The sequence below is a fragment of the Cibotium barometz genome, chromosome 64 (assembly GCF_041138505.1).
Source record: "Cibotium barometz isolate CiBa-2024 chromosome 64, ASM4113850v1, whole genome shotgun sequence".
Taxonomy (NCBI): Eukaryota; Viridiplantae; Streptophyta; class Polypodiopsida; order Cyatheales; family Cibotiaceae; genus Cibotium; species Cibotium barometz.
The window spans coordinates 5330857-5402945 of NC_141109.1; the positions used below are offsets into that span (position 1 = coordinate 5330857).

Here is a 72089-nt window from a genome sequence, read left to right on the forward strand (position 1 = left end):
TGAACAGATTGTTGCTGTTTGACCTTTGACCCAGTGGATCTAATTAAGGGATGACGAATTGAGAACTTGCATAATTGAAATTCCCATGGAGGAATGTTCAGATGGAATTTTCGGTATGATGGACCATTATTGTGTTAAGGATATGAATGATATGTTTTGAATAAATTGTTATGATAATGAGTTCTATATGTTCTTCTTGTAGAAGGGATCTTTATCCCAGGATTCTGTTTAGGTTGACCATACTATAAGGAACCCCATAATCAGTTGGATCTTAAGGGAAAGAGTTTGTCCCCTCCAGCTGCAAGATGAGGACATCTCGTGTTTTTTAAGTGGGGTAGGATGTAAGATTTCTCCCTCCAGCTTTTGAGGTGAAAAGGTGTAAGAACCTCCCCTTCTGTTCTTGAAATTATTCCCCTCTCTGAAACAGAAGAAAGATCTTGTTTTACCTTGTTTTGGCCTAGAGAGAGAAAACATCTAGAGAGAGATAGTCCTAAATTAAGATATCTTTGGATATAAAAATCCTCCTAGTGTCTAAAATGGATTCCCTTAAAAAAAAAATCAAAAAGAACTTTCCAATATGCATTTGGAGTTAATTGAAAATGTGTATAAAGAACCTTAGCCTAAGGGTCTACATTTTCAAAAAAATTTAGATTATGGTTCATTCAAGCTTCCAATGGGCCGATTGGATTAATCCAAGTGTTGGGATGAGATAAATCCAAAGAATAAAAGAAAATACCCAAAAATGAGTAAATGCTCACATAAGATGAAGAGTTGATTAAGTACAAGGTTTATTAAATAAAAACTATGAGATATTACTAAAAAATTGAGATATTTTAGAATAATGATGCATTTTTGACACCTTGGTAAAAGGAGAGGGGGACTCTTGAGGTAGGCACCTAATTCAAACATGTGGATGAGTTTTTAATTCAAAAAAATTATGATATTTTTATCTCTCCTCTCTCTTGGATCAAACCAAATAAAAAAGAGAGCCAAACTGATCCAAATCTTGTCCAAATTGAGCCAAACTGAACCTGGGAAATTCTAGAACATAGTTGGACTTGGTTAGTGGCCTCCATCACCTATAAATAGATCCTTAGTCTTTTGTAAAAAAATCTGTGAACTATACCATGTTAGTATTACATTAAAATAATGATATTTTCTATTATCCCTTAAAAATCCTCTACTTTTGGAGAGCTTGGAGCTTCTCTCTCTCTTCAACAATCCTTGGAGCTTTCTTCTCAACATACTAAACTAATTGATTGGTTGGGGGCTTCCTTCTAAGATAAAGAAGCAAGCCAAATCTAGAGGTAAGAAGTAATTTCATGGTTTTCATTAATATTCTCAATGATTTCACTTCTCAACCCCTCTCAAACTTGAGAAGTTTCTATTTAGTTGTTTTTAATGCAAATCAAGCTTTCTCTAAGAGTTTCAATGATTAATCACAAAAAAATTAATCTTTATGCTTAATTAGAATGCTTTTTATTTATATCTCTCTCTCCCAAAAGAATAGCAATTCCTATGACTAATTCTTAAGTAAATGAATACTTCTCATTGATAAATTCTTAATTCAAAATCAATCTCTAAGCTTGTTAAGCTAGAGGTTAACAAAATAGCTTTTTATGCTTTTATAATGATAAAATTATGGTAAATTTATGATTTAATTCCATAAATTGGATTTAAGATTAAGGATAGTTCTTCTATCCTAATTGTATTACAAAGTCTTATTATTTTTAGAAAAAAAATAAAAATTATCAGTAATAGCAGCGAAGCTATGGTAAAATTTTTAGAAAATAATACATATCTTATTTTTGTGCATAATGCTAAAAGAGGACTTCCTACCATATTCTAGGATTGAATATCCTATGTTAAAAGAATGATTTTCATCATATTCATGGGAAACTAATTTTTTGTGTTTATGCATAAATAAGTAATTAAGAAAAGAGAAAATTTTGGTAATTTTATTTTTATGCAAAAAGAGAAATTCCCATGATAATGGAGATCCATTAATTAAATGAAAAAAGAGAAATTTTTGGTATACTTAAATAATGGATATTTTTATTTAATTTAAAGAGGAAATTTAGACAAATTTATTTTATGCATGAGAAATTTTTAAATGATAAAAGAGGAATTCCCATGACATTTTGAATTCAATCATTTAAATGGTAAAAGTGGAATTCTTGGCACAATTAAAATAATGGATATTTTTATTAAATAAAAGAGAAATTTTAGATAAATTTATTTTATGATAAAAGAGGAATTTTCATGACATTTGAAATTCAATCATTTAAATGCAAAAAGAGGAATTTCCATGATATTTAAGATCCAAGAAATTAAAATGATAAAAGAGAATTTTTTACCATAATTCAAATTATGAGTATTTATCAAAAGTGAAATTTTGAGCATTATTGGAAAATATGGATAGAATTGATTTTTGTAAATCCCATGAATCTTTTACTTAAAAGAAGAATATTGAATATATTTCACTTGAGAAATTTGAGAATAAATATGAAAATATCCGTCGAGAAAAAGTACCTCAAGATGTCCAGTTTCTTCCCCTGTAATTAATCCCCCTTTTCAGAATAATAAAAGATATTGTTTCTACTTGTTTTGGCCTGGAGAGAGAAAATTTTCTAGAGAAAGATAATTCAGTTTTTAGATATCTTTGGATGGAAAAATATCCCTTCTTATTAAAATAAATTCCCTCAAAACAGAAGTTTAATAAGAAATTCCTAAGGTGCATTAGAAATAAATTATAATGTGCACAAAAGACCTCGGCCTAAGTGCCCCTGTTTTTAGAAAATTTTGGATTAAGGTCCAAACAAAGGTTTGACAAGACAATGAGATTAATCCAAATGTAGGGAGGAGATAAATTGAAGAATAAAAGAAAAACCTCCCAAAAATGAGTAAATGCTCACATAAGATGAAGAGTGAACTAAGGACCAAAGAAAAGAATTAAAAAACTGAATTTTGACACCTTAGTGTGGGGATCTCCCCTCATGAAGTAGGCGCCTTTTTCTCATAATTACCCCCAATTTTTAATCAATAAAATTAGATATTTTCATCTCTCCTCTCTCCTGTTTCAAATCTAGAACCAAAAAGTAAACTAACCCAAAAATGGTCAAAAATTGACCAAACAGATTTGGAAAATTCTAGAATTAGTTTGCTTGGTTAGAGGCTTACTTTTTCCTATAAATAGAAGCCTCCCCCTTTTGTAAAAGGTTAATGGTGTTCATGCACTGTTACTCTACTCCTGATCTGAGCCATCTACATTGAATTTTTTAATAATTCAATTATTTTTGGCCTAATTCTCTGCAAAGTGAATTGGTGGCCACTATTGCTTCAAACAAGAGTAGAGCCCTCAATCGCTCAAGCCAAAGGAGAGCCTACAAGCTCCATGTAAGCTAATTTTCTTACTTTGTTTATGAATTTTAATGAAAAATCTATGGTTTTCTTGATTTTTATGTTTTGCAAATGATTGAATTAAATTCAAATGCTATGCCTTTGATGAAAAGGCCACCCCCTTCTCTTCTTTACATTCCAACCTTTCTTAATCTTAGAAAGATTAACTAAGTGATTAATTAAACTCTTCTTATTGTTTACTCTCTTGAATTTAGAAAATTATGTAGATTAGAGTTCTATAATTCTAAATTGGGTTAATTAAGTTAAGTGAAGAAAGATAAAAATGAGAAATGGTTAGCCATACAAAGGAGGTTATGGTAAAATTTCCCAGAATTTTGTGAAAAAGAAAGTTTATTTTTATGTTATTCCAAAAGAGTAATTCCCACCATTTTTTGCATCTAAAAGAAATATTCTAATTACTCCATGCACATATTCACCTATGAATATGCATGGATATCATTGATATTAATTATTAAATTTGATTTCTATGCATAAAAAGATACATAAAGAAAATTTTTTTATTACAAAAGTGTTATTCTTATTAAATTTGATTTCTATACATAAAAAGATGCATAAAGGAATATTTTTAATTATAAAAGTGTTATTCTTATTAAATTTGATTTTTATGCATAGAAAGATGCATAAAGGAATTTTTTAATTATAAAAGTGTTATTCTTATTAAATTTGATTTCTATGCATAGAAAGATGCATAAATAAAATTTTTTATTATAAAACTGTTATTCTTATTAAATTTGATTTCTATGCATAGAAAGATGCATAAAGGAAATTTTTTATTATAAAAGTGTTATTCTTATTAAATTTGATTTCTATGCATGGAAAGATGCATAATGGAATTTTTTATTATTATAAAAGTGTTATTCTTAAATTTGATTTCTATGCATAGAAAGATGCATAATAGAATTTTAATTATTATAAAAGTGTTATTCTTATTAAATTTGATTTCTATGCATAAAAAGATGCATAAAGAATTTTTTTTAAATTTTAAAAGTGTTATTCCTATTAAATTTGATTTATGCATAAATAGATGCATAAAAGGATTTTTTAAATAAAAGTGTTATTCCCATTGAAGTTGATTTTTTACACAAATAGATGCATAAAGAATTTTTATATCAAAATTAGAATTCTCTTAAATTCTATGAGTATTTGATAAATGAATAATTAAATACTCTAAGAGAGAAATTTCTATCGTTTTATATTCACACGGATTGTAAAAAGAAAATTCAAGAAATCTATCGAGATCGAAATATTCAGATAAATGATTAATTTATTCCTCATTGAAATTTGTAACTAATTTAGAAATCAGTTAAGTGAATATTCAAAGAAAGAAATTCAGTAAAATAGTAACTGAATTATCAAACTTTTCGAGAAAGATAGTTGAGGAAAAATCTTATCCGACTCGAACCTTAAATCAGACTATGACCAAGACCAAACTCTTTCGTTAGTTTCGAGGAAAGAAGGTGTGACCAGTTTAGAAAAATACACTCAAAACTCCCGCCAAATCTGGAACTAAGTTTGAGACCCTTCGAATTAATCTATGGATTAAGGTTATAGAATTCGAGGAATTCTGGTATGAAATTCAGAATTCGGATCAAGAAGTTTTGGGGATACTGATATGGTTAGGTGGTGACTAGAGCTCCTTGCCCTCTTATGCTCTGGTGGCGATTACTATGATGTAACACGCATAATATTGGGAGGAGCGGAGAAGAGGGTGGCAATGCACGCACACAGCCTGTGTGGTGAGCAAGTGGGCGGGCGTAGCTCCGATGAGGGACGCATCCACAGATGTTTCTCTCAAGGGGCCATTGAAGAGGGACATGGTCACCCCCCCGGATGACTCCCATCGCCAGCTCCAAAACCTCATGCTCCATCACCCTCCTGCTCAAGAGCAACTCTCCCGTTCACAACATGCCCGCTCGAAAATCTGCCTCCTCTAATTGCAATCAAAATGATGCTAATAATGCCTCTAATCTCTCCTCGAAACTCGAGCATAGAGACCTTGATCACTCGACCTGCATCCAGCCTTGCTATATGATTCTAGCACTAGTTGTTCCACTACTAGTGTCTAGCATGAGCAACTTGAAGAGGCTACAAAAGGTGCTGCATCAGATCACAAACCCTCACCGAGCTTGGAGAACATTGTTAATGTGGAAATGATGATGGGAGCCTTCAGCAATGTCTGCATCTTTGTCCGCTTAATTACTCCACTACTTTTCTTCTTCTACTGCATCATTCCTCGCACGAGCTTTCCATGAACCTTCCAACTCAATTTTAATTTTCTATCGGTCCGCTTTCCACCATTTTGGTCAAAGGGTCAAGCTTCCATTTTGGTCAAAGGGTCAAGCTTCTCTACTTTCCTTCCTACGTCAGTCCTCCCTCAAAGTTCACCACTCCTTCTAACTCGTGAATTTCATATCTCCCCATTTTTTATTTTTCTTTTTGTATTTTTATTTTTCCACCATTTTCATCAAAAACTTTGGCTATTGGAACTTGGTGCCATATCAATTTTAATCACTTTTTCATTTTATTTTCCACTTTTATACATTTTGATTTTGAGCTTTCCAATATGCATGAGTAGAAGTTCAATGCTACAACATGTCTTTTACTATATTTCCAATATGCATGGGCAGAAATTTAGTGTAAGAACAAAGTGTACTATACTATATTTTTCATGATTGAGATTGAAAAAAAATGGTGAAATTAATGAACGACATTGTAGCTATGTTAGATATCCTAGCTACAAAGTCTACATAAAAAGTTTATTTTATTAAAATTTTAGTTTTTTAAAGTTCAATCTTATCACAATTTCTATCCACTCTTTTTAAGTGCATATTATGAAAATTTATGAATAACATCACAATCCTAAATTATTTATTAATACATGTCATATATATAAGATTTATTCCTTGAAAAAACTTTAAGTATCCATTCATGAACAAAAGAAATCTTGTTTAGATATACAATAAGCTTTTGTAGCTAACCACTACAAGAAAAGGGGGTCTCCAAACATCTCTCGTAAGCATAAAATTGGAAGTTACAGGTGACGCTAGAAGTAACGCATTAGGCACATCATAAATGTCGTTCAAAACATCACTTTTTTAACATTAAATGGCACATTTTTCTAGCTAAACCCAATGTCGAGTGACATTTAGTGTCACAAAAGTGACACTTGGAGTTACACTAAATATCACTTTTGTGATACTATGAAAGCCTCTCTTGGCTCCTCTCCGAACAATATCAGGTCGTCTATCTTGGCTTCTATGTTGAACGTTTAACTTCAACCAACGTCTTTGTTTTAAGAGGGAAATGTAGTTGTTGAACTATATTCAAGAGCATGATATTTTGCTCTAGTGGGTCGTTGAGGGCAGACGTGTTGAATGTGTGGAGCTTGATGAGGCTATTATAAATGTCGTTCTATATATATTAGCTTCTTAAATATCACAACAAATTAATTTATATATCTTATGTTCCTTTTAATCTCATGTATTTAAAAAATATAAGGTGGATAACATGTTCCATAGCATTGAGACATGTTTATTGCTATTTGAAGAGAGAGAGAGAGAGAGAGAGAGAGAGAGAGAGAGAGAGAGAGAGAGAGAGAGAGAGAGAGAGAGAGAGAGAGAGAGAGAGAGAGAGAGATTGCAAGGGAGAATGATAAGGGGAGAATAGAGTTGAAGGGACAGAGGGAGGGAGGGCATGGACATAGAGAGGGAGAGGGATAGACAATAAAGGGAGAGTGTATGGTGGCAATGAGGGAGAGAGAGGGAGAAGGATAGATATAGGTGGAGAGAGCATGCATGAGAGTGTGTAGAGGGAGAGGGAGAAGGAGAGAGAGAGTGTGTAAAGAGAGAGGGACATGGAAGATAGAGACATGAGATTAGGCAAGAGAGGTGTTGTAGAGGAGAAGAGACATGAGAGTAGGACAACAGAGAAATGAGCATAAGACAAGTGGAGAGAGGCGGAGAAAGAGAGAGGAGGATAGATAGAGGTGGAGAGAGCATGCATGAGGGTGTGGATTGAAAGAGGTAGAGACAGAGAGAGTAGAGGGAGAGTAGAGAGAGAGGGAGAGGGAATTGGTTGTAGTGGGTTGTAAATGGGGAGAAGGGGGGAGGAGGTGGTGAGAAAGTGAGAAATGAGCATAAGACAAGTGGAGAGAGGGAGAAAGAGAGAGAGGGAAAGAGGAAGGGAGGGCATGGAGCGAGCAAGAGAGAGAGATGAAGAGAGAGAGAGAGAGAGAGAGAGAGAGAGAGAGAGAGAGAGAGAGAGAGAGGGAGAGATAGACAGCAAAGGGAGAGCGTATAGTGGCAATGAGAGAGAGAGGGATAGAGAGAGAGGGGGAAAGAGAGAGAGGGAGATTGAGTTGGTTGCAGTGGGAGGAGGGGGGAGGAGGTGGGCTGGGCTGAGGTGGGAGTAGGGAGGAGGGGAGAAGAGAGAGAAGACACGGGTATAGAGAGAGATTAGTTGTGAAAAAACCCACTCTGAGGCACACTCGGAGAAACCCGCTTCATGCTCACACTCTAAGGAAACTAATCTCTTTGTGAGAGGATATCCCTTAATGTTGTCTGGCCGTAATTCAAAGGCTTAGTACCAAGTGTTCCATTAGCAAGATTGCATCAAGCCTAAATACAAGCTAAAAAGGTGTGTTGTTTTGAGAGCCACCTTGTATGACATGTGGTAGGCCCATAAAGACGAGTGTAACTTGTGCTCTCAATCACTCCTTGATGCTTCTACTTTCTTGGTAAGAATAGTGCACAAAGTCTTGTTTGTGCTTTTGGCCTAGCAGTTCACTTATAAAAGTAGTATACTAGGTGTTGACTTTCTATGCACCACAAGGAATTCCTTGAGCAAGAAATCCACACATTCATTAATAAAATGTGTACCACGATCACTCACTACTTATAGTGAGCAACCAAAACGGGTAATCACATTCTTATAGAGGAGCTTGGCACAGTAGCTCTTATGTCATATTTTTCCATTACTTTGCCCTCGGTCCATTTTGTGAAATAGTCTATGACGATAATGAAACACATGCCTGGGTTCCCTAGTGGGCGGGGCTAATGGGACCAACAAAATCTAAGCCCCATTTTTCAAAGGGTTATTCCAAAACTAATGGAGCCAAGGGCATTTTGTCATGTCCCCAATAAAGTGTCCTCTATCTATGCTAGAATGGGCTTGTCCAAGAACAACGACATTCATCCTCACAAACACATTTTCTCATGATATTTTCTTGACCCTTATTATAATCATTCTTGCTATTGATAGGGAGGAGCTTCCTAAAATAATAAGACATCCTAGCTTTATCCTTTTGATGGGGCGATTGATGGAAAATCCATTATGCAAGTGTGGGCTTTGTCTTCACTTCATTCTGGTATGTGGTCAATGTGGAATAGTGGAGCATTGGGAAGATCATTCTCCACCCCTAGAGGGGATTCTCTATTTGGAATTTTGGAATGGTAGTCAGCGTGGACATGCATAGTCCCTTTCACATCATGAAAGTGAAATCAAACTTCAAAAGAATAAGCAACCAATTGGTGATGCGTCATGTGGGGTATAAGGCTTGTTTACCAAATACAGCAATGCTTGATGGTAGACAAAGAACACAAATTTGGTAGAGCTAGTAGGTAATGCCTATAGTTCTTCATGTGATATACCATGGTTAAACCCTCTCTTTCAGTGGTGGTGTTGTGCTCATCATAGCAAAGGTCACAAAGAAATCCATGTTGTGCTTCCTCTGACTAGGCTAGCATACATCCAAAGGGTTGAAGCATATATGCACATGGAATATTAAATTCCAATTGGGGGTTTTCAAGATACGTGCACTTGCTAATGCCTTCTTCAGTTTCTTGTACACCTAGTAGAATTTGTCTATCCACACTCAAAGAAGATTAGTAGCTTATATAAAGGTCTGGTATAAATGGCATACATGAAGATAAATCTTCTATGATACCCTACATGCCCCATGAATCTTTGCACCCCTTTATAGTTGAATAGGTGGTGGCAACTCAGATCACGTGGAGCTTGTTTCATTCATGGAGATGCCATTCTTGGAGATGATGTGTCCAATAATGACACCATGTTTAGCCTAGAATTAACATTTGAGTGGGTTTAACGAGATGTGGTAGAATTTTCACCTTTCAAAGACTAGTGAAAAATGAGCAAGATACCTTCCACTTGGAGTGCATGCATAGGTCATCAATGAATATCTCCACGATCTTTCAAAGGAGATCCTTGAAGACTGTACACATCAAGCATTGGAAGGGGGTGGGGGCATTGGTTAGGCTAAATAGCATGATGTGATATGCATAGGTTTTCCATTATGAAGTAAACGGCATCTTATATTGGTCAGCTAGATCAATTGTCACTTGGTTGTAACTAGAGAATTCATCCAAGGAGCTATAAGCTTCTGCTCTCATGACTTGCATATGGTTTGTGTAGGGCAAGGGGTAGTGAACATAAATTGTGGTGGCATTAACCTTTTTTAGGGTAGTGCACACTCTAAGCTTTCCATTATTTTTGGAAATGATCACTAATGGGGTGAGACAACCACTCGGTGAGCTCAATCTTGTACAAAAATCTCGTGTCAATGCATAAGAGCTTACCTCGAGTGGTTGATAAGAGTTGGGCTCCAAAAAGGTGAGATTTATAATACAAAACAAGAAAACGTCACCGATCACCTCAAAAAAGATGTTGCATTGGCTATGGTGATCTTTGGAAAGGCCCACTTTTACCTCCCACTGATTGCAACTAGCAATGTGGGGCTTAGTTGGATTGGTTCCAAAGGCAGAGGTTCCGAATTAGTTTAGTTTGTGGTCCCTTAAGAATAAATATGAGTCTATCAAAGGCCTTGGAAAAAGCATGAGGATCCCTCACTGGTTCTATAATTGGCTCTAGGATAGTGTCTAGGATATGCTTAGGCGACAACTTACTCTAACACTGGCTCTAGTTCCAGCTTGTACCTTCCTCAAAAGCTCTTGGGCTTGTTTCATTATCTCTTTCTCCTACTCCTTGAGTTTCTTCGGAAGGTTTTCATAGTCTATGGGTTTCTTTTCTTTGGGCAGAGCATGTTTGAGAAGGAGATCGATGATTATCGCCTCCTGCAACAAGGGAGGCAGGCCATGATGTCATTGCCCTTGACAATTGATTGTGGCATTGATTTTATAGGCACTCTTCGATGTCTTCTTCTTCTATACCTTTGGTTCTACTAAATTGGCCTTTTTAGGGGTTACTACAACTTTTGGGGCTTGCACCTCTAGCTCTTTAGCTGCCTACTTCAAAGTTGAAGCCTAGGCTTTCTGCTTATTGGCAGCCTTGGATGTTCCTTTAATTATTACCCTCGTCTTTGCTTGGAGACTTGTGAGTGATTGCATTAAGGGGGAGCGTGTGAATGAGTCCTCCTTGTATGCTTAATAGGTTAGGCTCAATGAAGTGGAGGTAGATGCTTTTGCCCTTGGGGGGGGGGAGGGGGGCTCACTCATAAATATGTAAGCGTATCACGTGGGTTCAATAGAAGGGATTTTTAAAATCCCTTTTTTACACACAGAAGGGTAGCATTTAAGAGGATATTCACGAATTGAATAGAAAAAGGGTGTATTTTATTCATGAAAAATTCATAGATGAGGGGTTTTTAAAGTAGGCCTTAAACGCATGTGATACAGAGGGTTTACATATAGTGAACCCCCGAGCTTTTTGCATGGGGGGATTGTCACTCTATTGGGACAATCCTTACAACAACCATGATTGAATCCACATTAATAGCCCTTGGGGTTGGCCATGTCCACTGCTTACCTAAATTATTGAGTAATTTCTCTATTATGTCATCCATGCTCATGTCCTTGATTAGGACTCTAGCTGGTGCTGGTTGGGCACTCTTGGTGGCTGACAATGAGGCTTTGGATGATTTGTCCCCTATTTCTTGGTTCAGGTAGATGACTGTAAGATTCCTCCCTCCGGCTTTTGAGGTGTGCAGGTGTAAGAACCTGCCCTTCTGATCTTATAATTATTCCCCTCTCTAAAATAAAAAAAGATCCTGTTTTATCCTGTTTTGGCCTAGAGAGAGAAAATGTCTAGAGGGAGGTAATTCAAAATTGAGATATTTTTGGATATAAAAATCCTCCTAGTGTCTAAAATGGTTTTCCTTGAAATAGATATTCAAAAAGAAATTTTCAATGTGCAATTGGAATAAGTTGAAATCAGGTAAAAATGACCTTAGCTTAAGGGTCTAGATTTTCTAAAATTTTTGAATTAAGGTTCCTAAGGACCAATTAGATTAATCCAAATGTAGGGAGGAGACAAATGGAAGAATAAAAGAAAATCTCCCAAAAATGAGTAAATGCTCACATAAGATGAAGAGTTGACTAAGGACAAGGTTATTATTTAAAAAAGAAGAGATATTTAGAAGAAATGATGCATTTTTGACACCTCAGTGTGGGAAATTATCCTCATGAAGGAGGCGCCTATTTCACATGTGTGGTTGAGTTTTAAACTCACAAATAATGAGATATTTTCATTCTCCTCTCTCCTACTTCAACTAGATCCAAAAAGTAAGCTAAACTGACCTAAAAATGGTCAAAAATTGACCAAACTGATCTGGAAAATTCTAGAATCAGTTTGCTTGGTTAGAGGCTCACTTTTTCCTATAAATGAAGCCTCCCTCTTTGTAAATGGTTAATAGTATTTTATGCACTCTTACTCTACTCCTCCCTAGAGCCAAAAACAGTGAATTCATTGATAATTCATTTGTTTTTGACCATTTCCTCTTCAAAAGAATTGGTGGCCACTCTTGTTGCAAACAAGAGTAGATCCCTCAAACCATCAAGCCAAAGGAAAGCTCACAAAACTCCTAGTAAGTTAGAAATTCTACTTTTTCTTATTCTATTTTATGGTTTTTTGATTTTTGCTTTCTTTAAAATGAAAATGGATGTTATGCCTTGCTGGAAAGGCTTTTCCCCTTCTCTCATTATTGAATTCAGCCTTTCTTTATCCTAGATGTGTAATCAAATTGATGGAATTAAACTTTTCATATCGTTTACTCTTAATAAAGTAGAAATTGATTAGATTAGAATGATTTAAATCATCTTGGATAATGTCTAGTAAATTTTAGAGTGAAAAAATTTAAAAATGGTCAGCCATACAAAGGAGGTTATGGCAAAATTTTCTTAAATTTGGTAAAGTAAGTTTTACCTTTTTATTATTCAAAAAGAGTAATCCCCACTGCTTGTGTATTCTAAAAGTGTTATTTTTATTCTATGCATAGAAAAATGTATATTAGAAATATTTTTATTATAAAAGTGTTATTTTCATTAGAATTAATTTCTATGCATAGAAAGATGCATATTGGGAATATTTTGATTATAAAAGTGTCACTTTCATCAAAATTTATTTTTATGTATAAATAGATGCATAAAAGATTTTTTTTAATTATAAAAGTGTCACTTTCATTAAAATTGAATTTATGCATAAAAGAATTTTTTTATTATAAAAGCGTTACTTTCATCAAATTTTGATTTTATGCATAGAAAGATGCATAAAGAAATTTATTTTTATTTCAAAAGAGTTACTCTCATCAATTTTGATTTTATGCTTAGAAAGATGCATAAAGAAATTTATTTTTATTTCAAAAGAGTTACTCTCATCAATTTTGATTTTATGCATAGAAAGATGCATAAAGAAATTTATTTTTATTTCAAAAGAGTTACTCTCATCAATTTTGATTTTATGCATAGAAAGATGCATAAAAGATTTATTTTTATTCCTATGGACCAATTAGATTAATCCAAATGTAGGGAGGAGATAAATGGAAGAATAAAAGAAAATCCCCCAAAAATGAGTAAATGCTCACATAAGATGAACAGTTGACTAAGAACAAGGTTATTAGTTAAAAAAAGAAGAGATATTTAGAAGAAATGATGCATTTTTGACACCTCAGTGTAGGGAATTTCCCTCATGAAGGAGGCGCCTGTTTCACATGTGTGGTTGAGTTTTAAACTCACAAATAATGAGATATTTTCATCTCTCCTCTCTCCTACTTCAACTAGATCCAAAAAGTAAGCTAAACTGACCTAAAAATGGTCAAAAATTGACCAAACTGATCTGAAAAATTCTAGAATCAGTTTGCTTGGTTAGAGGCTCACTTTTTCCTATAAATGAAGCCTCCCCCTTTGTAAATGGTTAATAGTGTTTTATGCACTCTTACTCTACTCCTCCCTAGAGCCAAAAACCGTGAATTCATTAATAATTTATTTGTTTTTGACCATTTTCTCTTCAAAAGAATTGGTGGCCACTCTTGTTGCAAACAAGAGTAGATCCCTCAAACCATCAAGCCAAAGGAAAGCTCACAAAACTTCTAGTAAGTTAGAAATTCTACTTTTTCTTATTCTATTTTATGGTTTTCTGATTTTTGTTTTCTTTAAAATAAAAATGGATGTTATGCCTTGCTGGAAAGGCTTTTCCCCTTCTCTCATTATTGAATTCGGCCTTTCTTTATCCTAGATGTGTAATCAAATTGATGGAATTAAACTTCTCATATTATTTACTCTTAATAAAGTGAAAATTGATTAGATTAGAATGATTTAAATCATCTTGGATAATGTCTAGTAAATTTTAGAGTGAAAAAATTAAAAAATGGTCAGCCATACAAAGGAGGTTATGGCAAAATTTTCTTAAATTTGGTGAAGTAAGTTTTATCTTTTTATTATTAAAAAAGAGTAATACCGCCGCTTGTGTATTCTAAAAGTGTTATTTTTATTCTATGCATAGAAAAATGTATATGAGAAATATTTTTATTGTAAAAGTGTTATTTTCATTAGAATTAATTTCATGCATAGAAAGATGCATATTGGGAATATTTTGATTATAAAAGTGTCACTTTTATCAAAATTCATTTTTATGCATAAAAGATTTTTTTTAATTATAAAAGTGTCACTTTCATTAAAATTGAATTTATGCATAAAAGAATTTTTTTATTATAAAAGCGTTACTTTCATCAAATTTTGATTTTATGCATAGAAAGATGCATAAAGAAATTTATTTTTATTTCAAAAGAGTTACTCTCATCAATTTTGATTTTATGCATAGAAAGATACATAAAGAAATTTATTTTTATTTAAAAAGAGTTACTCTCATCAATTTTGATTTTATGCATAGAAAGATGCATAAAAGATTGATTAGATTAGAATGATTTAAATCATCTTGGATAATGTCTAGTAAATTTTAGAGTGAAAAAATTAAAAAATGGTCAGCCATACAAAGGAGGTTATGGCAAAATTTTCTTGAATTTGGTGAAGTAAGTTTTATCTTTTTATTATTCAAAAAGAGTAATCCCCACCGCTGGTGTATTCTAAAAGTGTTAATTTTTATTCTATGCATAGAAAAATGCATATTAGAAATATTTTTATTATAAAAGTGTTGTTTTTATTAGAATTAATTTCTATGCATAGAAAGATGCATATTGGGAATATTTTGATTATAAAAGTGTTACTTTCATCGAAATTGATTTTTATGCATAAATAGATGCATAAAAGAATTTTTTATTATAAAAGTGTTACTTTCATTAAAATTGAATTTATGCATAAAAGAATTTTTTTATTATAAGAGCGTTACTTTCATCAAATTTTGATTTTTTGCATAGAAAGATGCATAAAGAAATTTATTTTTATTTCAAAAGAGTTACTCTCATCAATTTTGAATTTATGCATAGAAAGATGCATAAAGAAATTTATTTTTATTTCAAAAGAGTTACTCTCATCAATTTCGAATTTATGCATAGAAAGATGCATAAAGAAATTTAGTTTTATTTCAAAAGAGTTATTCTCATCAATTTTGATTTTATACATAGAAAGATACATGATGCATAAAGAAATTTATTTTTGTTTCAAAAGAGTTACTCTCATTAATTTTGATTTTATGCATAGAAAGATGCATAAAGAAATTTATTTTTATTTCAAAAGAGTTATTCTCATCAATTTTGATTTTATGCATAGAAAGATGAATAAAAGATTTATTTTTATTTCGAAAGTGTTATTCTCCTTAAAATTGAATTTATGCATAAATAGATGCATAAATGGATTTTTATAAAAGTGTTATTTCCCACTGAAGTTATTCTTATGTATAAATAGATGCGTAAAGAATCTTTATATCAAAAATAAGAATTCTTTTACATTCTATAAATAGATGTGATATGAATTAGATAGATGAGAATGAATAGAGAATGGATGTGATGAGAATAGAAGTGATGAGAATGAGAGGTAAATAGATATGATGAGATGTGATGTGAATCAGATAAATGTGAATGAATAGATGAGATGTGATGTCATGTGAATCAGGATGTGAATGAATGATATAGGAGATAGGTGATGAGACAGAAAAAGATATGATTAGATGAGAATGGGAATACTTATGAAATGAATGTGGATTGATGTGGATTGATGTGTGGATAATGTGGATTGATGTGGATGGATGCATGGATGATGTGGATTGATGTGTGGGTAATGTGGATTGACGTGAATGGATGTATGGATGACATGGGTTGATGTGTGGATAATGTGGATTGATGTGAATGGATGTATGGATGATGTGGATTGATGTGTGGATAATGTGGATTGATGTGGATGGATGTATGGATGATGTGGATTGACATGTGGATTGACGTGGATGGATGTATGGAAGATATGGATGGATGTGTGGATACTATGGATTGATGTGGATGGATAAATAGATGATGTGGATTGATGTGGATGATGTGGATGGATGTATGGATGATGTGGGTTGATGCGTGGATAATATAGATTGACGTGAATGGATGTATGGATGATGTGGATTGATGTGTGGATGATGTGGATTGATGTGAATGGATGTATGGATGTGTGGATAATGTGGATTGATGTGGATGGATGTATGGATGTGTGGATTGATGTGGATGGATGTATGGATGATGTGGATTGATGTGTGGATTGATGTATTGAAGATGTGGATGGATGTGTGGATAATGTGGATTGATGTGGATGGATGTATGGATGATGTGGATTGATGTGGATGATGTGGATGGATGTATGGATGATGTGGGTTGATGTGTGGATAATGTGGATTGACGTGAATGGATGTATGGATGATGTGGATAATGTGGATTGATGTGGATAGATGTATAGATGATGTGGATGGATGTATGGAAGATGTGGATGGATGTGTGGATAATGTGGATTGATGTGGATGGATGTATGGATGATGTGGATTGATGTGGATGATGTGGATGGATGTATGGATGATGTGTGGATGATGCAATTGGATGTGATTTGATGTGGGAATGATGTGATGTGATAGGGATCGATGAAGAAAAAAATTATGGGAAGATGAGAAAAAATGGGGACTAATGTGAAAGGATGTGGAGTGATGAGAAAAGATGGGGACTAATGTGAAGGATGTGGAGTGATGAGAAAAGATGGGAATATTGTTGGAACTGTATTTGTATGTGAAATCTGTTTTTAAATTACTGTTTTATGTCAAGAATGCTGGGGAAGCATTTTGAGCGTCTTGTGAATGAGGTCGTAGAGACCTATCTATTAAAGTTGCAACTGCTGTTTGACGAAGAGTCAACGAAGGACGTCTCGCGTAACAAGGTCGGCCGAGGTCTTGACCAACCTCTCGGTTTGATTTATATGGTGAGCTTCTGGTACACTGGGACCAAGGAAGCGGCCAATGAGTGAAGCGCTAGGTGACATGCGAAGGATCCTAGAGGGTGCTGACCATACGGTGCTCGGGCTCTGGGTCACCGAAGATACCCATGTACGTCGGGGAAGATATTGGAAAACGAGGAGTAAGAGTTGTTTTCTGAATTCGGGCATGGGTCTGGTTGATTAACCTTGCTGGTCCTCAACGGATGAGTCCATGGCTCTTTTATATGGATTTGTTGGTTGATCTTGCTGATCTTCAACGGAGACTCCATTTTTGTTAAAGTGAATACTTGTCGGTTACTATGAGCTAGGAACTATCGAAAAGGCCCCTGAGTGGACAGGGGGTGAGCATTCTGGTTGCCAATGATGCCATAGGTACAGTGATGAAGGAATGTTTGGAAATAAGGATTCAACTGGATAATTAGAGGATTATGATCAGTGACACTATGGTTTCATTAAATGATTATTTTAAAGACTGTTGAATCTATGAAAAAGGCAATTTCATATTGGGTGTGTAAGTGGTGTGACTAGTTTTAAGTTTGCATGAATATCCGGCTAGGGGGCCTGGGAACTCTTTTCCTTGGTACTGGGGACAATCTAACCAAATTCTTAATTGGATCCCATCACTACAGTGGTTGGGCGGTTGGCTAACCCATGGTACTGGATGGGGTTAGGCTGGACTGATGGAACCCTAAATTGAAACTCAATTCTGTTCTGGTTCGATAGATGAAGTAAATCTCGGACAAAAATTGTTCTATGGAAAAGAATCAATAGCTGTGCCTCTCAACAATGAGGAAAAAAGCATTGGTCTCTATGATCCAAGTACAATCTTTTCCCTCATATGACTATGGGACTTACGAGTTCAGTCAGATCAATTCAGTTAGTTAAGGCTTTTGACTACATTAGAGAAAAGTTATCCTGGAGAAATCGCCCGTGCTTTCCGAGCGCAAGGGAAGTTTTTTCGGGTTCGGTTTTGGAAGAACCGATGTATTAGTCTCTTGTCCGGATATCCGTGGGCGAGGCCCCGAGTGTGGGACCCTGCCCCGCGCAAGAAGTGCTACTTTTGCTACTAGCACCCCTGAATTCGTTGTGCAGTGGGGATAGGGACCTCACAATGACTTCTACATCCTTGTCTTGCAAGTTTTGTAATAGGTCTATTCCCTGAATGTAGCAACAATAAATATAGTGCCTAGACCTATAAAGATGGTCATAAAGGCTAAGTAAAGACTCTTGTTCTTAAGACCAATCATAAATCGATCAATGAGTGACAAGTAAAACAATCTTTTGTAGGGGATGCAATCCTGCATTATTACTCCCTCCTCCTGCTTGAGGTTATAGATCTATACGATTATTGGCCTCCATATGACTCCACTGGGCAAGAGTCCTTGTTGTTAATCCGATTTTGGATTAACAAGTATGCTCCTCCAATTGAGGACATTAATAAGTGTCATGAAAAGGCACTATAAAAGTTGTACATTATGAGATATTGGCCACCCAAGGCCTTAGTTAAGTAAGTTTTGGGTGCCCAAGTGTGAATAAGGGCCAAAGGTATATAAGGCATTTTCTCATAATGAAAAGACACAATCCCCCTTTGTGCTATTGAGAGCTCTTCTGTGTGTCTTGAGAGAGATTGAGAGAGAGAGCATTCTAGCATATTTGTGCCTCTTCTATGCTTGTATGTTTCATGCTTGTGTGAAAGAGTGAGAGAGAGTGATTGCCTTATGCGACGGTGCGAGCGACTCTACGGTGAGACAGCATGGAGGTGGAGCTTGGAGGTTTGGAGCTTAACTAGTGAGCTTGGAGGCCTGAAGGGACTCAAGTTCGAAGCATCGGTAAGTGCCCTACGACAATTGTGTTCTGTTGCTCTTCCTTTAGGTGAATGCATTGAGTTCCCTCTTAGAGGTGTGGTATCCCATAATATTTTTGGCGCCGCTGCCGAGAAAACACCTTTGTTTCTTCCTTCCTCTTGGAGTTTCAGCTCCCATTGCATTGTGTAGGAAATGAATGGATAAGATTTGTGTGAAAGTAAAAAAATGTGAGAAATTGGTTATGATTGTTGTGTATGTATGTGGTGGAGTAGTGGTCTTGGAAGAGAGCTTCATTGTTTTTTCTAGTTAATTTCAATATTTGCATCATTGGAATCATCAACGTGAATGAGCAGGTTGGTGTTCTATTTTTTCTTCTTTTAAAAAATTCACAAAAATTGATAAAATAAGGAGCCATTGACTGTGCCTTGAACTTGTATTACACTCCTTAGGCGTGGCGTGCAATCATTTTGGAAACAATTGGATAAGTATTTTGCACCCGAGAATCACATTAGTCGAGCGAGAAGTTCCCACATAAAACTGTAGGAAAATTGTTCATGACGTGAACCGTTTTCTACAACTTCACGCCGTGAACCACTCCTGGCATCAACGCCTGGATTAACACTGCAATTCACGAGATTACCTTGCCAAAAATAGGTAGCCTTATCCTGACACCTCTAACACCACAAGGTCTGACAAAATTAAGAATCGTGAATGGCAAAAAATCGTTCATGACGTGAACTATTTAAGAACACTTCACAGCGTGAACCATTTTTAGTTCACGATGTGAACCATTTTAGAACCCTTCACCAGCGTGAACTATTTTTTAGTTCATGATATGAATCAATTACTATTCACGACTTGAAACCTTATCTCTTCACAGCGTGGACTTTTTCTATAATTTCACGCCTTAATCAAATCAAACTCATGAACTTGGTATAGTTGGATTAAGGCTAAGGAAGTCTTGAAAAATTTGAAACCCATAACACAAGGTAACGTGGAATTCTGATTCCAAAAGTAAAAATTTTAAACACGTGAAAGTGCAAAAAAATCGTTCATGACGTGAATTGTTTTCTAACACTTCACGCCGTGAACTGTTCTCTACAATCTCATTGCCTCAGAAACAAGTTGACAGAATCTGATCAAAATTTAATTAGGACAGCAAAATAGCTTATCAAATCATACATACATGCACTTAAGGTCTAGAAAGCTCATCAGAGAGACAACCTTACACCTGACGATAGTGTATCAAATCACCCATGATCTTCCTATCAAAAAAGTGTGGGTTCAGGCCACTCAGTAAGCACTCAATTGAGTGTCTTAAGGAATCTGAGCACCATTGAAACTAGTAGTGAAGAATCCATGGAAGAAGGGATGCGTTACTCTGGGTTTGGGGAAGAGGAGAAACCACCCACCCCTATCAGATTCAATGGTATCATTGATATCACCCAAGGATTCTTTGGTCTCCAAACCAGCCATGACGAAGAAGCGCAATCTGCGGGCATGCGTTAGACTTGGTCCAAGGCAAGAAGTGCCTATCCAACCGTCAAATTTGAGGCTGTCAAATTTGACGCTGTCAAATTTGAGGCTGTCAAACACTAGCACCCCCACGAATGAGAAGCTCCTAGACATGGAAAGTTTGGCTAGGATGGATCGTATTCTTTCCAACCTCAGAGGAAGTAGAGTTAGATCTAAAAAGGATCGAGGTGGAACAACAACTATGAGAGTTGAGCTTAAGGAAACAAGATCTCGATACTCAAAGGGCGAGAGCCAAACAAAAGGAGATGGGAAGTGTAAACTTACTCCAATCATGGGGTAAAGAGTTGAAAATAGTCATGGGAAGAAGTGAGGGAGAAATTCCAAACTTAGAACCCATAAATGAAGAGCCCAGAGCAGATGAAGGGTTTGTAACCCTAGAAGAGGAGGATGACCTAGCAAGAGCGGCGGGCGAAGTGGAGGACCGTCTGTACACAAAAAAGGACATCGAGCAAATGATCAATCATCCTATGTTCCTACAGGACATAGAACTCTTAATTCTGCAAAGGCATACAGAGGCAACTAATGATGAGCCATTTCAAAGTGCAGTGGTAGGACCATCCCATAGATCGGAGATGCCTAGAAGAGCCAACACAGGAAGAGAACGAGGTTTAGGTAGGGGGGAGCAATTCCTCAAATACCAAGGGTGGATCCAACCCTCGATTTTAATGTAGCCACAAGGACGGATCTGTTGAATATGACCGTAGAAATGGGCTGAGGAAAGGTCAAGGAACTAGGCACTGCTCTAGAATCCCGACCCTCCCAGATGAAGCCACACATTATTTCCAAGCTCGTCCAAAAATTCTCTAGGAATGGGGATCCTATTCAACATGTAGAGATTTTTGAATCCACATCCGAAACCTACGGACCAGTCAGTGATGTGACAATGATTCATGCTTTCTCACTGACCCTAGAAGGGAAAGCGCATTAGTGGTTCCGAACCCTCAAACCCGAGGATAAGGTTAACTTCACATGACTCAAGAATGTGTTTGTGCCCAACTTTTCCAAAAGTAGCGACAGATGGAGTCCTATGGCACAGCTGCATAATATCAAACAAAAGGAAATGGAGTTGATGAGAGACTATGTGTCTCGACTAAAGTACTTAAATTCAAGGTGCAACTACGAGAAAGGCTAACTGATGATCAGTTATTGCCCTGCTTTCGGAGAGGAGTTAGAAACCACAAGATGCATGATTATCTGGTACTAGCCCGACCAACCACTCTAGATGCATGTTGCAAAATGGCAATTGAATATGAAGATAATATGCTGAAATTGCCACAACCAGAAGTTGTTAGAATATCTTTGGCAACAACAACCTCGCATGCTTCGAGTCACTAAGAAATTGGAACTCGGAGGAAGCAAGCTGGAAACAAAATTGTGGACGAGCTTAGTAATGCCATACTGGAGAAACTAAAGGTAAAGGAGGGAAGAGAAACATCTGGGCATGGGCATACCCATCTTTACCCTCGTAGGGAATTGGTGTGGTGCTCTATGTGCAAATTGAATCACACTACCACTGAATCTCCATAGTTAAGAGCAAGGCCACTACTCTATTGTGCACACTGTGTCAAACTAGGGAATCATGACACTTCCATGTGTAGATATCCAAGGTTCTAAATAGTTGCACAGCTGCCAGCACCAAGGGCTCCATTGGCCTTAGTAGCACCACCTGTGTAAATCACTACAGCTGTGTAGGACAACCCAACTCTTCCTATTTACCTAGGGGGATGTTTTGGGTACATGACACTTCACCTCTACCACCACCTGTTTAACCACCATAGGCTAAAATCAACCAAGTATTGATTGAAGAGCCATCAAAAGATATTGATATGGTACGTGAAGTAGAACTTAATGGAGAGAACTATGAGGAAGCTGTAGAGATCCAACCTGAATTCTATGTCCTACATAATAACAAGCCAGTACCTTTGTTTCAAACCACAATACACTTGAAGGGTAAGGACATGAACTCAAACATGAGAGGATCGCTACAATGTTTTGGCTATGGTGGGCTGCATCAAATCGCTGAGTGTCCAAATAAGAATGTGGTTCATATGCACCAACCCCAATAATTGACTGCTCCACCCACCAGTACTTACTTGTACTAAATGTGGCATTGATCATTTGATCAAGGATTGTCCATACCGAGCAAGTGGTTCTAATTCCACTTCTAATCAGGCCACCATCTGGACCATTAGTGTGCAGCCCTGAAATATCACACCACTCAATGTCCTGACACAAACCCAGGCCCAATTGGGGGACAAGGGGAAGAACAAAGAAAATGCGACCATTTCTAGAACTGGACGGAGAAGAAGAGTGAAAAAAGTGGGTAAGAGTGACACCAGGGTCGCAATCAACCCAAGATGGATTCGAAGAAGATATAATTGACACCAGATCCACCCAATCGAGAGAAGAAGGGAATCAAGCCATTAACCAAAAAGAGCCTAACCTAGAGGAACAAAGGGAAAGACCATCAACCCCTAAAGATGTTGGTGAGTACCCAAATGCCGAAGAGGAGATAAGGAAGCTCAAAGATGCCAGGGCCTTAGTAGAAGAATGTCAGTGGCTTCATGAAGCCAAAGCTAAGGGCTAATCGTGTCAGGGATACAATGTATCCAAGAAACGAGCCAACAAGGGAAAGAGAATTGGACGTACCTACTCCAATTCCAAAAGAAACGGAAGAGGGATCTCAAGAAAACACAATGTCTAGGATGTTTGAGGAAAATGTGTAGGGTGAGTCCATCCATTCCTTCACTAGGGATGGATACAAGACACACACATGGAGGGAACCCTCAATTTCTAGAGAATCCAGATACATAGGAAGCCTCGTGCCTGTATTGTCCACATCTGTGCAAATGCCATTGGGGCAACTACTATGCAGTTCACCAACACTATGGACAGACATAAAGGAATGGGTAGAAGGCGGACTAAGGCCAGAAAGAACTCTAAAACACACAAGGAAAACCAAAGCCGTCAAGATACCAGTTAATCAATTAGGACGTTATTATGAAAGTGGCGACATAAATGCTACAATACCGATTCATCATAACGGGTACTAGAGGCACTGGCTATCCTGGATGGTGGGACAGGGGTTAGCATCATCACAAAATGTTGTTGGAAAAACTGGGGAAAAGCCGATCTAAAAAGAGCAGATCTAATCGTTAAAATGGCAGACGGAACATCTTCAAGACCCATTGGACTTTTGGAGAATGTGAAACTCAAACTCTTTACATTTCACTACCATCATACATTTGTGGGGTAATGGACTTCCTGCATCAACCAAAATCATATGACATAATATTGGGGAGACCCTTCATGAGGGAATCCAAATTGGTGCATGATTGCGCATTAGATCATATGTATGTGCATAGGGATTTATAAATTTTAAAGATAAATCTGAGAACGTGGAGAGCACACCCCATGGAAGGGCAACTGTTCAAGTAATGAATCGGTCACAACTGAGCGGACCACATCCATACAAATATGCCAACCCATGGTGGAAAATTCCAAAGAGGAAAAGGAAACAAAAATGTATGCATCACTTCCTCATCCGAATTTCAGTGAAAACTAGATGCATGTGCTAGCTACCATAAATGTGATGCAACCCAAAGGGACCCAATATGTGGAATCTAGAACTGTTTCCACTACCTCTGTATGTATGGTCAATTGGCAACCCATTGATGAAGAATCAGAAGAGGAAGCCTCTAGCATAGAAGGAACTAGATCACAATGCCGTACTAGCGCTCAATGCCTTAGAAGATGGCAAAAACAGAAATGATATATTGCTCGACGAAATGATATATTGCTCGACGAAATGCCCTATTATGAAGAAAACCCACGGATGCCCAATGGCTGAGATACCTCCAAGCCACTAAGGTACGTGATGAGTTTTCTAAGGATTGGGGTGAGGAATTGAGTAAGATATCACTGGAGGGGAAACGTAAGGAGAAAGTCATCCTTCAAGAGCCAGAAACACCTAAGATTATGAAAGCTGGGCATCAAAAACAAAACAAAGCTCTGGTAAAAGCAGCGAGAGGCCAAAAAAGTCATGGTGGCTCTAAAACAAAAAGTGAGAATGAGGATAAACCAGACTTGCTTTCAGTACCAGATCACTTCAAAACCTACATTGTTGATGAACGAAAAGTGGTCTGACTGACGGAAAAAAGGATTAAGGAGGAAGATGGGTCCACATCATATGATGGCCCGGCTAAAGTCAAGGAAGTTGATATTGCGAGACCAAGGGAGGAAGCCAAACCTTTATATATTGCTAATAAGGACTGGACTTTGGCTGAAGAAAATGAGCTCGTTACTCTCCTTAAGGAATTTAAGGATTGTTTTACCTGGAACTACAAGGAGATGAAGGGTGTACCACCTAAGGTGGTGTAGCATACAATCCCAATCATGGAAGGATCAAGTACACCAACCAGGTAAAAACCATACCAGATGAATCCTAAGTATGCGATAATTGTAAAGGAGGAAACAGATAAACTCATTGCTGTGGATTCATCTATGAGATAGAACATACGGATTGGTTTTCACCAATCATAATAGTGCTAAAAAAGAATGGGAAACTTAGAGTGTGTGTTGATCTTAAAAAGGTCAAACGCAGCTACTAAGAAAGACCATTATCCATTGCCCTATATAGAACATGTTTTGGAGAGAGTGCCTGGTGAAGCTTACAGCTTCTTGGACAGATTTTCAGGCTACAATCAGGTGTCTATAGCACCAGAGGACCAGCATAAGACAGCTTTCAATATAATGTGGGGGATGTTTGCATACAAAGTGATGCCTTTCGGTCTCACCAATGCCCCAACAACATTCCAACGATTGATGTGCCTAGCCTTTAAAGACTACTTGCAGAAGTGGTTGGAGGTATTCATTGATGATCTGTGTACACACTCTCGATAGGCAGATCATCTGGCTTACTTTTGTGCGATGTTGATTATATCGTAGATCCCTAAACCCTTTAAAGTGCCAATTTTAAGTCAAACATGGTGTGATATTGGAACACATTGTCTCAAAGAATGGTATATCCACGGATGACAGCAAGGTCAAGTTGATCTCGGAGCTACCACCACCCACTAATTACAAAGGTGTGCAAAGATTTATGGGCCACATTGGGTATTACTGCCGCTTCATAATCTTCTATGTTGAAATTGCCAGGCCATTGTACAAGCTACTCATTGTCTTTGAATGGACTGAGAAATGCCAAGAAGCATATAATCGATTGAAACAAGCATTGGCTAGCGTGCCAATTCTAAGACCCCCCAATTGGGACCTCATATTTCATGTGCATATCGATGCATCAAACTTTGCTATTGGATGCGTACTAGTATAGCCTGGCGAGTTCAAATCAGACTATCCAGTCTGCTTCGCTAGTCGTTAATTGAATGATGCACATGTGAATTACACCACCACAGAACAAGAAGGGTTGGCCATGGTTTATGCAGTCAAGAAGTATCGACATTACCTATTGGCCAACAAATTCGTATTCTTCGTGGATAATCAGGCCTTACTATACTTGGTGAACAAGCCTTGCACCACGAGAAGAGTCATATATTGGTTGCTATTTCTATTGGAATTTGACTTTACAGTTACGGTAAGGAAAGGGACACAACATGTGTTAGCCAATCATATGTCAAGAATTGCAAATGGGAAACCATTGGTGTTGATGATGATGACCTCCCTAATGCTTGTTTGTTCAAACTGGACATGGTGCCCGAATGAAGCGAGGAGATACCAAATTATCTAGCTTATGGTTTTCCAGGAAATACTCTTAAACAAAGATAAAATGCGGCGGCTTATCAAGCTTGCTGCACCTTATCAATTAATTACGGGAGAACTATATAAGCTAGGTAAGGACAATGTCCTAAGAAGATGTGTAAGAGAAGATGAGTTCATCACGATATTGGATGAAGCTCATTCAGGGATAGCCGGAGGGCATTTTGCTGGAGAGATTACAACTCGCAAGATACTTCAAGTAGGATTATGGTGGCCTACGTTGTTTGGGGATACCATAGAGTTTGTCAAGAGGTGTGAAGAATGTCAGCGATTTGCTATCCCACAACAAAGGGACAGGATGCCAGTCACCCTTGTTATTGTAAGATAAACTTTCTAGAAATGGGAAATTTATTTTATTAGACCCATTAGTCCAATGGCACATCCATCACAAGCCTGATATGTAATCATGACCACGAACTATTCCACCAGATGGGTAGAAGCCAGAAACTCAAAGCAAGCTGATGCACGAACAACAACAAAATTCTTATATGAGAAAATTATCTCGAGATTCGGCTGCTCATTAGAATTAGTTAGTGATCGCAGTTCACATTTCATTAATGAGGTGATTAATCATTTACTTACTAGATTCTTAGTAGTCCATCAAAAATCATTAGCTTATTATCCACAGGCTAATGATCAAGCAAAGAGTATAAACAAAAGTGTGTGTACTATCTTGACGAAAACTTTGGAAGCAAGTCGAACGGATTGGGATCATAAGCTAACAACAACCTTATGGGCATACCGAACATCATATAAGGTAGTGACGGGATACACTCCCTTCCGTCTAGCTTATGGTGTTGATGCAATAATGCCTATGGAATACCTAGTTCCGAGCTTAAGGATTGCAGTGCAAGAACATCTGACAGAGAATGCATTAGCTGAAAGGCTAATCGATTTAGAGAAGTTTGATGAGACCAGACTAATTGCATCGCATGGACTCATGGTCGAGAAACTACGCAGAAAGCATTAGTTTGACAAAAACTTGAAACAAAAAGAACTGGAAATGGGGGACCTTGTCCTCATGTATGGTATAGGAAGCACCAGGAAAAAGAAACTCAAGTACAAAGGCCTACGGCTCTTTCGAGTGTCTGAGACCACACCTCAAGGGTCAGCTAGAATTGAGACAATTGACGGCATACAGATGGAGGGTTACGTCAATGGGAGCAAACTCAAAAAATATTTTGGGCCACTGACCCAAGAGATGCTCTTGCAAGAACATCTCTTAAAACAACAAAAGCAGCTCACAAAGGAAAAAATCCAGCAAGCTCAAGAAGAGGCTAAGGCAAGGGAGTCCAAAGCCAAACAATTACTCTAGAAGAGAATGTTCATGTAAACATGGCTTCCTTAACTCTCTTGGACGAAGAGGAATTGAACATTGAGCTAGCACGACTTAGGGTGAAACTCTCCTACAATTAAATGCCATGCAACGAGCATTGCATTGATAGATACGGGATCAAGTCATAACCTGATCTCATATGAGACATGGGTAGCCTTAGATAAACTGCACCTTAAACCCACCACTGCACAAGTACGCAGTGTGCACTTGACAACTACGAAAGCTGAGGGATTTTAAGTGTTAACATCAGAAATAATTCCTTGGTTGGGAAGGTGTTTGTAATGCCTGCAGGTTCCATGGACGAGGAAATGATCCTAGGATGATCTTGGATTTGTGCCAGCAAATGTAATATCCAATGGGAGAAGAGGACATCACTACTGAATGAGGGCGACAATGTCATGTCCATATCCTTATGGATCCTGACAAACACAGGGAAGCAGTCCATGATTGAGGAGATAGCAACACCAAGCGCGGCGACGTCAACTCATGAAGCAAAAAAGGCAGCAATTCCGCAAACCCTATGTAAGAAACATCCTAAGTCACAGGGTACACAACAATGGGTGCCCAAGGTTCAACTTAGAAACTAGCCCCACAAGGAGGAGAAGGAGGTTAATAAGGAAACAATAAGAAGGGTTCAAAAGGAAGTCAAAGATCAAAAATGGCCTTCACAATCAGATTGGAGGTACTCCAGACAAATCAACACTCCACAAGGCATTTGTAAGCAATGGGTATCTTGCTGAACAGAATCGTGAAAGTCCATGAAAAGGAGGAGGAGGATTGGGCATACTACATACACCGGGAAATGGAGAACTACCTCAAAGCCCATCAATCTAAGATATGCAACCTATACCTCATGACACAAGTCCTAAACCATGTGGCTCAGAGGACCCTTCTAGAACCCAAACCAGGAGAGCAGATGCGATTGGCACTCCTTCTAGAGCAACCAATGCCGACTGCTACAGAGATGCAAGAAGGGCAAGCTGTCCTTATGGAAACAAAAGCCATAATGAAGGAGATTAAGAAAGGAAGAAAAAAGAAGACAAAAAGAAAGATGAGGGGCATCATTCCAGACGTGACTGAGGAAACACAACGGATTGAGGCTGAGCTCGCACAAGAAATCAAATCATACCAGGAAGTACTAGAACTGCAAGAAGCCATTGTCAGTGAGGCCACACAAGAACAAACACAGCAGATGACTCCTCCTGAAAGCCCAGCTCAGCTAATATTCAAAAACCTATCTCCGCTCAAGGATTCTACTATGACAGACACACCTGTGGGAATGGAACCAGAGAGCAGCAAAAGCAGTGCCGGTTGAAGAATCCTGAGAGCTTGAAATAGCAACATCAATCCCAGTGCAAGATCCAACAATGCCACTGGATACAAGTAAAAGACCAAGAGATGAAGATATACCCTGTCTAAGCAAAAGAAGGCGTCTGGAGGACAAAGAAAGAATACCACAGCTGTCATTCCTACAAAATATAGACTATGAACAGTTCTTACAGGAAACTATGGAAGGCTTGGATGGGCTACTGATGCATGCTGGACTGGAAGGGGCAGCGGGCCACAAGTATAACACTTTGGGAGCAGGAGCAACAAGTATGGCGCCGCCATCTCCTCACTACACATATGCTTCATGATCATAATGCTGCACTCTAGAAGGAAGTTCAAGAGTCCAACACACAAGTACAAACCTTAAAAGAACACTTGACAGCAACTAAGGCCACAGATCGAGATGTGATCATGAAGAGTTTAAAGGCCATCAAGGAGCAAGAGGCCAAGTACAAAGCACTGGAAAATAATAATTTGGTTCTCAGCCAAACTATTGTCCAAAGAATTAAAGAGAATATGGACCTTAAGGCAAAGCTAGAGCAAGCTAAAGAGCAACTTCAGAAGGAAGTTACCCACAACCATGAGCTAACAGCCATTCATGCCTAGCAGGTACAAGAGCTCTAGCATACGTCCCTGGCCAAAGAAGAGGAGCTACAAAGCCAGATCTAGAAGTTATCCTTAAGTTTGAAGGAAGCAGAAAGCGGAGCTACTCACTTGACAAGAAAGAGAACAGACAAACAAGGCACATGCAGAAAAGGTGAGAGCCCTTAATGATACCATTAGTGCCAATCAAGTTGAGATGTAGAGAATGGTGATAGCACACCAAGAGGCAATGGTACAAGTCTCCCAACAGTTACAAGACAGTCAAAGAATGGCTACCGAAAGACTTCAAAAAATCACAGAAGCTCAAGAAAGAGAGGCTACTGCCAGACGTGCCCAAGAGGAAGCAAAAAGGCACTTGGAGGAGTTGGATGTTGCACGGATAGTCCGAGAAATAGCCATATCAAACCTCCTCAGCACCAATGACTCATGTCTACAAGAATTGGAATGCCAACTGGCCATGCAGGACCGCAGTCAAAGACAAGAGCCTACAAATGAAATGTGCCTACTCATTGAGTGAGCCTCAAAGATAGGTCAGTTGTGCCAATAACTCCTCGGGCCCCTCCGCAAACTCTTACTCTTTTTTTGTCTACACTAACCCTCTCATTGCTTCAATATGATATAAATCTCTTAGAAGACCTAAGCCTAGGTGAACTAACCCTCATTAAGCAAAATACTGAGCGTGATACTGATCCCACTATCATTATGAGAATTTTTTCGGGGGATGTAGTATTAACTAATCCAAATGATATTTACTTTTATCCATTGCACCCTATTGTGTTAAACCTTCGTAGTTGGTGTCATGTACTCCAAAATTCTAAAATCTTGGACAACAATGTCGAAAAATTAGACCTGTTTATTCTAGATGATATTCCCGAAACACCGGCCAACTACGAGGTGGTAGCACAAAGTTATCAATGGATTATAAGCCATGGATAGCTAGATTTCTACAATGCTCACCAAAACTTAAACTTATTTGAGTCTTCTTTATATCACTCTTTTGGTATTGTAAAACTATATCATAATATCTACAAACATTTAGAATCCATGTTAACCAGTGTCCTTTACACTTTTGATAACACCCATATTGAATATCCTAACATAAGTCTTGAGGATATCACTGAACTTCAAGATTTTATGAAATCTCACAAACCTATCCACCCACCCTCCAGCTCAGGCCATGGTTAGGAAGAGACACCAACTTCATCTACCATCTCCACTTACCCAATATATTCTAATGTCAGTAGTAATGAAGGCTTCATTCGAGCTGGCAATCCACTACTAAAGCCAAAGCTAATGTTCAAGGTGTTAATGCAAATTTACGCTGACTCGAAGGATTCTACCTGAGGCATACTCCAATGTCACGCTAATAAAATAACATAATGTACTGTACCCTCTAACGAGCACCTCGTCCAAATTTAGAAGAACTACTACCTTTGGCTGGAGAGGGTACATTATGGTCTAATGTGGCACGGTAGACCAAATTAGCCAATCCACAATTGGCTAACCTGCTGGAAATCCGAGTAGTTACATTTATGATCAGTTATTGCTTCCGTAGGTGGAGGAAAGCTCACCTAGTCCACACACGAGGGGGCTATGCAACAATCATCACATATGATGCACACCCCAAGTTAGAGGATTTTGGAATATAGCCAGATTGGAGAAAAGAATTCCTAACAATTCTAGAATACAGCCATGTCTATATGTGTGCGCCACCAACTCAACGAGTTGACCCCTTGTACATGCCATTAAAGAGAAGATGGACTCCGCTGGAGTTTCAAGAGGCCAAGCAACGTAACTTGCATGTCTGTTATAACTTCCCAATCTTCATGCCAGCAACATTTATAAACATAAGGGAGCAAAGAAAACAGATGCTAACTTGGATACAAACATGGCATCGTATCCCGGACCTAGCAATAGTGGCTAGTGTTGGATTCTTAAAATTGCTTATGGTCTTGATTGATCAACCCAAGGAACCATATGATGGATATGAAGATGAACAACTATAATTCGACATGAATCAAGGTCCATCGAATAGGGGCATGATGACATACTATCATCGCCGATATCTTCCTGCCTACATGCATGTCACATTTGAGGACATGGTGGACACAGGGTTCTGGCGATCACACTCAGCATTCAGAAGAACCCTCAAAAGGATTCAATCACGCCGAAACTTTTACTGTCATGAGTTCAGTGACCAAGTCTTTTGACCTCGGTAAACAGGTTTTGAGGACAAAACCTACATCAGGTGGGGGGGATGTTAATCCCATTTTGGATTAACAAGTATGCTCCTCCAATTGAGGACATTAATAAGTGTCATGAAAAGACACTATAAAAGTTGTACATTATGAGATATTGGCCACCCAAGGCCTTAGTTAAGTAAGTTTTGGGTGCTTAAGTGTGAATAAGGGCCAAATGTATGTAAGGCATTTTCTCATAAGACATAATCCCCCTTTGTGCTATTGAGAGCTCTTCTTTGTGTCTTGAGAGAGATTGAGAGAGAGAGCATTCTAGCATTTGTGCCTCTTCTATGCTTGTGTGGAAAAGTGAGAGAGAGTGATTACCTTAGCAACAATGTGAGCGACTCTACGGTGACAGTGTGGAGGTGGAGCTTGGAGGTTTGGAGCATAACTAGTGAGCTTGGAGGCCTAAAGGGACTCAAGTTCAAAGCATTGGTAAGTGCCCTATGACAGTTGTGTTCTATTGCTCTTCCTTTAGGTGAATGCATTGAGTTCCCTCTTGGAGGTGTGTTAGCTCATAATAGTCCCCACACAACAATGAATGTGTGTTTCAAGACCGTGTACCTGGCCTTATCAAGTGGGTTTAGTGACCTAAACCACTGGCCTTCTTTGCCTTCAAAGCAAAATCCAAATAATTAGATATTGGTGGGATGATTAATCCATTCCATGGCCTCACAAATTTGATTGAACTTCTCTAATCCAATTTCATCGAATTTGGTCATCATCCTTGAGATGTGGATCGGATTAGTTTTGCCCAACTATGAATCTCTAGGTGTTAGGTTAGTTGTAACCATCTTCCCCATTTAGAATGGCATCCTAGCATGTCTTCTACATATTCACGTGGCCATGGAATGTAAGGGGGCGGTTGCCCGAGAACCTCTTTTCACTATCCTATAGGATTGGGCTACACGATTTGGCACTTATGGGCCAAATTGACAACTTTGCTATTTGTAAATAATTCTCAAAATTAAAAGATAGTCAAGAATTATATGTATATTTTAACATATCAAGAAAAAAAGGATAGAAGCCACAACATTGGGCATTTGGCACTTAATGGTGTACTCTCTTTTACAAAAAAGCCTTAGGTAATAAATCTCATAATTATCTAAAGTCTTGCTTAGTTTGTAAATTTTTCATTTTTATTTTGAGACTCATTCTCATCAAAACAACACTTTTAAAATACATATTTAAAATTAGAAAAGTAGACTTATTTTTTCTCTTGGGTTTTTATATTTTAGAAGGTGTTTTCATGGATTGCAATAAGCTTACAATGTTGTTTATTTCTGTTTTTTGTGAGTATTTGTATCAGTGTTGTGTAGTGTGTATACATAGTGTCCACATATTGAGGTTTAACATTATTTTATATCAAAATTAGAAACTTCTAAATTTAAGAAGATCGTACATGTATTCATTTTGTAAAAAGTGTAAAAAACGAGATAGTTTATAAATGTAGAGATGCAATTCTTGATTTGATTCAAAAATATCATATTTTTAAGCCGTTTTTATGCTTTCAAGCATTTTCTACAGGGAATCTTTTTAGGTAATCCAAGTCAGTTACCTAAGTTGCCCACCAATAGTGTTTTTAGCACATATAAGTGGCACACATAACTACCTCCAACCAAAAAACATAAAGTAAACCATGGTCCTTAACCATGTAGCATATGCCATATCTATGGGAGATCTATTCTTTCTCTCAACCACACCATTTTGTTGAGGTGTGTAAGGCACCATGCATTGATGTTTTTTGACTCTTTCAGCCATATATATGTAAGGCACCATGCATTGATGTTTTATGACTCTTTCAGCCATATATATGCATGAAACACCTTTGACATATACTCCCTTCTAGATCTATATGAAGGGTGCTAACTTTACATGCAAACACATTTTCAGCCATAGAAACAAAGTGTTTAAAGCATGTAAAAACCTCTGACTTTACCTTTAATGGATAAACCCAGGTGTGCATGGAGTAGTCATCAATAAAAGTCCAAAGTAGATATCTCCCGATAGATAGTGTCCTCATAGTTCTAACCATATACATCACTATGTATAAGTTGTAATTTCTAGCCTTTTTATTGATCTATTCTTTGGGAATGAGGCCCATTGCATCTTGCCCAAGATGCTTCTCTCACATATAGTTTGACATTGGGCTTGAAGCTTTGGCAACTTTGACACCATCTCTTTCCTTTTAAGGCACAACAACAACAGACTGCCAAAATTCAAGAGACTAAAGCGAATGCCATAGCTCCACATCACTCATAGCACATGTGGCAGTAATTGAATAAGCATTATATTCCAATATCTTCTACGTATCCAATTGTAAAGCCTATGGCTTAGAGTAAAAATGATGTCTCTGTCACTATGGTATCTGGCTCCATCACTTTGATCCTGAACTGTATACCTATCAACAAAGCTTGCCCTAGAAATGGTAGAGGCTGATAATCTTTCTAATGCATAGCATCATCAAGACTTATGAAAGAGTGATTGTCTCACCATTTGTAGTAGTGAGCACAAACTTACTAACTCCTTTCACTAGGTATAATGAGCTATTTGCACATGTGACTGTGCCTCCTTGAGGAGTAGACTCAAAGGAGGAAAAAAAATCATGCTGAGAAGTAATGTGCTTTCTAGCACCACTATCAAAATATTAGACATGTTGACATACATACATCATGGGGACAAAAGGTTCATAACTATAGTGCATAATGAATGCCCACAAATCATCATATGCATAGTTTGTTAATTCTTTCTTTTTAGCACTTGGCACTGATATATCAGCCATAACCATGCTTGACTCTTTTATTCTTATATTTCTCTAGTCTTTCTTGCATTCAATGTTGTTATGGCCTAGCTTTTCACAATAGTTGCATTTGCCTTTCTTCTTAGGCTTTTCATGCCCCTTCTTGGCATCCATGCTTAGAAGACTGGGTAGATTCTGCCTTGGCTTGTAGCCGCCGTAAGAGAAGGCTTTGTCTTTACCTTTCTAACTTGAAAACGAATGCATGGTCTCCCACATGTACACAATAGTTCAGTTTTGCACCGTGATTGCTTTTCTTACAAGAGCACTTCAACCAACTTATCAAAGTAAGGGCATTAGGGTTACCCTTTATCGTAAGCTGGAGTGTGGATGCAAAACCCTAGTGTGGATTTGGTAAAGCTATGAGAACAATAGGCACTAATGAAGTGTTTAGATAGGCCTCATCTTAATATATGCAAGCTGCTCTCTGAGATCTTTGATCCTAAGGAAAAACTCATTCATCGAGTCTCCATCATATACTCAACCTCTAATTGCTTGCATAAGTAGGTCACATGGCATATCAAAAACATATCCTAAGACTGCTTTGGTAGTTTTACATGAGTGAATATGAGGAATAATGAATGCTCATTTTCATGAAAAGTGCCACCATGCATGCATGTACATCCTTGACATCCCACTTAGCTTGTTCTGCATGGGAGGTGTAGAGGTGGGTGGATGCCATAGTTACATTTGCACACCATCCGAAGTATTTGTACTATCCTACGTTAGCAAGACAGGGTATTCCTCAATGCCAATAACAATATTCTAAATCCCTTTAGCAACCAATACATGATGCATCATGCAAGACCACAATGAGTAGTTGGTTGCGTTTAGCATCCCAAATATATCACTACATGCCATTTTAGCCACAAATAACGAATCTTTGACATAAAATGCAAATGTCCTAATGGCTTGCAAAGTACTCTCAATGCCCATTGAATGCAAATGTCCTAACAACCTCTAAGTAATGTCAATGCCCATTGAATGTAACCAAGATGGCTGCTAGTAGATCACTGATGATGAAGAGACCTGAAGAGTGTATGAAAAATGATAGAGTGTAGAGTGTAGAAATGTTACTATAGCAAGGACATAAAAGTCGATGATAATGATGATGATGTAGACAAAGTTGTTGATGATAAACTCACAAATGCGATGGTGACGATGGAGAAGTGGGGGAAGTTCCACATGCCTACACACCAAATTCATGGATGCGGAACCTAAAATTGAGTAAAGAACTGACACTCCCTTGGGTTGTATGTGAAAACCTTACTATATGCAGAATGGGCATCAAAACACGTGTCCAAAATAGGCCAAAATTTATAAATACATCGTTAATGTAGTCAGTATTACACTATAAGGTATGCCTTGTCCACCTAAGAGGATAGCTCAATTTGAGACAATCAGAAAAGTGACTCAAGGAGGTGATAAGACAAGGGAGTAAAAGGCCAAGAGATCCTATTTTGTGGTACCAATTGTTGGAGTGGAGACAAAGGTAGCAACACACACAGAGATGCAACAAGCATGCAAATATGGAGAGAAGCACAACACTCAAAGTAGATTGATGATGAGAATGAGTGAAGTACAAGTGAAGTGACATGATAAGGTCACTTATATATGCTCGAGGGAAAAAACCTCCTAAGGAGGGAAAAAGTGCCCCGCCCCAGTACTAGCCCACACCCAACATCACTTTCAAATATATGGCTACAAGTGATTGAAAAACAACTTGCAAAATATGATCTACTCCACGTTTTATGAAGAAAGTTAATCTAACTTAACATAAGTTGTAAAATGCATTTACATTTGCAAGAGAGTTAATCATCACATCTAAACTGGTAGACTCCAAATTCAAAAAGACTCCAAAGGTAGGCATTTAAAAAGATTCCAAAGAGAGGCATTTCATAAGACTCCAAAGATATACATTAAAAAAGACTCCAAAGATTTGTTGAGTTATTTAATGAGAATTGTCACTTCTAAGTTAAAAAAGGCTCTAAAGGTAGGCATTTCTTTCACTTGAGGACTTCTACATATTTAGCTTTTCCACCCTTCCTTGAAAGCCATTAGATATGACGATATTGACTGCACAAACCATCCTACTCTTCACTCTATGTCTAGCGAAGGCAGGAACGATAAACTTGAGACGATGAAGTAATGAGGGCTTAACTTTAGTGATTAATTGTGATTAAATGGTACTTTTAGAAGATGGATGTTTTTAATTTGATAATTACAATAGTGTGGGGAAGTTAATCTAACTTAACATAAGTTGTAAAATGCATTTACATTTGCAAGAGAGTTAATCATCGCATCTAAGCTGGTAGATTCCAAATTTAAAAAGACTCCAAAGGTAGGCATTTAAAAAGATTCCAAAGAGAGGCATTTCAAAAGACTCCAAAGATATGCATTAAAAAAGGCTCCAAAGATTTGTTGAGTTATTTAATGATGAGAGTTGTCACTTCTAAGTTAAAAAAGGCTCTAAAGGTAGGCATTTCTTTCACTTGAGGGCTTTTACATATTTATCTTTTCCACCCTTCCTTGAAAATTAAAGCCATTAGATATGAAGATATTGACTGCCCAAACCATCCTACTCTTCACGATATGTTTAGCGAAGGAAGGAATGATAAACTTGAGATGATGAAGCAATGAGGGATTAACTTTAGCGATTAATTGTGATTAAATGGTACTTTTAGAAGATGTATGTTTTTAATTTGATAATTACAATAGTGTGGGGAAGTTAATCTAACTTAACAGAAGTTGTAAAATGCATTTACATTTGCAAGAGAGTTAATCATCGCATCTAAACTGGTAGACTCCAAATTTAAAAAGAATCCAAATTTAAAAAGACTCCAAAGGTAGGCATTTAAAAAGATTCCAAAGAGAGGCATTTCAAAAGACTCCAAAGATATGCATTAAAAAAGGGTCCAAAGATTTGTTGAGTTATTTAATGATGAGAGTTGTCACTTCTAAGTTAAAAAAGGCTCTAAAGGTAGGCATTTCTTTCACTTGAGGGCTTTTACATATTTATCTTTTCCACCCTTCCTTGAAAATTAAAGCCATTAGATATGAAGATATTGACTGCCCAAACCATCCTACTCTTCACTATATGTTTAGCGAAGGAAGGAATGATAAACTTGAAATGATGAAGCAATGAGGGATTAACTTTAGCGATTAATTATGATTAAATGGTACTTTTAGAAGATGTATGTTTTTAATTTGATAATTACAATAGTGTGGGGAAGTTAATCTAACTTAACATAAGTTGTAAAATGCATTTACATTTGCAAGAGAGTTAATCATCACATCTAAATTGGTAGACTCCAAATTTAAAAAGACTCTAAAGGTAGGCATTTAAAAAGATTCCAAAGAGAGACATTTCAAAAAACTCCAAAGATATGCATTAAAAAAGACTCTAAAAAAGTTGAGTTGTTTAATAAGAGTTATCACTTCTAAGTTAAAAAAGGCTCTTAAGGTAGGCATTTTTTTCACTTGAGGATTTCTACATATTTATCTTTTCCACCCTTCCTTGAAAATTAAAGCCATTAGATATGAAGATAGTGACTGCCCAAACCATCCTACTCTTCACTATATGTCTAGCAAAGACAGGAACGATAAACTTGAGACGATGAAGATAGTGACTGCCCAAACCATCCTACTCTTCACTATATGTCTAGCAAAGACAGGAACGATAAACTTGAGACGATGAAGCAATGAGGGCTTAACATTAGCGATTAATTGTGATTAAATGGTACTTTTAGAGGATGGATGTTTTTAATTTGATAATTACAATATTGTGGGGTGTATTTTACTATGTAGCTTTCAAGTTAGCATAATTCATATTAGGTCCTACAATAAAGTTAAGGGAAATTAAATATACATTTTCCAATTGAAATATGCAATTAGGTTGAAGAGTTAATGTATTTGTCATAAAATGGAAAACATTATTGATTTCTCGTATAACTTACTCAATAACATCTAACAAAAGCCATAAATATTTGACTAATAAAAGACATAAGAACTCCCAACACCGAGCCACTCTACTCATTTGTACTTTTGTAAGACCAATAATAATACATATAGCTTAACATAAAATTTTTTAGTGTCAAACAATAGCTTGTTTAGACGATGGATTTTTTTTTTGACCTTCATCCAGTATGGACAAAGAAGGAAATGCAAAAATTTCTCAACAGAGGATGAGAAAGCCCCACAAGCAATGGGCGTGAAAGAACAAGTTTGCTTGCTAGGACTTAATTTTCAAGATGGTTGCTTGCAAACCAAAATGCCAATGTGGTTAAGTGGGTGCAATAGTTATAGAAGCTGTATCCAATTGCAAACAATACAAGATGCAAGCATTTATGTGGCATACATTGTTAACATTCACAATCGAGAGAGCTGATCAAGTTGGTAAAAGGTTGACATTGATGAATGTGGAGCCATATTGTGATAGATAGATCCTTATTTGTTTTGCCCATTGATATCTATTTAGCTCTGACTCTAAATCTCTTAGTAGCCCTAAATTTTGAAGAACTTTCCTCATGATGACAAGGTAAAAGTTTAGTTGGGATTTTTGAATTTCAGCCGATGAAAGGTACACTGAAGGCGGGTATTTATCGAGCACCGGGCCCTTTGAGTGCTATAGTATAATAATTTAGTCAAAACTTTCCCCTTCAATGGAGTAGCATGAAATGGCCCTTAGTGGCAATTTCATTACCTTTGCTACCAAGGCCTTAGTGGCAATTTCATTAGCTTTGCTTTTAAAAGCTTGTTTTGAGAAGGCTTGCTTTTAAAATAACATCAAAGGATAAGGTGGCGCTTACTCAAAAATCTTTGGTGCTGCGATGGCTGCATCGTCTCTTCTCGTTTCTTACCAACCAGGTAAAGCTCTTGCCTTGAGTTTTCTGAAGAGAATTGGGCATCAAATGAGAGTCCTTCAGATGCAATGCTGTGTGTGAGGCAAAGCTTTCAATTCTCGTAAGAAACTGATTTTGGGTCTCTCTATTAGGGCTGCACAAAGAAGTGGTGCATAACCCTGTATAGAAATCAAAGTGTAGAGAATTGTAATGCCATTTCCCGGAGGCATTGGCCCCTCCACATAACAGTTCAAAGAGATGCCTATCCCTTCTACATTATGTAACATTTGTATGGACACACACAACATACTTGTTTGCAGTCATCCATACATGCATGTTGAGACAGTTTCGTGCACGTTTGGCACATCATCATGGGTCATGTGTGTGATGGCTTTGCAACGACATGACACATCTACTGGAGCTTTTTGAAGAAAACGCATGACTAGCGTGGTAAAGATTGCATCTTTTACAGGTAACCATGGCCAGGATGAGCAGATCCATAAAGGCCTGGCCTTGTTTAATAAGCATGGTGGGTAGTCAGGCTTCTATGATTTTCAGGGCATCTCTTACATGTACCATGAAAAGGTTGGTACGACCAGTGGTGCTTATCCTAAGCCATCCTCTCTATGACAGGACACATGGAGGCAATGTCCACTACTTGAGGAGGAGCTGCTCTATGTCACTTGGAGGATATCCCAGATCTGGAGCTGGTGGTAAGAGGGCGTGGATCTCGGAGGATGGGGACGTCAAGCTCTCTGAAGGGTTTGTGCCCGATCTCCTGGATAACTCCGTGTGTGAGGTAGTGACACCTCATAGCGTAGGTGTCAATCCTCCATGCATATAGCCACACATCCATGAATCTAGGACTTTGGATAAATCATAGGGGAGGTGGAGATAATCAAGGGGAGGTGGAGTAACTTGTGTCAGATACACGACTCCTCTGTGGAGCTATAAAGGTTTACATCACACTGTTTGTGAGAACTTGTGTAAGGCTCTTAGTGAGAAACTGTTTGTGAGTAATTAAGCTATGTGCTTTCCTGGAACCTCTTGTTTATTTACAAGTGTGATTAATCCTTTGATTTGTGCTCATTAATCTTGCTTAGTGCTCAATCACTTAGTGTGAGTCTTTGCCCAACCCCATCGGATGTCAATGGTGCTGAGGATCTGTCACATCACTTGATTAGGTCCAAAGAAGTCAGTTATGGATGATTGAATGGTATCCTGCTGAGCTTGTCATTTTGTCTGTAGCCTCAATAAGGCCTCTCGGTGATGACGCAGCTCTAGTAAATAAATGCCCAAGAACTTGAGGTCGCTATGGTGGAGCGCCTCTGTGAGGGGGCCAAACTTCTCCCTAAATAGACAATGAAACCTCCTCTGTATCTCATAGTACACTGGGCATCTAAGCAGTAGTACTCCTCCATCTCGACCTCTCCTGTTGTGCATAGTCTGCAAAGCCGTGCCTGTTGTGCCCGGTCTCTGTCTGAAGGCGGTGAGAAGATACCCTCCACTGACCCTATCGCAATCCTCATATGTGACTGTATAAATATCATGGTTTCTCAATGAAACCACCCTTTGTGACAGTCAAGAAGTTTCCCCTAGAGAGAGAGAGAGAAAGAAAGAAAGAAAGAAAGATTTTATTAACGTCGTCCAAAAGACCCAACTCGGCCTATGAGACAAATCGGTGTACCTGTATGGGGTATCCTCTGTCATCCCAACGAAATGAAAAAGTACTGAACTAAAAAGCTGAATCTGGGTGTGCAATAAGTACAATGAGTGGTGGGGGGGATGGAGCTCTACTACTAGGAGAATGCAAAGCTATATGCATGGAGAGAGAGAGAGAGAGAGAGAGAGAGAGAGAGAGAGAGTGAGTGAGTAATGAGCAGTCTATGTATTGTTTTTTGTAGGCTTGATGTTGGGAGATGTTAGCGATTCTAATAATACATCTACAGTTTGCCCAATTAAATCACCAATACAAGCAAGACTTACTGACAAGCTTGGATTTGTCTCATGTCAAGCCTTTGGTAATGGTACACTATCATCAGGTAAAACATTGATGCTGATTGATTTGCTATGCTCATTTTGAAGAACATAGCCTTTTGCTACCCATGTTTAGCCTTCTTGTGGTTATGAAGTAATTGAATATATAAGTGATGATATTTCATGATATTCGACATCTTGTTAATCAATTTGCAAGCTTGGTATATTGCATTCTTATAAAGTGAATATGGCTTGGCATGCCAGCTTGTATGGGAATATAAGTGATAATATCTCGTGATATTCATAATTCGACCATTGCAAGCATCTTGTTAATCAATTTACAAGCTTGAGTATATTTCATTCTTATGGAAGGAATATGGCTTAGCATGCTGCCTGGGATGGGAAAGTAAGTCATGTGGCTGTAATTTCACTTGTTTGTAGTTATCTGCATCTATCAAGAGGGGCTAAACTTTAATTGTACCATATGGTAAGGAAGTTACTCTATGTACACTTGGAGCTTATTTAGAGTCATAATCAACCACAAGTTAAGAGTTTAGAGTCTAGACACTTCGACACACTTGCATGCACCTTACTCCATAATTTTGAAGGCCTTCTAGGTAAAGGCTCAAGGGTAGCCGCCAATCTTTATTAAGTTGCGCACGGGAGGTTCTGCAAATGCATTTAAAGAAAGAAAAAAAGCTATTCGAAGAGTCTTTTGGAAAAGCACTTGTAATAGTTTTTTTTCTAGGAGAAAAGCATATCTTTTCACCCCCAATCTTGTATAAAAAGGGGGCCAAGGTTCTTGTTTCCCCGCAACACAAACTGGGTGAAAGTTGAAGGAGATCTCCTTCGCGTGAATCAAGGAGGCATCTTCTCGAGAATTGTACAAGGGCTGAGCTCTTCGCCTTATTGTTCACTAGTGCTTTTGGTACAAAAGAAAGATGGTTCTTGGCGGATGTGCATTGATGACAGGACACTGAATAAGATTACCATCAAGAAAAGATTCCCCATACCACGAATCGATGATATCTTGGATTGCTTACAGGGAGCAGCTTACTTCAAGCGCATTGATATGAAGAGTGGATATCATCAAATTTGCATTAGGCCAGAAGATGTGCACAAGACAACTTTCAGGACAACTTTTGGACTTTATGAGTTTTTGGTCATGCCTTTTGGTCTTACGAATGCTCCAACGACATTCAACAGGATGATGGATAGAATTTTCCGACCACACCGTGCTTTTGTGGGCACCTTCTTTGATGATATGATTGTGTTTTCTCATTCAGAGAAGGAGCAGCGGGAGCATTTGGCCAAAGTGTTTGAGGAACTCATAAAGCATAGATTATTTGTTCAACGGAAAGAAGAGCGAATTTTTCACGCAGGAGATTCACTTTCTTGGGCACATAGTGTCTAAAGATGGCGTCAGGATGGATCCAGCAAAAATTGAAGCGAGAAAGAATTGGCCGGATTTGCAGACTATACATGATGTGAGAAGTTTCTTAGGGCTTTGTTCATATTACAGGAGGTTTATCCGATTCTTTGCAGAAATTGCTTCACCTTTACATCACCTGACCAAAAAGGATGTAAAATTTCGATGGACAGAGAACGAAGTGGAAGCTTTCAATAAGCTTAAGTAAAAGCTAACCATTGGTCCAATTTTGGTTCTACCAGATCTACATAAACCTTTAGAGGTACATTGTGATGCATGTGGAAATAGCATTGGAGCTGTTCTTATGCAGGATGGACATGTTATTGCTTATGAGAGTAGAACTTTGTCACCAGCAGAAAGGAATCTACAAGTATATGAGAAGGAGCTTCTTGCGGTTATTCATGCTCTTTCTACTTGGAAGCATTACCTTCTTGGGGCTGATTTCATTGTTCAGAGTGATCACTAGACTCTACGATACTTCCTTACTCAAACGAAGCTCTCAGAGAAGCATATGAGATGGGTAAACTTTTTGTCCATGTTTCACTTTCAGATTGTTCATGTGGATGGAAAAAAGAATGTGGTTGCGGATGCCTTGTCTAGGAAACCACATGTGGCGGCCGTCTCTATTATCTTTCATCATGAACTTGATAATATGCGAGAACAGTATGCTCATGACACAGCTTTTGAGTGGATTTTTGATCGTTTGACGAAGGAGAGCGAGTTGATCGTTATTCTCTCAAGGAAGGATTTTTGATGATGCATGACAAATTGTGTGTCACATCTCAGTTGAGGCAGAAGGTTTTGGCAGAATGCCATGCTCCGCCTTATGCATGCTATCGTGGTATTGAGCCTACAGTGAAAGCTTTGGAGGCATTCTTTTGTTGGCCTAGTATGCGCTGGGATGCTGATGCTTTTGTTCGTGGTTGCATCATTTGTCAGAAGGTGAAGTATGACCGTCAAAAGACACCTGGGTTACTTCATTCTTTGCTTATTCGAGATAGACCGTGGGAGAGTATTGCTATGGATTTTATCTTAGATCTTCCTAGGACAAAGAGTGGGAATGATGGCATCTAGACTATCGTGGATCATTTCAGCAAGCATGCTCATTTCATTCCAGTCAGTAAGAAGATTAATGTAGAGTACGTGGTGAGGATATTTTTGACAAATATCTTTAAGTACCATGGGATGCCCACATCTATTGTTAGAGTGATCGAGATCCTCGAATGACAAGTTTATTTTGGAGAGCATTGTTCGAGAACATGAAGAGTGCGTTAAAGTTCTCATCGTCTTTTCATCCACAAACAGATGGGCAATCGAAAATTGCCAACTCAGACTTCAGTTGTATTGGATCTTCTAAAGTGTTATGTTTCAGAACATAAGGAACAATGGGAAAAGTATCTTCCTTTTGTGGAGTTTGCTTACAACAACACCATTCACACTTCGACAGGAAAGGCACCTTTGGAGATTGTGGAAGGCGGGAAGAAAGTACCTCCGATCCTACATACAAAAGGTAAGATCTTCGAAGCAGACCATTTTGTGGAGAATATGGATGAGGCTTATAAGGTCAAGTTGGCTCTTCAAAGGACTCAAGAGAAACAGAGTAAAGCAGCAAACCTTCACTGTCGATCATTGGTTTTTGATTTGGGTGATTGGGTGCTTTTGAGATTTGAGAAGGCTAGACTGAGGAAAATGAAGGGTAAACAACACTTATATCCTAAATTGAGTATGCGGTACTGTGGGCCTTTTCAAGTGATTGAGAAGATGAGTGATGTTTCTTATCGTCTTGAGTTACCGGATCATTGGAGGATTCATAATGCATTCCATGTGAGTCTTCTTAAACCTTTCAGAGGTGAGGTGCCTATAGATCAGGTTGATGAGACACAACCAGAAGTCGAAGAACTAGATGAGACTCTTCAATTGGGATAGATTTTGGCACATAAAGAAAGAAAAGTAAGAGGAAAAGTTTTCACGTTGATATCTGGTGAAGTCTGTGAACTATTCACCTATGGATTCGAAGTGGATGGAGGAGGGTGACTTGGCAGATTCACCGAGGATACTACAACTTTACCTCGAGGCTTTTGGTTTGGTGCCTACCTTAAAAAGTGCTTCAACAGGTTCAGCTGTGGATTCTGGAGTACTACCTCTTACTCAAGAGGGGGGTGACTCCGCTCCTTTGTCACAGAGTTCACTTGGATGAGATCTGGAAGTCGCTTGGTGTTCTTATCAGCACACCCAAGATACTGAACTGACATTATATCTGCCTATGGGATTTCCATGATATATGTGTACTAGTCACATGGTTTGATTCATGGATATACGGATCTTTTGAGAGAATGGGGACGCCTACTCTAGATTTTCATTTGATATGCATCGATGTTTACTCATGTTCATGATGTACTGCTGATCGTGGGTCCTGTGGGATGGCCATGAGCAAGTAAAGCATCGAGGGGGACATGACTATTTCATGAGGTGGATGCTCTTGATTTATGTATTCAGATGTTCTGCTTCAGTTGGCAGGCCATAGTTTTCTCGTTGGTCTCTTAGGTTCTGTTTAAGTTTGGCAAATCTTTTGAATGAACAATCGAGGACGATTGCTGTGTTTTAAGAGGGGGTATGCTACAGGACTGAGTATTTTACCTCTTTTCTTAAGCACTATGATTATGTTTAAGCATGTCTAACATTCACTGATCATGTTTTATTCTGCATGAGCATGTGTAAGATTGTACATGTGTGGATGCAGATATATGTTTGGTGTGTGTGTGTACATGTGTGTGCATGCTCATGTGCATGTATATGTGTTTCTCTCTCACCTTGTTGCAGGTGTAGCAGTTTCCTTCTCTCTCAAGGCTACTTGTGGGTCAGCCCTGCAAGCACAACCAGTCAGTAGCCGATAGGTGACGTGGCAGCTAACACGTGGTACGGTTGGCTGCACAGGCTGGACTGCAGGTGACATGGCGGCTGGCTGCACAGGCTGGACTGCAGCTGACATGGCACACGTGGTAGAGATGGCTGAGGCCTGGCGCTGATGTGGCTGCTGGAGCTGACATATGGCTGGCTGCAGACACAGGCGCACGCGTGGTTGGCTGCAGGTGAGTCGGTTGGTGCAGGCAAGCGCTGCCATGTAAGCTGGCAGGCGCACTCAGTGCAAGAGAAAGAGGCGACGGGCAACAGCTAAGCGCGAAGGTGACGGGCAACAACTAAGCGCGAAGGCGACGGGCAGCAAGGAAAAAGCGACGGGAAGAAGGAAACGCCAGGCAGCCCAAAACGCGCAAGAAAAAGCTGCGTGGGAATTTTCAAAAATCGCTAATCCCCATATTTAAAAAAAAAATGAAGAAAGAAACCTATTCGAAAAGTCTTTTGGAAAAGCACTTGTAATAGTTTTTTTTCTAGGGGGAAAAGCATAGCTTTTTATCCCCAATCTTGTATGAAAAGGGAGCCAAGGCTCTTGTTTCCCCACAACACAAACTGGGTGAAAGTTGAAGGAGATCTCCTCCACGTGAATCAAGGAGGCATCTTCTCGGGAATCGTACGAGGGCTATGCCGACCTCGAGTGATAAATAAATACCTGCGGGGGTGCCACGCTTTGGGGCCAATTGGTCTTTTGTGCAGGAGCACTCTAGCTCCGCTTATTCTTTTTCTTCTTCCTCCACGTTTACTATTCCATTTCGTAAAGAGTTTTTTTAAGTGTGATGAAGTGTGCTCACTGCCCGTCAAGTTACTGAAGGCCGGTTTCAAAGTATGCATGAATTTTGTGATACCAAGCATGAGGAGCGTGTTTAAGACCATATAGTGCTTTATGTAAATGGCATACTTTACTTTCTGAACCTTTTTGAACAAAGCCAGGAGACTGAGACACATAAACTTCCTCCTACAAATCGCCATTCAAAAAGGCAGTTTTGACATCCAACTGATATACATGCCATTGTTTGTGTGCAGCCAACACAATAACAGTACGTATGGTAGTCATACGTGAATTCACTCACGTATGGTAGTCATTCGTGAATTGGGAGCAAAGGTCTCTTCATAGTCAATGCCCTCGCGTAAATGGGTTGTCACCTACATACATCATTGCTTACATAAAATCCTCTTAAGAGGTTGTTCCCACACACAAAAGAGCACACACTAGCCTAGGCTTACACACACACTAGAACGGCTTTATTTCAAGCCTAGGCTTACACACACTAAAGTGCTAGTTTACACAACCACCTAGTGATTAATGTAGGAATAAACAAGTGATATTAATATTTAACAAAGTGCCTACATGGAAAGTATAGTATTTACAAACCAATCTTTGGTCCTAACGACTTGATGTGTATGTATGGGTTGGTGTTAGGAAGAGTGTGCACATCCTTTTTGACCTTGGTAGTACTCACAACTTCATTAATGCCAAATTTGCAGAAGTTGGGAGTGGAGATGCAACCAAGTGATCATGTGTATTGTGGCGGCAGGATATGGACAGATCTAGAATAGGCGTGTGTCTTAGTTATTGGTATATATCCAGAGTCCCTAGACTTCTTGATTTTGAATCTAGATAGGATGTCATACTAGGGAAAGAATGGTTTAACAGCCATGATGTCCATGTAGATTGGAAGGGTCATGTTTTGTCTTTTGTAATGAGAGATGCTCGTGTATGTCTGAAGGGTGATTTTGTGGTCCCTTCCTCTACTTTGTAAATTTAGCAAGACTTCTTAATGTAATGGAATTTTTTGTTATAAAGTGTTTTAATGTGTTCTCGATCCCCTTTCATCTGGTTAATTGTGGTTAATAATAGTTAAGTTAGACGTAGGGAGACACAAGATTAAGAAAGCATCAAGGTGGGTTTGTAGGTGTTTTCTCAGTTGGTTACCTGGTTTTCTCTGTTCATTTACTTTATGGTCTTCCAGCTTGATAGTTGGTCGATCATAGGATTGTTTTGGATCCCAGGGTCTCAGTCTGTGAGTGTTTCTTCTTATAGGATGAGCCAGCTAGGAGAGGATTGGGACAGATCGCAGGGGTATATCTCCTTGGGGAGCTCCTGTAGGATGAGAGTTATTGGATGTGTGGATTGTCTGATTGTTTCTTTCTGAGGCCTATGTGTAGGCTGGACCATGACGTGAGGTGGAGGTGTAGTAGCACCAAGACTGAGTTGAGAAAAGGATTGATCACCCTGCACTAGCTTTAAATACTCAAGGAGATTTTATATGGTGTGTATCCATGGGTATGGGAAGCTAGGATTTGCAGCTTGAAGACTTTTTGGGTGTGTCTATATTTCTAACCTGGGCATGTTCTAACTTATGGGGATAGTTAACCTAGGTCAGGGGGTGGAAGAGACGGTGGGAAGAGGTTATATGCAGGATTTTGGCAAGGAAGTTGGAAGGGTAGTTTGGGTAGGGTTATAGATTCTTTGTGTACAATTGGGGAGGTGAGTCTTTCACCGAGATTAGTGCTGACTTAGATGATTCCTTGAGAGTCCTATGTCAGACTGATGGGTATCCCCATCGATATTTTCAATAGGTCCTGGCGGGAAGCTCCATTGTTTTGCCATGACTCTCAAGGGTCATCCCACGTGTTATGGTGGTTGTCACGTGCACCCTGCACTGGGGTACACAGTGACACATTGGCATGATCATCAATGCAAACATTTTTACAGAAGTAGTATCTTTTTATAGGAATATTTGTCATACCCCGTGATCCCATTGTGAGCCCTCAGTCCAGGAACAGTCAGGCACGAGCTATGTAGGTCAGTCGGTCCTCTTAACCCAGTTGGAGAATTCATCAGATCATTGCACGTAGCAGTCAGCCATAGCATGTAGTTTCATTAGCAAGTTTAAAGAGCGTTGTAGGTTTGCCTATGGGCCAGCCCATGGTGTCATCAACCTGTCCAAGGGCTGTTCACAGCCCTGGCGCAGACAGAGCTAGTCAGCAGCTTGTAGACGCTTATATAGGAAGTAGCCAGTACAAGATGCAAAGATCATATGTCGGCCAGCATATGGGACTGCCTAGGGAGGCTGACAGCAGCCTGTGGAGGGCAAACAGCAGGCTGGGCAGCATATAATTTATGTGTGGCAGTTATGTTGACATTACATGCTAGTTTGGGAATTATTTGTCCAATTTGGACCTGGCCAACAGCTTGTCTGGACCGACCAGCAGCCTAAAGGCATATATAAGTATTTGCATCAAATCATCATTCATCATTCATCATTCAGCAATCAGAAAAAGTCTTCAGCAATAAGACATCCTATCATCTCTAGGCAATCATTGAAGCTCCTCTTCAGCATTCAGCCAGCATATGTGCAGTCCTACAGCTATCTGGACTTGCATAAGTGGCCCGAAGAGTCTTCTGCAGTGCTTTTGATTGGTGGATACTCAGCTGACGTACGGTCTCCCTCGTCCTTGCATTGGGCAGTCATATTGCTTGTTCTCAAGCATTGTACAACATTCTCCAAAGAAGTAATATAAGCGAATACTCTTGCTTGCAGGGGGGCCCCTTCAGTTGCAACTTGGGACCCCATACTATGTCGTCTACTTCACTTCTATTCTCTTATCTCTCTCTACTCTATGAATTGGATGCTAAAGATCTCACCACATAAAGGTATGAAGAAGGCCCCGTTGTGCGTTACCATGATCAACCTCAGTGCATGTAACAGTGGTAGTTAGTATCATATTCAGAACGGGTTGTTTCATGATGATTAGAGTCTGTTTGCCAAATTGTGCTGTGATTCGGAGGGGAATTCCTTACAATTGTCATGGCGCTCTTGCAGCAGCAGCTCATTCGGAGGATTGAGGGACTTGTAGGTACTTCGTTCATCCACGGTCCGATGGCCAACGGAGAGGGTAAGTCATGTTTTTGACGTTATGCTTTGTGCATACGGCCTGAAGGGACTGTTTTATTGGCAGTGGTACATCTCTATGGTTGAGTTTGCCTATAATACTATTGAGCATATAGTTTTGGCAATAGCTAGATTATGTTGGTAGGAGCTGGATTAAAACCCAGGTTCCCTAAGACTTTGAGAGCTTGAAGGAGACAGTCTATGCTGCCTAATAGTTTTAGGAGTCTGGGAGGTATGATATCCCCTAGACTAGAGGTCATGATGTTCTCATGGCTTATTTGTAGTAAACCCTCTATTCTAGGATCTCCTTTTTGGGAAAAAAAGAGAGACTAGAGGTCATGATGCTCTCATTGCTTATTCGCAGTAAACCCTCTATTCCACACTACATCATTCTAGGAGAGTTTGTAGCCGGTCCACTTTACGGGGATGCCTCATTTCAATTGGTTACATGTGTACGAAAGCGATGCCTAGGGGCCACATCAGAGGACGCCATGCTTGCTTTCACTTCACATTGCATCTGGCTTCGCAAGGAGTAGATGATTGCTGGAATGCTCATGTTATGAGATGGATAACTTCACATGGGCTCTCTCTTGATGCAGTGTCCACCTCTCCTTCATACCCTACAACCTAATAAATCAATTCCTCTGAATTAAACGACTTTATTCAAATGCTGGGTTGTTTGGGAACACACGTCACATGTATTGACGATCTCCATGGAGAAGCTAAGGGTCTCATCACACATGCTTCACACATTCAGACAGTGAGGGATGTAGATGGGATGGGAAAACCATGAGCTAGGTAAATGCCTAGTATGTGATATGCATGAGATTGATACAGAGGAGCATTCAATCCCATATTTCCTTCTTATGAAAGTAGAGGGAGATTTTAGGGCTTGTTTTGAGAAGGATTTCGTCGCCTCTGCTATTGTGAGTCACTGAGTACGAGGATCAGAGATGTGTGGCCCTCTTGTTACTTGAGATACATAGAAATAGAGATAAAACTCATAAGACATATGGGGAGACAAAAACAGCATCGTTTTTCTAAAGAGGTCAATGCAGACAGAGACAAGCATTGAAGATGAAGGATTCCAGGCATTTCACAAAAATGCTTTTCATACCTCTCCTAGATGTTGCATAAATGTTTCGTACGAGAGGGGGGGGGGGTGTTACAAGGTCCAAGAAAAACAAAATACTCATTATATATTGCTGTACAGCTTCAACAAAATGTAGAGCATTCCAAAACTTCATGAAATACAGTTAAAAACTGTAACCCATGGATACTTTGTAACATATTTTTGGTCTCATAGACCCTAGTGGTCTTTTGAAGATGTTAACATAATTTTCTCTCTCTCTCTCTCTCTCTCTCTCTCTCTCTCTCATAGTGGAAGTCAAAGACCTTCACGGGGAAGTCAACACGCTCAAAGGCGTAATTTCAGCTCTTCAGAGGGAGCTTGCAGAGGCCAAGGTAAATGGTGGACTTGAAGAAGGTGAAATTCAGCCATCCATGATAGAAGAGCTCAAGGTTATCAAGGAACAAGTACGGGCAATTAAGGAAGAAGAGAAGCAACAGGAAGCAAAGACTTCCTCATGGGTGGAAGTCATCACCAAGACGCAAAAGAAGATGGATGAAGCGGAGAAGTGGATAGAGGTCGCCAAGAAGGGTAAAGGTAAGGAGATAACAACCCCTACACCTACAATCATTAATATGACTTTGGAAGAGGAACAACGAAGACGTACACGTGCTTTGCATGTGAGGATTACCGGCCTTAAAGACGGGGATAAAGTTGAAGAGGAGGTGAAAGAGCTTATGGTGTTGATGGGGATTGATAGTCCAACACACGCAAAAGCCTGGAGAGTGGGCAAAAAAAGCGGAGGCAACGGGGAAACATCAAAGGAAAGAGCTCTCATACTTCGCTTCCCTTCTATTGAGGCGAAGAAGGAGTTCTTGAAGAGACGACCCACTTTAAAGAATACAGGCATTTTTCTTGGTGATGATCTTACTCTTTCACAGCTTGCACATATGAAGGAAGTCATGCCAGAGATTAGAGCAGCAAGAGAAAAGGGTAAGATAGCATTTTATAGAGAAGGGAGGGTGGTCATCGTGGAGCGACGCTCTACATGACGGTGCGAGACCTATGGGACCAAATTAAAGCTGGCAGCCTGGAACTGCAATGGATCCCTCAGACTTGATGTAGGTGCCTTTGAGGACAGCTTTAGAGATAGAGATATAGTCTTCTACTCGGAGACTCACCAGGCCCCTGGTCAGATGATGCCACAGGTGACAGGATACAGATGGGAGACAGCTTGCAGAGTAGGGACGAGATCGGTACACAGTAGTAGAGGATCAGGAGGGGTGGCAGTTCTTTTCAGGGAGGAGCTGCAACCGCTTATACACATAGTTCGGAGAGATGATCAGGCCAGATATATGTGGGTGAGACTGAGGGCCGACACAGGCAGATTCCTGTATATTGCCATATGCTATTTTGCTCCTAGTACATCGACATATGCAGCACCTAGAGGGCAGTCTCCTTTCTCTGTGCTAGATGATGACATATGGGAGTTCTCTAGGGATGGAGACATCATCCTGTTAGGGGACTTTAATGCCCGGACGGGCAACCGCCAGACAGCCTTTTATGATACCTCGGAGGAGATGCTGAGAGAGTTGGACACTCTGGATATGGGATTAGACAGAAGCTCACAGGATGTGGAGTGCACAGAGTATGGGAGATATTTGGTAGATATGGGGACTGCGCATGGGTTGGCCATACTTAATGGCTTGCAGAGGTTTCCGTCAGCAGCTGGATTTACTTGCTTTCCACATAGACATGGTGCTAGCACAGTGGATTATGTTATGGCTATGCCCAGCTTTGTTTCATGCATTGAGGACTTCACAGTTGGATCTCGGCCCATTGGGGTAGTAGTGGATCATGCATTGTTGACATTGACTATCTCTTTTCACTTTACCACAGCTCAGAGGACACGAGGGGCAGATCACACTCGATATACTTTTACCTCAGAGACTGATGCTGTCTACACAGATGGGATTTATAGACGTCTGTACACAGAGGAGCCAGGGAGACCTTTGGAGGAGTTGACCCATATACTGACAGAGACTTTACATGATGCAGCGAGAGAGGCATATCCACATACTCAGCCTGGACAGAGACAGCATTCTAGATGTATGCCCCAGAACAGCTGGTATGATGAGGAGTGCAGAGAGACCAGAGCCCGACTGCAGCGGGAGGTTGCTTTGGGAGTCACTACTTACCGACAGTCACGTATTGCCTTCCGACGCCTTGTGCGAAGGAAGAAGCGGGCCTTCCTTGCTCAGCTAGAGCAGGAATTATACCAGCTATTCTTGAGCCAGGATTCGAGGGAGGCTTGGCGTCTGTTTCATGAGTCCTCCCCTGCTTTGGCCATCACTTCTACAGAGGTCTGGGGTAGTTATGCAGCATCTCTATATACAGTTCCTGGACAGACACCTTTTCCTGACCCGCCAGCACCATGCCCACAGACATGTACTTTCTTTACCGCAGAGATGGTAAGGAAGGCCATTGATAGGATGAAGACTGGGAGAGCATATGATCACGATGGATTGGTTGCTGAGCACTTTATTCATGCGAGAGACATGCTGGCAGAGCTTCTAGCAGTGATGTTCAATCGTGCTATGTGCGAAGGCTTACCCGAGACTTGGAGTAGGTCCACCATCATGCCTATCTTCAAGTCAGGGGACCCTATGCAGCCAGGGAATTATCGCACTATTATGATTGGTCACACACTAGCACGATTGTATGCATCCATTCTTGAGCAGCAGTTGAGTAGATGGGCAGAGAGAGTTGGCATTCGAGCAGAGGGACAGGCAGGGTTCAGGAGAGGTTTCTCTACTCTTGACCACATCTTGACTCTCCGGGCCATTATTGAGGAGGGCAGGTCGCATGGGCGACGGATTTATTGTAGCTTTGTGGACTTCCGCAAAGCATTTGATACAGTGCCCAGAGCCAGATTGATGAGGCGATTACAGGAGATGGGGGTACCCACAGAGCTCATATGGGGAATTATGGCTTTATACAGATCAGTTGCAGGACAGGTACGCACCCCAGAGGGGGTCTCTACTTTGGTTCACTCCACTATAGGAGTGAAGCAAGGTTGCCCGTTATCTCCTTCACTGTTTGGTATGTATGTGGATGAGGCTTCTGACTACATTGAGAGATTGGGGGACAGAGGAGCCCAGCTAGCAGGTACATGGATCCCACTATTGTTATATGCTGATGATATTGTGTTGATCTCTGACTCTCCTGAGGGTATGCAGCGTCATCTGGATGCTTTACATGAGTTTGCACATGATAGTGGATTGTCTGTCAACCTTGGCAAAACCAAGGTTATGGTGTTTAACACCACGCCACAGTGGGTTCGGCGATCAGCTTCCACATTTACATATGGGCAGGAGATTGTGGAGTATACAGATGCATATACATATCTTGGGGTAGTATTCAGTGGGCCAGTGTTTTCGATGAGGAGAGCAGCAGAGACTAGATTGACTAGAGCACATGCAGCCCTGGGTGGTTTGGAGAGGATGTGTTCGCAGGTTCAGTTTCAGGAACCTCGAACAAAACTCTGGCTTTTTGACACTCTAGTGACATCAGCTATGCTTTATGGAGTGCAGATATGGGGACCTTCAGTGGGCCATCACAGCGCAGGCGGGTGGAGAGGTATGGAGAGGCCTTTGGTATCTATGATTGCTAGGCTTATTAGAGCCAAGGCTGTGGTACCTCATGAGATTATTCGAGCAGAGCTGGCGGCTGCCCCTCTGGTGATTGAGGCTCTTACGAGATCAGTCTCCTACATACATGGCTTGTGGGATCTCCCCCGAGACAGATATGCACGCCTCGCCCTGGAGTCCTCCCGACAGTTAGCTTTACAGGGAGACACGGCTTGTTGGTATGGACAGATGACATCTTGGTTCCAGGCACATGGTTTTAGCATGGACAGATTGCCTCCCTTCCAGTATTCTCTGGAGGCACCCTCTCTCACTCTTACACGGACAGAGATTACCAGACTCATCCGTCAGGATTTAGTTCAGCTGGACATTAGGAGGACATGGATACAGCCGACTGAGGAGCTGGGCACGAAGATGGCTTTCTACAGAGAACATTTTCTTCAGCTCACAGCAGATGGTTTTGTGATCAGACCCAGTTACATGGATGTACACTTGTCTCATGCAGTACGATGTGCTATTGGTCAGATTCGCACATCCTCACACCAGCTTGAGATTGAGATTGGCCGATATAGAGGTATACCAGCTGAGGCCAGGATATGCCGAGTATGCCATGGGGAGCCAGAGACAGAGCTGCATTATATATGCCATTGTACTGCATACTATGAGATACGTGGTCGTTTCCACTGTTTATTCAGAGAGGGTTTTGGACCACTTTCCAGAGTCATGGGGTACCAGGACCAGAGGTGTTTGGGATTGTTCTTGCTTGAGCTGCGGAGACATAGAGATAGCCTGCTTAGGCGCACAGAGAGCCAGACTCAGAGGCACATTACAGACTTCTTTAGTCCGGCCATCACTGCGCCAGATGGACCACAGCAGCAGCAGGACATGGATACCGCCCACACCAGAGGTACACTGATTGATCGTGCGATTGAGCTTGGGTGGTCCAGACGCCCACGACCACGGAGGAGGGCATCCCAGCATAGACGGATGTTGCAGCGGCAGATTCGGATTATTCTTGCGAGGCATGCGAGACACCCAGTCAGGGTGCTGACCACACAGGATATTGAGGAGATCCGCCAGTGTCCGATGCGGCACATATTATGAGATGGAGGTACCTCCATAGTGTACCTTCCAGTTCCAGTTTCATTTTTTAGGTGCCAGTAGTATCATCTTTATTTTTTCATTTTCTGGGTTTTTTTATCCAGACATTGTATCAGATCCACCATGATGTAACTTTTGGTCTCATAGGTCATTATGGCCTTTTGAAGACGTTAATATAACATTTCATTTCATTTCATTTCTCTCTCTCTCTCCCTATAAGGGCTCTCTCTCTCTCTCTCTCTCTCTCTCTCTCTCTCTCTCTCTCTCCCCCTATAAGGGTTTTTGTTTACCTTCCAGTTCCAGTTTCTAGGTGCCAGTAGTATCATCTTTATTTTTCTTTTCCATTTTCTGTTTTTTTATCCAGACATCGTATTAGATCCACCATGATGTAACTTTTTGGTCTCATAGGTCATTATGGCCTTTTGAAGACGTTAATATAACATTTCATTTCATTTCATTTCTCTCTCTCTCTCTCTGGGAAAGGAATCACAATGTTGCTTGCGAGTGCATTTTGATTCAGTACATAGTCACAAAAAAACTTGTTTCGTCATTTTGAAACCTTCAAGATATTTCTAAAAAACCTCAAAACCTCTTGGCCAGGGAAGTTTCTATTCTTTTTTTCACATTTTTCAACTTTTTTCCCCCCCTTGAGTAGATTTGAGTGCCCATGCATGTGTGTGTGTGTGCGTGTGTGTGTGCGTGCATGTGCTGTGCGGCCATATATCCAGCTTGAATATTTGCTATGCCAGCCAACTATATACTTTCCAGTGTAGATGCTTTTAGTCTCTTGAGGTTTTGTGTATCTAGGAGCTTCTAGGATCTTGCTAGGGTGTTTCCACAGAGATCTTCTGGCTTCTATCCTCCATCATCAAAATTCTCTCAACGGAGGCAAGTTCCTGCCAAGTTGAAGAAGCCCATTAAGCCCTCTCCCTTTACCATTGTACTTGTTTTTCTAATAGTTCATCTCCAGCCAACACTACCTCATTTGAGTGCATTTTTCCTGTAGCCAGATCGGCTCATTGCAGAGGCAATGGGACAAAAGCAGCAGCTAGATTGGAGCACTAATGAACACCACCCCTAAAGCCTTGAACTAAGGTTCCTTGGGGGACTGGATTTCCTTGTTCTGCATGGACTCTTGGTGAGAGACCATGTACAGTCTATAGTGCAGCACAAAGATCTGGATGGCATGCAAAAGTATCCTCCCCCCCCCCCCCCCCCCCCCCCCCCCCCCGCCCCCCTCCCCCCCCTCTCTTTGCGTGTGCCCCAAAAAAGGTTCCCTCTGCTTGCTATGTAAGTGTGATTTGTGAGCTATATTCTGGTGAAAGCACACTGACTTATGTATGGTGTGCCTTATTTTTGCAGGCAAATTAAAGGTGTCTCACATGTCTAAGAGAAAGTTTTCTGGCCATTCATCAGCTGGTGTAGCACGATGTGAAACAACTGATGAAAACAGCAACAGCTTGGACATATGGTTAGGGCGTGCAGCCATGCTTGGGTTTGTTGGCGTTGTTTCAGTGGAAGTTGCAACTGGAAAAGGAGTCCTAGAGGTAAATGTCTTTGAATATCTTTGCTAAATGTAATAATCAGGGTCTTTTTGGCATCACTAATTTTGAGTCATGTTAATGCAGAATGTAGGTTTGGTAGCTCCTCTTCCAACACTGGCTCTGGCCCTTTTGGCAGTTGTGGGTGGGGTTACGGCGTTCGGGATTTTCCGCTCTGTTAATGACAGCTAGTCAGGGGTGGGGTCATGGCTTCCAGGATTTTCCACTCTGCTGATGACAGCTAGATTGTATACTTATGGTGGACCTCTTGCAAAACACTAGTGGCTGCATATGGTGGGAGCATGGTATCCCGATCTGTCTTTATGTATGTTAACCTTTTTGTTTGAACTCTTCAATCCCCTCTTTTATTTACTATGCTTATCAGTGTTTGGTCAGCTGTGTTGTCTTCAAGGCCTCATGGAGAACTGTGTATCTTTGTCCTTTTATATGCAACATTCTGGAGTTTGCCCTGAAGTCCTCCTGGAGTTCGTATCCATTGACTATGAAGTTCTCTCTTTTGCTGGGAAGAAACTGATGCTTGTTTGTTCCTCTGAACTTTTCCATTGCATTTAACTTTACATCTCATCTTCACATTCAATTTTGAATGGTCTGTGCAGAAGAGGGGAAAGTGCAGTCTTTCAGTTTGTTTTTATGTCCAGCCGTGCCAACTGACCACATATGATGTAGACTGTACTGAAGTGAAGGATGGCTCTGAAACAGGGATCTCTCATTTAGGAGCCCAATGCATGAAGAGAGAGAGAGAGAGAGAGAGAGAGAGAGAGAGGCCATGATGATGATGATGATTGTATTAGGGTCCAGTGGAGCCCGAAATACGATCCCATATGGGACTTGTTCATCACATCATGCATAGTGCAGTCAGCATGAGAGAGAAAGGGGGTGCTGTGGCCATGTCCCACTAGGAGCCCTAGTGCATGTAAGTTTGCTGCATCTTTACACAGCAGCTGCTCATCGTCATCCTTTTGACACAGACATGTGGGGGGGGGGATTGCTGGTTGGGGTCACTCCTCAGCTTTACGTTTTTAGTGTAATAAGAAGCCAAGAAAAATCCCCTCCCCTCTTCTGCCCTCCTTGAAAGATAATATTGAAATTAGAACACCTAGTTCATGAAAGATTTTGCAATGGCAAGTATGCATCTGAAAAGAAGGTATGGAATAAAAAGAACACTTTGCAACAATCGATCACCTAATTTTGTATAAGGTATGTATTTTCCTATGTAGTTCATCCTATTTTTGGCTTGTTCAGAGCTTTGTTCAATAGAAATTCAACACTGATTATGAAGTACATACTCATGTGGAGGTTGCATACCGAGTTTAGAGTATCTGCCAAGAAGAATGGTAAGATCAAGCATTATTTGAAGTGTATGTCATCTTGTAGACATACACAAGTAGTTTGCCATCACAAGCAAAGACTTTTGTAAGAACATGTATCTTGACAGTAGGCCTAGGGTGTAACATAGGGCATGAATGTCATGAGGCAACCTGCAAACCAAGAGTGAGTGATGCGAAGCCGAGCTAAAAGGACTTGAATTCGGATGGAGTCATGTGGCTAATTTTTTTTTCCTTGGGTGACCCTATTTGTTTTCCTTAGAAAGTCACCATATTTGAATGACAACCATAGAATTGGTCAATAGCAACGTGACAATTCAACCATGAAAGAGGGGGAAAGCATACTAGAAAGTATATCAAATGGCTATTACAGAGAGGGGTTGGTTATGGCCCCAAGAATTGGGCTCTTCACCTTAAAAGGAATAATCTTGTCCATATCCTAGGTTAGGGACAGGAGCCTGAACGGATATGGATAGGAGCCTGAAGGGATATCGACAGGAGTGTGAAGGGATTCTTTCTAATGCTCACGTTGTTTCTCTTCTCTTCTTTCTTGGTCTTGTGAGGGATATGGAGCTTCCCTTTTGGTTAAGGGAAGCAAGAGCTTTATTTCAAGCTCTATTGTGGCCGTTTCATTCGCGATTCCCGCCTGCCAGCAGGCTGCGGCCAGCTGCGCGTTAGTTCGTGAAGGATTGGAGATGATTGTGATTAACTTTGTGGCCACTTCAATACTCGGCAAATACTCATGGCATACTTTCATTTAATGCTTCAATTTCTCGAGTTTCTTTGCGTTAGGTTTTTCCATGGAAATTAGGGTTTCGCGTCACATTTTGGAAAATTTGCTTCAAGATTCATGTTCTCAATGCTTTTCTACACCCATACATGTGTACACCCATACATGTGCTTAGTTGATGCAAAAGAATGGGATTTTGCATGATTCTTGGCCTCTTCTAGCAAATTAGGTTTTCTTTGAAAATTAGGAATTTCACTCATACTTTTGAGGGCAGCAATAGATTGGTTCATATGGCTCTCCTCTACTCATCCATATCCTTATTGCACACTAATGAGAAACAAAATTAGGGTTTCTTGGCAAGAGTAGGGTTTTTGGAAAAACAATCAAGATTATGGTTTCTTTTGGGGTTTTCATTAAAGCTAATGCATATTCTTATCCCTCTTGATCTCCTTAATCTTGCCATACAATGTTTGATGTCTTGGGAATCTCATGCATGAAGCTATGATCATTGAAGCCGATTTCTATTGATTTTGGGACATCTTTGTGCATAAGTCCATGGACATCTCATCTTAAATGAGCATCAAGTGTCATCGAGGAAGCCATTGAAGAGACCAACAAAGTAATGGAGTTGGAGCCATGGAAGAAGTATGTGGAAACCTATTGAAGGTCACCAACAATATTAAATTCTTATATTCGATCTTTCAATGGGGCGTGCAATTATAAATACCGCATGTAAGTAAGCTTTACAATCTTTCAATTAAAGCTTACACATCTTACACACATTGTTCTTACACATTCATTTGTAGAATCTAGATGTGTGTGAGAGTACCCTTGGCATTGGAGGAGAGGCCACGGGAGAGTGCATCTTGAACTTTCTGTGGCGTGAGTGCCGTAGGAAAGCTGTACGGAAAGGGATCTAGGTACAAGGTGGCGAAGACATGGCCTCAATCCTTGCCTCGGATTGAAACTTGGTAAGGGGGTGAAAATTACGTGTTACATCGAATCGATCATCACCAAGTGGCAAGACTTCCATTGGCAAATGCAAATGCAAGGATTGGCAATGAATACATGCATGGTTTTGTGGTGAGAAAGTGCAAAGATTGGGCACAATTGTGACAATGATTGGATGCGTTTACTATGGGTATTGGATAGTCTATGGTGCTATCCTTTTGGCTATGTGATTTGATGCCTTGATTCATTGAGATTCGGCACCAAATACAAAGGAGGTTATACCAAAATTTTAAAAATTTTGGTAATTTTTGCATTAGCACAAAACACCAATTTAGTTCGGAACTATTGGGGATGATTGGAAGTTGTTTAATAGCTTCAAAGTGCCCCGATTTCAACATCATCGATTGGATTCCCAACCGGCAAGAGTCACCTCTAGGTCAAACTTAATCCAGTAAAAAACAGCAAGTCAATTTTGACATTTGAGCATATGGGTGGTTAGTACATGTCATAAGCTTCCCAACAAACCAAAAACCACTTGATTTGGAAGTCGTTTGCTAGGTCAACCGACATAGTTAACTTTGATCAAAAAGTCAAAACAAAGAATATCTAGCCTTTTAACTAAAGTAAAGTGGTCCAGGCAGTGGGTAGTACTAGCCAATAGCTCCCCAACAAGCCAATCTGATCAAGATTTTGACCAATATTCAAGATTCTAGGGCTAATTCTTCATTTTCAGTAGTGTGATAGAAACCCTAAAATAGAGAATATTAAGGCATCTTAGAATTCTATCGTTTTCTCATAGTTGGGTAGTACGCATCTAGGGCTATCCATAGAGCTCAAGATCTCCAATTTCTGACAAGTTTTGAGCCTCCTACACCCAATTTACCATTTTTAGCTTCTATGGCACTAAGGGGTAGACCTCGATGGGCAAAAGAGGGTCACTTGAAGAAATGAAAGAGATTGCAAATATGGGTAATGTGCATACGCATGAAAAGGGCACTGACATTGATGAGGGATTGGAGCATAACTATGATGAGCTGGTCACCCAACACTCATGTGAATCCAAGTGGGAATGCTTGCCCAAGTGTGCAAGTGACACCGGCAAGCAATGATACACAAGCAATACTTGACATGATGCGTACGATGATTCAATTAATTGACCAAAATCAAGTCATATTGGTTGATAGTATGAACAATAATCAAGCCTAACAAGCTAATGCATTTGGGAGCTTGGTTGAGAGTATAAACAAGAGCCAAGTTACGAGTCATTGCTTGAAGCCAAGGGGTATTCCATCCACAAGCAAAGAGCTCCAGTGGAAGATTTACCTACACAAGGTAATGCAAATGTGATGGATCGGGGGGAAGGCTTGAATCTTTCACATCTTGGAGACTTCTTCAATCAGCACAAGAACTTGGGTGGCAATGAGCGTGTACAATTAGGCAACAAAGAAAATTTGCCACCTGAAATCATTATCTTTTCGGAGTTTTCCTTCACACATTTCATCTACATCACGTGGTGATGCAAAAGGGAAGTGTGTAGCTTTTGATTTCACACATATGGATGAGTCTTGGGATCATGATGACCCCTCCTCCCCCCCCGCCGGTGAGGCCACACATGCGTAATGCCTGAGAGGACGATGATGAGTTTAAAGGCATCAAGGATAAGGTTGTCTTCTAAAAATTCAAAAGAAAAGGATCAAGTAATGAGGAATATGATGAATGGGTTGATAAGTTGGATATGTATTATGAGATGAACCCAAGAAGTGATCGCGCTAAGGTGTACTTTACCTTACTCCACATGGAAGGGTATGCACATACTTGGTGGCGACACTTGCATGACAATGGCTATGAGATTACCACATGGGGTTCTTTTAAGGATGCCATACAAAATGCCTTTACTTCTAAGTTGAGGAATGACAAGTTGATTTGGTGAGTGGGACGACTTGGAGCAAGGGTTTGGCAAAGTCAAGGACTACACACAAAAGTTCTTGAAGCTTCTTCATGTGGATAGATTTAGTGAGAAGTTTAAGATGCTGAAATACATCAAGGGTCTTAAACCAACCATTGGGGCAGATATAAAAACACAAAGATCTAATAATCTCCAAGAAGCTATTATGTATGCGGAGATCTATGAAGACAAATATACATTCAAAGGGCCAGCAAAAAGTGAGCTAGGGCTATTTTTAATGCTCTAACTTTTGGGAAGTTTGCAAGAGATGCTTCTTCAACTCTTACCATTCCTAGATATCCAAGCATCTATGGTGGTGGTGCTAAGCCGAATTTCAGATTTGGGTCAAAAGCTTTAAGTAGGGATGGAAAGCCACCCAATGGTGGTGTCAAAAAAAGTAAGTTTATGAAGGAGGACCGTATTAATGAGTTGAGAAATAAAGGAATTTGCTACCAAATGTGGTGTGAGAAGTGGAATAAGGAGCACTTCAAAACTTGCAAATCTAAAAATATCACCATCAACATGGTCTTAGAGCTGAGGCTATTGAAGATGATCATGGAGATGATAACGAGGCTTTTGGTGATTGCAACAATGAATGCTGATGATCATGTGCTTGAGGGGGAATTTCCTTTTGATCCCGGTGGAACTTTGCAAGAGGCTTGGTAAGAGTATGATGATGGATGCTTATGTGTATTTTTGGGGATGCAAGAGGCTTGGCAAGAGTATGATGATGGATGCTTATGTGTACTTTTGGGGATGCAAGCATGAAGCAAACTTTGTGTACCTTGTCACATGATTCTTATGCGGGATGCAAGGGTGAAAACACTGAGGTTTAAGGCCAAAGTACATGGTAGAGTAGCTCATGTTTTGGTGGATAGTGGAAGTACACATAGTTTTGTGAACAAGAAGTCATTGTGTGGCCTCAAATTACAGCCCATACCTTTGGCAACTTTTCATGAAGTTCAAATGGCAAATGGGGCTAAAATGGATTGCACAATGATGTGTCAATATGTAAGTTTGGATCTCTCAAAGGAGTATAGATGCAAAGCTGATTTTCTTGTTCTTGATATGGGGCCCATCGACATTGTTCTTGGGTGCGATTGGCTCTCAAGTCACTATGAACTTGAAGCAAGGCTTTATATAGTTTATGCATGGTGAACGGAGCATTACATTGATGGGAGTGAATTCATCAAAGCTTGCTTTGATCAATGCCACTCAACTTCAGAGAGAGCTCAAGAAAATGGGTTACATATATGTATTACAGCTTTGCAAGGATGAGAGTAATGATGTATTTGGATGAGTTGAAGGGTGTCCATTCCTTCACAAAATTGACTTGAGGTTTGGCTACCACCAAATAAGGATGAAGAGTAGTGATGAATACAAGACGACATTTAGGACCGAGAGGAGTCTCTATCATTATTTGGTTATGCAATGCACCCACCACTTTTCAAGCCTTGATGAACCAAGTTCTTCAACCCTTTCTCTACAAGTTTGTGTTGGTCTTCTGTGATGACATTTTGGTGTATAGAAAGGGTGAAGAGAGCACTTGAAACATGTGCACATGGTTTTGGATGCTTTGCGTGCCAATCAATTGTATGGCAAGGAAAGTAAGTGCACATTCATGGCTAGTGAAGTGGATTATCTTGGTCATATAGGTAGTTGGCAAAGATGGCATAAGCGTGGATCCCAAGAGGGTGAAGTGTGTGCAAAAGTGGCATATTCAAACCAATACAACACAACTCAGGGGTTTCTTATTGGGACTCTCTTCATTTTATAGGAGGTTCATTAAGAAGTATGTGCACATAGCCGCACATTGAGGGACAAGCTCAAGAAGAAAACATTCTTTTGGGATGAAATTGCAAATAAGAGTTTTGAAGAGCTCAAAAGAATGCTTACATCAGTCCCTATTTTGGTGTGTCCCGACTTTTCAAAGCCATTCACAATAAGAGTAGATATAGGTGGAAGAGGCATTGGGGCCATATTGTATCAAAATCATGGGGTAATTGCAGATGAGAGCCACAAATTGGATGAAAAGGAGATGGAGTTGCATGTCTATGATTAAGAGACGATTGCCATCTTACATGCAATCAAGAAGTGGCACCATTATCTCTATGTATGGGAGTCATTTCTATGCGAGAAGTAATCATAGGGTGCTCAATTACTTTCTGTCACAAAACTGACTCTATCTCTAAGGCAAAGAAGATGATTGGCTATTTTGCAAAACTATTTTGAGATCACTTATACAAAGGAAAAAGATAATGTAGTGGCTGATGCTCTTTCACGGATGTGACTTGTTTATTGAATGCAATCTCGAAGCTACATAAAGATTGGGTCATGGACATTCAAGAGGAAGATCTCTTGGATGAAAAAGTGTCACAAGTGGTGCAGAAATTACAACAAGGCACCCATGAATATTTTCCTTATTATGAGCTTAAGAATGGTCTCTTGTACTACAAGGACAAGATTTATTTTGTATCTAGTTCATCATACAAGAGCAAGGTCATGAAGGGAATGCATGCAACCCCTATGGTGGGTCATTTGGGTCTCTACCAAATCTTTGATAAGATAAGGAAGAGTTTCTTTTGGAAAGGGATGTGGAGAGACGTGCATGCGTATGTCACAAGGTGCTTGCCGTGTCAATTAAATAAGGATCCAACACATAATCCGAGAGATTTGCTTCAACCCTTGCCTATTCCTAAGGGAAAGTGCATGCACATATCCATGGATTTCATCATGGGACTTCCTTGTATAAGGAAGGGTTGGGACAACTTGTTTGTAGTTGTGGATCGATTGACAAAAATGGTACACTTTATTCCTACCAAGGTTACCCATTCGGCATCTATGGTTGTAAGACAATTTGTGGAGTTTGTATTCAAGTTGCATGGAATTCCTCAACAAATTGTGAGTGATAGACATGCCAAGTTCATGGGATCATTTTGGAGATGCTATTTGAGCTCATGGGTATTAAGTTGACTCCTACCACCGCCTATCACCCGAAAATGGATGGGCGAATGAAGAGAGTCAATAAGATGGTGCAGACATGTTTGAGACACTTTTTCCATGATACTTAACATGCATGGGATGAGTGGCTACCTTTGGGGCGGAATTTGCTTACAATAGCACAAATCATGTAAGCATTGGCATGTCACCTTTTGAGGCTACTTATGGATACAAAGTGAACGCACTAGTGGTGATCAACAAAGAGGAGATTGCAAATACAAATGCAAAGGATAAGGTGGAAAGAATGCAAACTCTAGTCAATGGGTGGGGGTTTCTTTATATATCCATATGAATCATATTGCTCATATGACTCATAGCTCTCCAATTCTGAACTCTTGATGACCATTGACAACGTCACCAAACAAGTACTATTATACTAGTATGGTTCCAAGAGGAATTGGTTAGGGTGGTAATATGAGAGGTGGGTATGGTAGTCTATACATACCTCTCAGTATAAGGTTCTAATAAATGGGCACTAAATCATGCATTGGTTGAGAAACATTTGGTATGGATAGTTGGGATAGTGGTTTCTTGTGGTGTCGGGTTTCCTTGATACCAACGATGGGATGTATCATGGTTCCCATATTTCTCTAGTGAGCATAATATTATTGTTATATCGAGGCCTCATCATTGCATACTCCAATCTAAAGGAGTCTAGCCTTCTTAACAAGGGGGCATTGAGTGCTATTTGGGATCAAAGGCTTGGTGGTTTTGAGGAAGTGTGGTTTCATGTGCTAAAAGTAGACCATATTGTCATTTTCAACAATTAGTCTACATATGGTTTGCATTGAGGGTCCTCCCTAGTGCTGTTGGTGTGCAGGTCTAAAAATGATTTCAAACAGTGCAGGTCTAAAAATGATTTCAAACATGTTTGTTCTGCTTAAGCTATAAAAATGATTTCAAACATGTTTGTTCTGCTTAAGCTATAAAAATATAATTTTTTTATAATTTCATTTTTCAGTTTAAATATTTTTTTAGTTTTTTTATTTTTTCCTAAGTTCACGTATGTTGGCTCCTAACATTTACAATCACCAAGAAACCAGGCTATTGGGCCTTGCCTTGGAGCCGCAAATGTAACTTTTCAATGTGGGTTTGCTAGATCATCCGTTGCATCCTCACTTTATTGCTACACCAAAATACTCCTTGGCCAAAGGGGGAAAAGAGAGCTCTCTATGCCTAGATAGGGGCAACAAGAGATGGTCCTTTGGTGATGGTTCTCTCTCACAAAAGGTGGGGGGGGGGGCTGAAGGGGAAGCTAATGTAAGAAGACAACCTATAACCAAACCTATCTAGCATGCATCCATCAAGCAAGCAAGGTTAATAGCATATAAGCAAGCAAGAAGAGGGAAGAGGAGAGCTCACAAGTAAACTATTGTGTATTATTAAAAAAAACTTATTACTAGTCTTAAGAAAGTATGTAGTCGAAGTCTTTAGATTTTCCCTATTTGACATTAAGCCCAAGATAAGGCTGCTTTATATATTTTAGTATCATCTTACAAAAGATAAGCTAAAGAGAAGATTTAGCTCTATGGTTAGTCTCTTGCAAAGGTTGCCGATGGGGACATGGGCTTGCAAAAAAGTTTGTAAAGATTGTTACACCTAGTTTCTCTCTTAATGACCTTGTTGTTGGCACCCAAGAATAATGCACAATCCCATCAAAGTGAAATCTTACATCATAGCCATCGATGGTCACAACTAAGAGAAAATTCCTTTTAAAGAACATCTTAAAACTTTTTAGTAACACCATGATTTGAAACAAAAGAGATAGTTGGCATCATTCCTAAAGCACTAGCGTGATGGCATCTAAGAGGAGATGCATCAAAAGACATGAGATGGGTGAGTATGTAACATTCTTTGTGTACAAAAAAGTTAAGGATGTAAAGGCTCTAATAACCCCTCTTCTTAAAAGGAAAACAAGAAGAAGAATGTGTTTATTCTACTATGATAAATATAGTCATAGTTAAAATAAATGAAGAAAGATGAAAGCAGATGAGAAATATGGCTCTTTGAAACCCATGAAGAAAAAGTCTTGCAGTACTACTGAAGTTATTTTGGAGCTCTTTTTGGTGATTGAAGAAATATGTGAAACCATTCACAACTACCCCTAATGGATCGTAGATCATTTTAATAGTGGAGCATCTCGACATATGACCACTCAAAAGGACTAGTATACATCTCCACATCTAGTAGGCTATAACCCTCACACTAAAAGCTCCAACAGTAAGGGGAGGATTCTTGATTTAATTACTCAATAAAATGCTAAGACTATCATAATTTTGGAACAGGACCCTTTTTTGCATAGGTTTTTGGGAGGATAAGACCCTTTTGCACTTATATGTGAGATCTTGAGGAGTCATTTTACTCCCAATAGCTGTGTTTTTTCATCACACAACTTCTTAATCTTTTTGATAAATTTCTCCATATTTTCCATGTCAAAAAGATTCTCCAGGTTAAGATGATTCTCGAGGTATTGATCCATTAATAGTCTCATATTAATTCCTTAGAAGAACCAGCCAGAATTTTGTATGCATAGACTCATGTTGAATTAATTTCATAAAGAGTGATTGACACTAGTGATGATGGAACAAATATTTGATGCATCCCTTATCCTCCATGCTAAAACATGAGCAGGTCGTGTTGCAGACAAGAGATCTACCAACAACAGCTTTATGTTTTCTTTTGGGAGTGATGTTGTGAGTTAGTCTAGCAACAAGAGATAATTGATAGGTTTCCATGTTAAGTATAGAGCCAGAGTATAGGGTGCTACTATGGTAGCTTGATTATAAGATAGCTTGATTTTAAAAACTACTTGGTGATATGGGTGAGCCTGTGGATAGGTCTGTTGTCATATATAATGATAACATGAGTAGCATATAACTAGGCAGTAACCTAATTTATCATGCTAGGATGAAGTACATTTAGCTTCACCATTGACTTGGGTGATGCAAGGATGTGGTCAGCATCATTAGGAAGGGGGGGTATGTTAACCACTCCCTTGGCTAACATGGTTTTACCTGCTCGACCTACTGTAAGACGCTTCACCATCTTACTCACGTAAACGGGCACTTATCTTTTATAAGACTAGTAAAATAGAGGTCGGACCATTTTTAAGTTTGGGTGGTCTAGTGTGAAAACTAGTATGTAAGTCATTTTTGACAATAAGTAATAGACAATGATTGTATGATAGTGCAAAGTAATCAACTTGCAAATAACATATGGATGGAGTGATAATAGTGTGAATAGCCTACTCCGATTCTTAAAGAAGATTCTACCAATAAACAATTTGATGCCCACAAGAAGAAGTGATGCTCGAAAAATACTTTCCAAGCTTGGTATGGATTACACTCCAATTCATGTATACCATAAATGACTATGTACTATTTAGGAGTTCCTTTGCCAATGTCATGCAATGTCCAAGTTGTGGAGAGGATCATTACAGGAAGGATTTACAGAGTGCAACAATTTTGCAGAAGGTATTGAGGCACTTTCCTATTATACCTCGCATTCAACATATGTTCTGGTGTCAACCAACTGAGTTAATGACATGACATGTGAACCATCTTTCAACCCGCCGATGGCATGATGAGGATTCTGACCGACTCACCGACTTGGACTCACATTGAGGATGGATGGCCTGAGTTCAAAAATGAGCCCCATAATTTACAGCTTGGATTGGGTATGGATGGGGTGAGCCCATTTGGATTGAGGTCTACATCATGGTCCACATGGCCCATTTTTGTTATGAATTCCAATATTCCTCCATGGATCTCCATCAAGAAGGATCATGTGATGCTTGCGCTTCTTGTGCACGGGAAGCAGTTGCCTTGTAGGGGTGATGCTATTGGTGTCAGCTTGTGAGGTATCTTGGTTTTAGAAGCTACTTGGTGATATGGGTGAGCCTGTGGGGATAGGGCAGTTGTTATTTATATTTATTATGACAACATGAGTAGCATACAATTGGCTAATAACCTAGTATACCCTGCTACAACGAAGCACATGAGGTGCACTATCACTTTGTGAGGGAGAAGGTTCTAGCAGGCGATGTATATCTGGTATATGTCAACACAGAGGATTAGGTGGCTGACAGCTTCATGAAGGCATTGGGCACAGAGAAGATCCACAGGTTTAGGAGCTTACTTGGAGTGCAATGTGTGGAGTTGAGCTTGAGGGGAGTGTTGAGATATCGAGCTCAACTAGTGCTATGGAGGACATTGATGACCTATTTGAGTGATAGCTTTCACACTTATGCCACTAGAATGGTTGGTGAGATTATGGTTGATATGGCGCCAGTCTCGATGAGACAGGCTGTGTGACCACCACTTTGGAGTACTAGAGTAATGGCATAGTTATAGAGCCAACTCATAAGTCGGGTTCACACTATCGACCGACCATTGTATGTTGTTGTAGGAAAGTACTTTTCCTTTTTGTATGTACTCTTATCTTTTAGTTATATGGTTGTAGAGAGAAGAGAAGAAGATAGAAGAAAATTTAGCCATCCATCTCTCTCTTGTGTCTTGCACTCTCTTGTGTGTGTGTGTGTGTGTGTGTGTGTTTGCTTGCAAGGAACTCAAGCTCTCCCTCTCCTTCACATTCTCTTTATAGTATTAGATCTCTGATTCATGTGAGAGATGAGGAGGCAAGCCAGAGGTAAGAACAAGAAAGCAAGGAAGTGGTACACGGGTAAGAGCATCATCATCTCTACCCCTTCTTGTTTAGATACAACACCTCCTCAATAGCTCCGGGAGCTACACATCTCTGATTAAGGAGTTGTCTTTGTAGGCTTGGAGATGCGTGTGTGGTGTACAATACTTTGTACTATAGTTTTATGAGGTGAGGAGGGAGAGGTGGCTAACAACACTGTCTTCGAGCCTCCTAAATTGTTGAGATATCGAGCTCACCTAGTGCTACGGTGGACATTGATGACCCACTTGGGTGATAGATTTTGGACTTTTTCCATTGGTATGGTTGGTGAGATTATGGTTGCTTCCAGTGGATAATAGGCTGTGTGATAACCACTTTAGAGTACTAGAGTTATACCATAGTTATAGTACCAGCTCATATAGTCGGGTTCACACTATAGACGAACCATTGTATGTTATTGTAGGAGAGTACTTTCCCTTTATGTATGTAATCTTATCTTTTAGTTATACGATTGTAGAGAAGAGAAGAAGATAGAAGAAAATTATGCCATCCATCTCTCTCTTGTGTCTTACTCTCTTGTGTGTGTGTGTATGCTTGCAAAGGAACTCAAGCTCTCCCTCTCCCCCACTTTCTCTTTATGGTATCAGAGCTTTGGTTCATATGAGAGCTAAGGAGAAAAGCAAGAGGCAAGAAAAAGCAAGCAAGGAAGCGGTATGCGGGTAAGAGCATCATCATCTTTTCCCCTTCTTATTTAGGTACAACACCCCCTTGGTAGCTCTAGAAGCTACATATCTCCGATTGAGGAGCTGTCTTTGTAGGCTTGGAGGTTCCTATGTAGTACAAAATACTTTGTACTACAGTTTTGTGACTAGATTCACGTTTTGGGCGTGTTTTGATCTCCGTTCGGTCACTGTAAGGTATTTTTAGCAGTTTCAAGAAGTTCTAGTAGAGAATTGTCTCTGGTCGAAATTTGGTTATTGCAGTGCAATAGTGCGTTTCAGGAGTGCAGACAGTGTTTGCATATGCATTGTTGATATTGTGTGTATGTACATGTACTCTATTCAAATTTGGTGACATACAGGCTGTGCTGAAGTACCACTACTAGCAACAATTTACAGAAGATACTGCTGTGTTACAGGTTGCATATAGAAATTATTTGTTTGCAGGTTTCTGATTGTTGCAGGCATACATGTATGACGAACTCAATCAAATTGTCAGTGAGAAGCTAGAAAAGAATGACTTCCATGCTTAGAAGTTCAAAATGACCAATTTCCTAATGGGTAAATGGTTTTAGGACTACGTAGAAGGAGACAATGAGGAGCCTCCAAAGTTGTCTAAAGAGAATGCCGCTATAGCAAATATAAAGGCATTCAAGGACTAGAATCTGGGTACAAGGAAAGTCATGTATTGGCTTTCGATCAATATCACAGAAACAATGATAGGACACATACAGGAGGATGCCAACACTCCAGCAAGTTGCATGGCAGAACCTGCAGGGTTCACATGTTCCAAACTATTACAAAGGCAAAAAGCTGTAGCTAAAACAAGAGCTGCATACAATGGAAACAAAAAGAATGTCTATCAATGATTATGCTTTAAGGATCAATGACATTGTTGAATCCCTTGGGTCTATCAAAAGATGTCTTACGAGGTTACGACTACAAATGCATCATCTTCCTCATCCGATGAAGAGAAGACACTACCATCCGTTCCTTAAACATGGGGGGCTTACAGATCCCCTCCTTTTTTTGATTTTTTTTACACTAGTGAAAAAATATTTGATTTTGTTTGAATCAAGAAACGTATTAATTTGTAGATACAAAAAACATAATTTGATTTTTTGAGTGCATAATTCAACAATCTCTGGATATAAATGTTGTAGATGATTCTTCTTATTTTTGAGTGTATAATTCAACAATCTTTGAATAAATGTTGTAGATGATTCTTCTTATTTGCTTTCTAAAAAATGCTCCTACTTTTTGTGATTGGGTATTGTTGGGTGTGTGTAGTGTAGTGCATCCTACTTTTCTATAAAATGATCAAGGACTTTAACTTGAGATCCTCTTTTATAGGATTTGTTGTAGCTTGATGTCCTCACCACCAGTAGACAGATGTATCGTTTGTTGTATTTAGAAGCTTGTTCTAGGAAGAAGATTTTTCTAGCCAGAAGCATTTTCAATAGGACTAAGTTCTAAACAAAATTTGGGATTTGAACAATCTTGTGCATTTTTGCCGCACGAGTCGTAGCTGAACACCGTATGCGAGCCACAATTGTCTGCAAGCATACAGCTAGGAAAGCAAGCTCAAACAAAATGCAAAGGTGTGTCACTCACCGCTCAACCGCCGCCGTGAAGGATTCCCGCGTCGCAGTAATGAAGGAGCCGCCGTCGTCGCTCTACCGCCTCGCTGCCGTCGTGCCGCTACACAGTGCTCGATCGCTCTCTCACTCACTCTCTCTCTCTCTCTCACACACACACACGCAAGAGAAGGAAACCAAGAAGATAAGGCAAGAGCACTCTTGTATTCAACACATGAGAATGAGAGTTTTAGGGTTACA

At 39.7% G+C, this 72089-nt stretch overlaps 1 protein-coding gene across 3 annotated transcripts; it reads left to right on the plus strand.

Moving 5' to 3' along the window:
• The first annotated feature begins 39214 nt into the window (after window positions 1-39214).
• Window positions 39215-57466, plus strand: SEP1 (stress enhanced protein 1). Of its 3 annotated transcripts, none has more exons than XM_086796847.1 (4): window positions 39215-39371; window positions 41251-41388; window positions 56741-56925; window positions 57007-57466. In XM_086796847.1, exons 1-4 carry the CDS (start codon window positions 39335-39337, stop codon window positions 57109-57111), a joined length of 465 nt encoding a protein of 154 aa, XP_086652973.1. In that variant the 5' UTR covers window positions 39215-39334; the 3' UTR covers window positions 57112-57466. The 3 variants fall into 3 exon arrangements, with proteins under 3 accessions (XP_086652973.1, XP_086652974.1, XP_086652975.1); XM_086796848.1 differs by lacking the exon at window positions 39215-39371 and adding an exon at window positions 39980-40108; XM_086796849.1 differs by lacking the exons at window positions 39215-39371; window positions 41251-41388 and adding an exon at window positions 49463-49565.
• The last annotated feature ends 14623 nt before the right edge of the window (window positions 57467-72089 follow it).

Coding starts and splice junctions, on each gene's coding strand:
- SEP1 (XM_086796847.1), top strand. CDS start 39,335: ATGGCTGCATCGTCTCTTCTCGTTTCTTACCAACCAG. Junction 39,372..41,250: donor TCTCGTTTCTTACCAACCAG/GTAAAGCTCTTG, acceptor TGTTTTTTGTAG/GCTTGATGTTGGGAGATGTT. Junction 56,926..57,006: donor CTGGAAAAGGAGTCCTAGAG/GTAAATGTCTTT, acceptor ATGTTAATGCAG/AATGTAGGTTTGGTAGCTCC.